Raw genomic sequence first — 66,598 nt, 5'->3', positions numbered from 1 at the left:
TGGCCTGGGAGTGTGGACCCCCTGCCTGCCCCCAGGCTCAGGGGCAAGGGCCGGGAGAGACCACCACCCCGAAGCGCTTTTCTCCCGGGCTTGGGAGCGTTGTGCGCGGCTGGCGGGAACAGCCGGCGAGAGTGCTTGCAAAGCGGCCTTTGGAGGCAGCCGGGGAGGTCTTCCAGCGGCAGAGGGCCGGTTGTGCTCAGAGGCCCCACAGGCCAGGGGCAGGACCCAGCAGGGCCCCTGCCCCTGGCCAGCCTTGCCCAGACCTTCGTGGCCTCCGGGGGTACTGCCCCAGCAAGGGGCAGGCTGCGGGGACTGGGTCCAGACATGCCCGGGCCCCTCCCCAGGCTCATCCCCGCTGGTGCCTTTCCCCTGGGCCTAGGCCTCGCTTGAGGCCTCCTTGGAGAGGAGGTTGCTGGCAGGGGCTGTCTCCACACTGCAAGGGGCTGGAGCTCAGAGGGCCTCGTCAGAGGGAAGGGACCAGCAAGGGGCTGGATGCCCAAGACCTCTTTGGCCCAGTAGCCTCAGGGCAGCAGGGAGAGCAAGAGGCCCAGTGTGCCCCTAGGTCGGCTCTGCCCCTTCCCACACAGGCGGCCAGCCCAGCAGCTGCCTGACAGACTCTGGCTCCCCGGAGCTCTCTGCCGGTGCAGGGGGCAGGAACAGACGTGTGCATGTGGTTCTGCCTTGGCCTGGGAGTGTGGACCCCCTGCCTGGCCCCCAGGCTCAGGGGCAAGGGCCGGGAGAGAGCACCAACCCGAAGCGCTTTTCTCCCGGGCTTGGGAGCGTTGTGCGCGGCTGGCGGGAACAGCCGGCGAGAGTGCTTGCAAAGCGGCCTTTGGAGGCAGCCGGGGAGGTCTTCCAGCGGGAGAGGGCCGGTTGTGCTCAGAGGCCCCACAGGCCAGGGGCAGGACCCAGCAGGGCCCCTGCCCCTGGCCAGCCTTGCCCAGACCTTCCTGGCCTCTGGGGGTACTGCCCCAGCAAGGGGCAGGCTGCGGGGACTGGGTCCAGACATGCCCGGGCGCCTCCCCAGTCTCATCCCCGCTGTTGCCTTTCCCCTGGGCCTAGGCCTCGCTTGAGGCCTCCTTGGAGAGGAGGTTGCTGGCAGGGGCTGTCTCCACACTGCAAGGGGCTGGAGCTCAGAGGGCCTCATCAGAGGGAAGGGACCAGCAAGGGGCTGGATGCCCAAGACCTCTTTGGCCCAGCAGCCTCAGGGCAGCAGGGAGAGCAAGAGGCCCAGTGTGCCCCTAGGTCGGCTCTGCCCCTTCCCACAAGGCGGCCAGCCCAGCAGCTGCCTGACAGACTCTGGCTCCCCCGAGCTCTCTGCCGGTGCAGGGGGCAGGAACAGACGTGTGCATGTGGTTCTGCCTTGGCCTGGGAGTGTGGACCCCCTGCCTGGCCCCCAGGCTCAGGGGCAAGGGCCGGGAGAGAGCACCACCCCGAAGCGCTTTTCTCCCGGGCTTGGGAGCGTTGTGCGCGGCTGGCGGGAACAGCCGGCGAGAGTGCTTGCAAAGCGGCCTTTGGAGGCAGCCGGGGAGGTCTTCCAGCGGCAGAGGGCCGGTTGTGCTCAGAGGCCCCACAGGCCAGGGGCAGGACCCAGCAGGGCCCCTGCCCCTGGCCAGCCTTGCCCAGACCTTCCTGGCCTCCGGGGGTACTGCCCCAGCAAGGGGCAGGCTGCGGGGACTGGGTCCAGACATGCCCGGGCGCCTCCCCAGGCTCATCCCCGCTGGTGCCTTTCCCCTGGGCCTAGGCCTCGCTTGAGGCCTCCTTGGAGAGGAGGTTGCTGGCAGGGGCTGTCTCCACACTGCAAGGTGCTGGAGCTCAGAGCGCCTCGTCAGAGGGAAGGGACCAGCAAGGGGCTGGATGCCCAAGGGCAGCAGGGAGAGCAAGAGGCCCAGTGTGCCCCTAGGTCGGCTCTGCCCCTTCCCATACAGGCGGCCTGCCCAGCAGCTGCCTGACAGACTCTGGCTCCCCCGAGCTCTCTGCCGGTGCAGGGGGCAGGAACAGACGTGTGCATGTGGTTCTGCATTGGCCTGGGAGTGTGGACCCCCTGCCTGGCCCCCAGGCTCAGGGGCAAGGGCCGGGAGAGAGCACCACCCCGAAGCTCTTTTCTCCCGGGCTTGGGAGCGTTGTGCGCGGCTGGCGGGAACAGCCGGCGAGAGTGCTTGCAAAGCGGCCTTTGGAGGCAGCCGGGGAGGTCTTCCAGCGGGAGAGGGCCGTTTGTGCACAGAGGCCCCACAGGCCAGGGGCAGGACCCAGCAGGGCCCCTGCCCCTGGCCAGCCTTGCCCAGACCTTCCTGGCCTCCGGGGGTACTGCCCCAGCAAGGGGCAGGCTGCGGGGACTGGGTCCAGACATGCCCGGGCGCCTCCCCAGGCTCATCCCCGCTGGTGCCTTTCCCCTGGGCCTAGGCCTCGCTTGAGGCCTCCTTGGAGAGGAGGTTGCTGGCAGGGGCTGTCTCCACACTGCAAGGGGCTGAGCTCAGAGGGCCTCGTCAGAGGGAAGGGACCAGCAAGGGGCTGGATGCCCAAGACCTCTTTGGCCCAGCAGCCTCAGGGCAGCAGGGAGAGCAAGAGGCCCAGTGTTCCCCTAGGTCGGCTCTGCCCCTTCCCATACAGGCGGCCTGCCCAGCAGCTGCCTGACAGACTCTGGCTCCCCCGAGCTCTCTGCCGGTGCAGGGGGCAGGAACAGACGTGTGCATGTGGTTCTGCCTTGGCCTGGGAGTGTGGACCCCCTGCCTGGCCCCCAGGCTCAGGGGCAAGGGCCGGGAGAGACCACCACCCCGAAGCGCTTTTCTCCCGGGCTTGGGAGCGTTGTGCGCGGCTGGCGGGAACAGCCGGCGAGAGTGCTTGCAAAGCGGCCTTTGGAGGCAGCCGGGGAGGTCTTCCAGCGGGAGAGGGCCGTTTGTGCACAGAGGCCCCACAGGCCAGGGGCAGGACCCAGCAGGGCCCCTGCCCCTGGCCAGCCTTGCCCAGACCTTCCTGGCCTCCGGGGGTACTGCCCCAGCAAGGGGCAGGCTGCGGGGACTGGGTCCAGACATGACCGGGCGCCTCCCCAGGCTCATCCCCGCTGGTGCCTTTCCCCTGGGCCTAGGCCTCGCTTGAGGCCTCCTTGGAGAGGAGGTTGCTGGCAGGGGCTGTCTCCACACTGCAAGGGGCTGGAGCTCAGAGGGCCTCGTCAGAGGGAAGGGACCAGCAAGGGGCTGGATGCCCAAGACCTCTTTGGCCCAGCAGCCTCAGGGCAGCAGGGAGAGCAAGAGGCCCAGTGTGCCCCTAGGTCGGCTCTGCCCCTTCCCACACAGGCGGCCAGCCCAGCAGCTGCCTGACAGACTCTGGCTCCCCCGAGCTCTCTGCCGGTGCAGGGGGCAGGAACAGACGTGTGCATGTGGTTCTGCCTTGGCCTGGGAGTGTGGACCCCCTGCCTGGCCCCCAGGCTCAGGGGCAAGGGCCGGGAGAGAGCACCACCCCGAAGCGCTTTTCTCCCGGGCTTGGGAGCGTTGTGCGCGGCTGGCGGGAACAGCCGGCGAGAGTGCTTGCAAAGCGGCCTTTGGAGGCAGCCGGGGAGGTCTTCCAGCGGCAGAGGGCCGGTTGTGCTCAGAGGCCCCACAGGCCAGGGGCAGGACCCAGCAGGGCCCCTGCCCCTGGCCAGCCTTGCCCAGACCTTCGTGGCCTCCGGGGGTACTGCCCCAGCAAGGGGCAGGCTGCGGGGACTGAGTCCAGACATGCCCGGGCGCCTCCCCAGGCTCATCCCCGCTGGTGCCTTTCCCCTGGGCCTAGGCCTCGCTTGAGGCCTCCTTGGAGAGGAGGTTGCTGGCAGGGGCTGTCTCCACACTGCAAGGGGCTGGAGCTCAGAGGGCCTCATCAGAGGGAAGGGACCAGCAAGGGGCTGGATGCCCAAGACCTCTTTGGCCCAGCAGCCTCAGGGCAGCAGGGAGAGCAAGAGGCCCAGTGTGCCCCTAGGTCGGCTCTGCCCCTTCCCACACAGGCGGCCAGCCCAGCAGCTGCCTGACAGACTCTGGCTCCCCCGAGCTCTCTGCCGGTGCAGGGGGCAGGAACAGACGTGTGCATGTGGTTCTGCCTTGGCCTGGGAGTGTGGACCCCCTGCCTGGCCCCCAGGCTCAGGGGCAAGGGCCGGGAGAGAGCACCACCCCGAAGCGCTTTTCTCCCGGGCTTGGGAGCGTTGTGCGCGGCTGGCGGGAACAGCCGGCGAGAGTGCTTGCAAAGCGGCCTTTGGAGGCAGCCGGGGAGGTCTTCCAGCGGCAGAGGGCCGGTTGTGCTCAGAGGCCCCACAGGCCAGGGGCAGGACCCAGCAGGGCCCCTGCCCCTGGCCAGCCTTGCCCAGACCTTCCTGGCCTCCGGGGGTACTGCCCCAGCAAGGGGCAGGCTGCGGGGACTGGGTCCAGACATGCCCGGGCGCCTCCCCAGGCTCATCCCCGCTGGTGCCTTTCCCCTGGGCCTAGGCCTCGCTTGAGGCCTCCTTGGAGAGGAGGTTGCTGGCAGGGGCTGTCTCCACACTGCAAGGGGCTGGAGCTCAGAGGGCCTCGTCAGAGGGAAGGGACCAGCAAGGGGCTGGATGCCCAAGACCTCTTTGGCCCAGCAGCCTCAGGGCAGCAGGGAGAGCAAGAGGCCCAGTGTGCCCCTAGGTCGGCTCTGCCCCTTCCCATACAGGCGGCCTGCCCAGCAGCTGCCTGACAGACTCTGGCTCCCCCGAGCTCTCTGCCGGTGCAGGGGGCAGGAACAGACGTGTGCATGTGGTTCTGCCTTGGCCTGGGAGTGTGGACCCCCTGCCTGGCCCCCAGGCTCAGGGGCAAGGGCCGGGAGAGAGCACCACCCCGAAGCGCTTTTCTCCCGGGCTTGGGAGCGTTGTGCGTGGCTGGCGGGAACAGCCGGCGAGAGTGCTTGCAAAGCGGCCTTTGGAGGCAGCCGGGGAGGTCTTCCAGCGGGAGAGGGCCGTTTGTGCACAGAGGCCCCACAGGCCAGGGGCAGGACCCAGCAGGGCCCCTGCCCCTGGCCAGCCTTGCCCAGACCTTCCTGGCCTCCGGGGGTACTGCCCCAGCAAGGGGCAGGCTGCGGGGACTGGGTCCAGACATGCCCGGGCGCCTCCCCAAGCTCATCCCCGCTGGTGCCTTTCCCCTGGGCCTAGGCCTCGCTTGAGGCCTCCTTGGAGAGGAGGTTGCTGGCAGGGGCTGTCTCCACACTGCAAGGGGCTGGAGCTCAGAGGGCCTCGTCAGAGGGAAGGGACCAGCAAGGGGCTGGATGCCCAAGACCTCTTTGGCCCAGCAGCCTCAGGGCAGCAGGGAGAGCAAGAGGCCCAGTGTGCCCCTAGGTCGGCTCTGCCCCTTCCCACACAGGCGGCCAGCCCAGCAGCTGCCTGACAGACTCTGGCTCCCCCGAGCTCTCTGCCGGTGCAGGGGGCAGGAACAGACGTGTGCATGTGGTTCTGCCTTGGCCTGGGAGTGTGGACCCCCTGCCTGGCCCCCAGGCTCAGGGGCAAGGGCCGGGAGAGAGCACCACCCCGAAGCGCTTTTCTCCCGGGCTTGGGAGCGTTGTGCGCGGCTGGCGGGAACAGCCGGCGAGAGTGCTTGCAAAGCGGCCTTTGGAGGCAGCCGGGTAGGTCTTCCAGCGGGAGAGGGCCGCTTGTGCTCAGAGGCCCCACAGGCCAGGGGCAGGACCCAGCAGGGCCCCTGCCCCTGGCCAGCCTTGCCCAGACCTTCCTGGCCTCTGGGGGTACTGCCCCAGCAAGGGGCAGGCTGCGGGGACTGGGTCCAGACATGCCCGGGCGCCTCCCCAGTCTCATCCCCGCTGGTGCCTTTCCCCTGGGCCTAGGCCTCGCTTGAGGCCTCCTTGGAGAGGAGGTTGCTGGCAGGGGCTGTCTCCACACTGCAAGGGGCTGGAGCTCAGAGGGCCTCGTCAGAGGGAAGGGACCAGCAAGGGGCTGGATGCCCAAGACCTCTTTGGCCCAGCAGCCTCAGGGCAGCAGGGAGAGCAAGAGGCCCAGTGTGCCCCTAGGTCGGCTCTGCCCCTTCCCATACAGGCGGCCAGCCCAGCAGCTGCCTGACAGACTCTGGCTCCCCCGAGCTCTCTGCCGGTGCAGGGGGCAGGAACAGAGGTGTGCATGTGGTTCTGCATTGGCCTGGGAGTGTGGACCCCCTGCCTGGCCCCCAGGCTCAGGGGCAAGGGCCGGGAGAGAGCACCACCCCGAAGCGCTTTTCTCCCGGGCTTGGGAGCGTTGTGCGTGGCTGGCGGGAAGAGCCGGCGAGAGTGCTTGCAAAGCGGCCTTTGGAGGCAGCCGGGGAGGTCTTCCAGCGGGAGAGGGCCGGTTGTGCTCAGAGGCCCCACAGGCCAGGGGCAGGACCCAGCAGGGCCCCTGCCCCTGGCCAGCCTTGCCCAGACCTTCCTGGCCTCCGGGGGTACTGCCCCAGCAAGGGGCAGGCTGCGGGGACTGGGTCCAGACATGCCCGGGCGCCTCCCCAGGCTCATCCCCGCTGGTGCCTTTCCCCTGGGCCTAGGCCTCGCTTGAGGCCTCCTTGGAGAGGAGGTTGCTGGCAGGGGCTGTCTCCACACTGCAAGGTGCTGGAGCTCAGAGGGCCTCGTCAGAGGGAAGGGACCAGCAAGGGGCTGGATGCCCAAGACCTCTTTGGCCCAGCAGCCTCAGGGCAGCAGGGAGAGCAAGAGGCCCAGTGTGCCCCTAGGTCGGCTCTGCCCCTTCCCATACAGGCGGCCTGCCCAGCAGCTGCCTGACAGACTCTGGCTCCCCCGAGCTCTCTGCCGGTGCAGGGGGCAGGAACAGACGTGTGCATGTGGTTCTGCCTTGGCCTGGGAGTGTGGAGCCCCTGCCTGGCCCCCAGGCTCAGGGGCAAGGGCCGGGAGAGAGCACCACCCCGAAGCGCTTTTCTCCCGGGCTTGGGAGCGTTGTGCGTGGCTGGCGGGAACAGCCGGCGAGAGTGCTTGCAAAGCGGCCTTTGGAGGCAGCCGGGGAGGTCTTCCAGCGGGAGAGGGCCGGTTGTGCTCAGAGGCCCCACAGGCCAGGGGCAGGACCCAGCAGGGCCCCTGCCCCTGGCCAGCCTTGCCCAGACCTTCCTGGCCTCCGGGGGTACTGCCCCAGCAAGGGGCAGGCTGCGGGGACTGGGTCCAGACATGCCCGGGCGCCTCCCCAGGCTCATCCCCGCTGGTGCCTTTCCCCTGGGCCTAGGCCTCACTTGAGGCCTCCTTGGAGAGGAGGTTGCTGCCAGGGGCTGTCTCCACACTGCAAGGTGCTGGAGCTCAGAGGGCCTCGTCAGAGGGAAGGGACCAGCAAGGGGCTGGATGCCCAAGACCTCTTTGGCCCAGCAGCCTCAGGGCAGCAGGGAGAGCAAGAGGCCCAGTGTGCCCCTAGGTCGGCTCTGCCCCTTCCCACACAGGCGGCCAGCCCAGCAGCTGCCTGACAGACTCTGGCTCCCCCGAGCTCTCTGCCGGTGCAGGGGGCAGGAACAGACGTGTGCATGTGGTTCTGCCTTGGCCTGGGAGTGTGGACCCCCTGCCTGGCCCCCAGGCTCAGGGGCAAGGGCCGGGAGAGAGCACCACCCCGAAGCGCTTTTCTCCCGGGCTTGGGAGCATTGTGCGCGGCTGGCGGGAACAGCCGGCGAGAGTGCTTGCAAAGCGGCCTTTGGAGGCAGCCGGGGAGGTCTTCCAGCGGGAGAGGGCCGGTTGTGCTCAGAGGCCCCAAAGGCCAAGGGCAGGACCCAGCAGGGCCCCTGCCCCTGGCCAGCCTTGCCCAGACCTTCCTGGCCTCCGGGGGTACTGCCCCAGCAAGGGGCAGGCTGCGGGGACTGGGTCGAGACATGCCCGGGCGCCTCCCCAGGCTCATCCCCGCTGGTGCCGTTCCCCTGGGCCTAGGCCTCGCTTGAGGCCTCCTTGGAGAGGAGGTTGCTGGCAGGGGCTGTTTCCACACTGCAAGGGGCTGGAGCTCAGAGGGCCTCGTCAGAGAGAAGGGACCAGCAAGGGGCTGGATGCCCAAGACCTCTTTGGCCCAGCATCCTCAGGGCAGCAGGGAGAGCAAGAGGCCCAGTGTGCCCCTAGGTCGGCTCTGCCCCTTCCCACACAGGCGGCCAGCCCAGCAGCTGCCTGACAGACTCTGGCTCCCCCGAGCTCTCTGCCGGTGCAGGGGGCAGGAACAGACGTGTGCATGTGGTTCTGCCTTGGCCTGGGAGTGTGGACCCCCTGCCTGGCCCCCAGGCTCAGGGGCAAGGGCCGGGAGAGAGCACCACCCCGAAGCGGTTTTCTCCCGGGCTTGGGAGCGTTGTGCGCGGCTGGCGGGAACAGCCGGCGAGAGTGCCTGCAAAGCGGCCTTTGGAGGCAGCCGGGGAGGTCTTCCAGCGGCAGAGGGCCGGTAGTGCTCAGAGGCCCCACAGGCCAGGGGCAGGACCCAGCAGGGCCCCTGCCCCTGGCCAGCCTTGCCCAGACATTCCTGGCCTCCGGGGGTACTGCCCCAGCAAGGGGCAGGCTGCGGGGACTGGGTCCAGACATGCCCGGGCGCCTCCCCAGGCTCATCCCCGCTGGTGCCTTTCCCCTGGGCCTAGGCCTCTCTTGAGGCCTCCTTGGAGAGGAGGTTGCTGGCAGGGGCTGTCTCCACACTGCAAGGGGCTGGAGCTCAGAGGGCCTCGTCAGAGGGAAGGGACCAGCAAGGGGCTGGATGCCCAAGACCTCTTTGGCCCAGCAGCCTCAGGGCAGCAGGGAGAGCAAGAGGCCCAGTGTGCCCCTAGGTCGGCTCTGCCCCTTCCCACACAGGCGGCCAGCCCAGCAGCTGCCTGACAGACTCTGGCTCCCCCGAGCTCTCTGCCGGTGCAGGGGGCAGGAACAGACGTGTGCATGTGGTTCTGCCTTGGCCTGGGAGTGTGGACCCCCTGCCTGGCCCCCAGGCTCAGGGGCAAGGGCCGGGAGAGAGCACCACCCCGAAGCGCTTTTCTCCCGGGCTTGGGACGGTTGTGCGCGGCTGGCGGGAACAGCCGTTGAGAGTGCTTGCAAAGCGGCCTTTGGAGGCAGCCGGGGAGGTCTTCCAGCGGGAGAGGGCCGGTTGTGCTCAGAGGCCCCACAGGCCAGGGGCAGGACCCAGCAGGGCCCCTGCCCCTGGCCAGCCTTGCCCAGACCTTCCTGGCCTCTGGGGGTACTGCCCCAGGAAGGGGCAGGCTGCGGGGACTGGGTCCAGACATGCCCGGGCGCCTCCCCAGTCTCATCCCCGCTGGTGCCTTTCCCCTGGGCCTAGGCCTCGCTTGAGGCCTCCTTGGAGAGGAGGTTGCTGGCAGGGGCTGTCTCCACACTGCAAGGGGCTGGAGCTCAGAGGGCCTCGTCAGAGGGAAGGGACCAGCAAGGGGCTGGATGCCCAAGACCTCTTTGGCCCAGCAGCCTCAGGGCAGCAGGGAGAGCAAGAGGCCCAGTGTGCCCCTAGGTCGGCTCTGCCCCTTCCCACACAGGCGGCCAGCCCAGCAGCTGCCTGACAGACTCTGGCTCCCCGGAGCTCTCTGCCGGTGCAGGGGGCAGGAACAGACGTGTGCATGTGGTTCTGCCTTGGCCTGGGAGTGTGAACCCCCTGCCTGGCCCCCAGGCTCAGGGGCAAGGGCCGGGAGAGAGCACCACCCCGAAGCGCTTTTCTCCCGGGCTTGGGAGCGTTGTGCGCGGCTGGCGGGAACAGCCGGCGAGAGTGCTTGCAAAGCGGCCTTTGGAGGCAGCCGGGGAGGTCTTCCAGCGGGAGAGGGCCGGTTGTGCTCAGAGGCCCCACAGGCCAGGGGCAGGACCCAGCAGGGCCCCTGCCCCTGGCCAGCCTTGCCCAGACCTTCCTGGCCTCCGGGGGTACTGCCCCAGCAAGGGGCAGGCTGCGGTGACTGGGTCCAGACATGCCCGGGCGCCTCCCCAGTCTCATCCCCGCTGGTGCCTTTCCCCTGGGCCTAGGCCTCGCTTGAGGCCTCCTTGGAGAGGAGGTTGCTGGCAGGGGCTGTCTCCACACTGCAAGGGGCTGGAGCTCAGAGGGCCTCATCAGAGGGAAGGGACCAGCAAGGGGCTGGATGCCCAAGACCTCTTTGGCCCAGCAGCCTCAGGGCAGCAGGGAGAGCAAGAGGCCCAGTGTGCCCCTAGGTCGGCTCTGCCCCTTCCCACACAGGCGGCCAGCCCAGCAGCTGCCTGACAGACTCTTGCTCCCCCGAGCTCTCTGCCGGTGGAGGGGGCAGGAACAGACGTGTGCATGTGGTTCTGCCTTGGCCTGGAAGTGTGGACCCCCTGCCTGCCCCCCAGGCTCAGGGGCAAGGGCCGGGAGAGAGCACCACCCCGAAGCGCTTTTCTCCCGGGCTTGGGAGCGTTGTGCGCGGCTGGCGGGAACAGCCGGCGAGAGTGCTTGCAAAGCGGCCTTTGGAGGCAGCCGGGGAGGTCTTCCAGCGGGAGAGGGCCGGTTGTGCTCAGAGGCCCCACAGGCCAGGGGCAGGACCCAGCAGGGCCCCTGCCCCTGGCCAGCCTTGCCCAGACCTTCCTGGCCTCCGGGGGTACTGCCCCAGCAAGGGGCAGGCTGCGGGGACTGGGTCCAGACATGCCCGGGCGCCTCCCCAGGCTCATCCCCGCTGGTGCCTTTCCCCTGGGCCTAGGCCTCGCTTGAGGCCTCCTTGGAGAGGAGGTTGCTGGCAGGGGCTGTCTCCACACTGCAAGGGGGTGGAGCTCAGAGGGCCTCGTCAGAGGGAAGGGACCAGCAAGGGGCTGGATGCCCAAGACCTCTTTGGCCCAGCAGCCTCAGGGCAGCAGGGAGAGCAAGAGGCCCAGTGTGCCCCTAGGTCGGCTCTGCCCCTTCCCACACAGGCGGCCAGCCCAGCAGCTGCCTGACAGACTCTGGCTCCCCCGAGCTCTCTGCCGGTGCAGGGGGCAGGAACAGACGTGTGCATGTGGTTCTGCCTTGGCCTGGGAGTGTGGAGCCCCTGCCTGGCCCCCAGGCTCAGGGGCAAGGGCCGGGAGAGAGCACCACCCCGAAGCGCTTTTCTCCCGGGCTTGGGAGCGTTGTGCGCGGCTGGCGGGAACAGCCGGCGAGAGTGCTTGCAAAGCGGCCTTTGGAGGCAGCCGGGGAGGTCTTCCAGCGGGAGAGGGTCGGTTGTGCTCAGAGGCCCCACAGGCCAGGGGCAAGACCCAGCAGGGCCCCTGCCCCTGGCCAGCCTTGCCCAGACCTTCCTGGCCTCCGGGGGTACTGCCCCAGCAAGGGGCAGGCTGCGGGGACTGGGTCCAGACATGCCCGGGCGCCTCCCCAGGCTCATCCCCGCTGGTGCCTTTCCCCTGGGCCTAGGCCTCGCTTGAGGCCTCCTTGGAGAGGAGGTTGCTGGCAGGGGCTGTCTCCACACTGCAAGGGGCTGGAGCTCAGAGGGCCTCGTCAGAGGGAAGGGACCAGCAAGGGGCTGGATGCCCAAGACCTCTTTGGCCCAGCAGCCTCAGGGCAGCAGGGAGAGCAAGAGGCCCAGTGTGCCCCTAGGTCGGCTCTGCCCCTTCCCACACAGGCGGCCAGCCCAGCAGCTGCCTGACAGACTCTGGCTCCCCCGAGCTCTCTGCCGGTGCAGGGGGCAGGAACAGACGTGTGCATGTGGTTCTGCCTTGGCCTGGGAGTGTGGACCCCCTGCCTGGCCCCCAGGCTCAGGGGCAAGGGCCGGGAGAGAGCACCACCCCGAAGCGCTTTTCTCCCGGGCTCGGGAGCATTGTGCGCGGCTGGCGGGAACAGCCGGCGAGAGTGCTTGCAAAGCGGCCTTTGGAGGCAGCCGGGGAGGTCTTCCAGCGGCAGAGGGCCGGTAGTGCTCAGAGGCCCCACAGGCCAGGGGCAGGACCCAGCAGGGCCCCTGCCCCTGGCCAGCCTTGCCCAGACATTCCTGGCCTCCGGGGGTACTGCCCCAGCAAGGGGCAGGCTGCGGGGACTGGGTCCAGACATGCCCGGGCGCCTCCCCAGGCTCATCCCCGCTGGTGCCTTTCCCCTGGGCCTAGGCCTCTCTTGAGGCCTCCTTGGAGAGGAGGTTGCTGGCAGGGGCTGTCTCCACACTGCAAGGGGCTGGAGCTCAGAGGGCCTCGTCAGAGGGAAGGGACCAGCAAGGGGCTGGATGCCCAAGACCTCTTTGGCCCAGCAGCCTCAGGGCAGCAGGGAGAGCAAGAGGCCCAGTGTGCCCCTAGGTCGGCTCTGCCCCTTCCCACACAGGCGGCCAGCCCAGCAGCTGCCTGACAGACTCTGGCTCCCCCGAGCTCTCTGCCGGTGCAGGGGGAAGGAACAGACGTGTGCATGTGGTTCTGCCTTGGCCTGGGAGTGTGGACCCCCTGCCTGGCCCCCAGGCTCAGGGGCAAGGGCCGGGAGAGAGCACCACCCCGAAGCGCTTTTCTCCCGGGCTTGGGAGCGTTGTGCGCGGCTGGCGGGAACAGCCGGCGAGAGTGCTTGCAAAGCGGCCTTTGGAGGCAGCCGGGGAGGTCTTCCAGCGGGAGAGGGCCGGTTGTGCTCAGAGGCCCCACAGGCCAGGGGCAGGACCCAGCAGGGCCCCTGCCCCTGGCCAGCCTTGCCCAGACCTTCCTGGCCTCCGGGGGTACTGCCCCAGCAAGGGGCAGGCTGCGGGGACTGGGTCCAGACATGCCCGGGCGCCTCCCCAGTCTCATCCCCGCTGGTGCCTTTCCCCTGGGCCTAGGCCTCGCTTGAGGCCTCCTTGGAGAGGAGGTTGCTGGCAGGGGCTGTCTCCACACTGCAAGGGGCTGGAGCTCAGAGGGCCTCATCAGAGGGAAGGGACCAGCAAGGGGCTGGATGCCCAAGACCTCTTTGGCCCAGCAGCCTCAGGGCAGCAGGGAGAGCAAGAGGCCCAGTGTGCCCCTAGGTCGGCTCTGCCCCTTCCCACACAGGCGGCCAGCCCAGCAGCTGCCTGACAGACTCTGGCTCCCCCGAGCTCTCTGCCGGTGGAGGGGGCAGGAACAGACGTGTGCATGTGGTTCTGCCTTGGCCTGGAAGTGTGGACCCCCTGCCTGCCCCCCAGGCTCAGGGGCAAGGGCCGGGAGAGAGCACCACCCCGAAGCGCTTTTCTCCCGGGCTTGGGAGCGTTGTGCGCGGCTGGCGGGAACAGCCGGCGAGAGTGCTTGCAAAGCGGCCTTTGGAGGCAGCCGGGGAGGTCTTCCAGCTGGAGAAGGTCGGTTGTGCTCAGAGGCCCCACAGGCCAGGGGCAGGACCCAGCAGGGCCCCTGCCCCTGGCCAGCCTTGCCCAGACCTTCCTGGCCTCCGGGGGTACTGCCCCAGCAAGGGGCAGGCTGCGGGGACTGGGTCCAGACATGCCCGGGCGCCTCCCCAGGCTCATCCCCGCTGATGCCTTTCCCCTGGGCCTAGGCCTCGCTTGAGGCCTCCTTGGAGAGGAGGTTGCTGGCAGGGGCTGTCTCCACACTGCAAGGGGCTGGAGCTCAGAGGGCCTCGTCAGAGGGAAGGGACCAGCAAGGGGCTGGATGCCCAAGACCTCTTTGGCCCAGCATCCTCAGGGCAGCAGGGAGAGCAAGAGGCCCAGTGTGCCCCTATGTCGGCTCTGCCCCTTCCCACACAGGCGGCCAGCCCAGCAGCTGCCTGACAGACTCTGGCTCCCCCGAGCTCTCTGCCGGTGCAGGGGGCAGGAACAGACGTGTGCATGTGGTTCTGCCTTGGCCTGGGAGTGTGGACCCCCTGCCTGGCCCCCAGGCTCAGGGGCAAGGGCCGGGAGAGAGCACCACCCCGAAGCGCTTTTCTCCCGGGCTTGGGAGTGTTGTGCGTGGCTGGCGGGAACAGCCGGCGAGAGTGCTTGCAAAGCGGCCTTTGGAGGCAGCCGGGGAGGTCTTCCAGCGGGAGAGGGCCGGTTGTGCTCAGAGGCCCCACAGGCCAGGGGCAGGACCCAGCAGGGCCCCTGCCCCTGGCCAGCCTTGCCCAGACCTTCCTGGCCTCCGGGGGTACTGCCCCAGCAAGGGGCAGGCTGCGGGGACTGGGTCCAGACATGCCCGGGCGCCTCCACAGGCTCATCCCCGCTGGTGCCTTTCCCCTGGGCCTAGGCCTCACTTGAGGCCTCCTTGGAGAGGAGGTTGCTGGCAGGGGCTGTCTCCACACTGCAAGGTGCTGGAGCTCAGAGGGCCTCGTCAGAGGGAAGGGACCAGCAAGGGGCTGGATGCCCAAGACCTCTTTGGCCCAGCAGCCTCAGGGCAGCAGGGAGAGCAAGAGGCCCAGTGTGCCCCTAGGTCGGCTCTGCCCCTTCCCACACAGGCGGCCAGCCCAGCAGCTGCCTGACAGACTCTGGCTCCCCCGAGCTCTCTGCCGGTGCAGGGGGCAGGAACAGACGTGTGCATGTGGTTCTGCCTTGGCCTGGGAGTGTGGACCCCCTGCCTGGCCCCCAGGCTCAGGGGCAAGGGCCGGGAGAGAGCACCACCCCGAAGCGCTTTTCTCCCGGGCTTGGGAGCATTGTGCGCGGCTGGCGGGAACAGCCGGCGAGAGTGCTTGCAAAGCGGCCTTTGGAGGCAGCCGGGGAGGTCTTCCAGCGGGAGAGGGCCGGTTGTGCTCAGAGGCCCCAAAGGCCAAGGGCAGGACCCAGCAGGGCCCCTGCCCCTGGCCAGCCTTGCCCAGACCTTCCTGGCCTCCGGGGGTACTGCCCCAGCAAGGGGCAGGCTGCGGGGACTGGGTCGAGACATGCCCGGGCGCCTCCCCAGGCTCATCCCCGCTGGTGCCGTTCCCCTGGGCCTAGGCCTCGCTTGAGGCCTCCTTGGAGAGGAGGTTGCTGGCAGGGGCTGTCTCCACACTGCAAGGGGCTGGAGCTCAGAGGGCCTCGTCAGAGAGAAGGGACCAGCAAGGGGCTGGATGCCCAAGACCTCTTTGGCCCAGCATCCTCAGGGCAGCAGGGAGAGCAAGAGGCCCAGTGTGCCCCTAGGTCGGCTCTGCCCCTTCCCACACAGGCGGCCAGCCCAGCAGCTGCCTGACAGACTCTGGCTCCCCCGAGCTCTCTGCCGGTGCAGGGGGCAGGAACAGACGTGTGCATGTGGTTCTGCCTTGGCCTGGGAGTGTGGACCCCCTGCCTGGCCCCCAGGCTCAGGGGCAAGGGCCGGGAGAGAGCACCACCCCGAAGCGCTTTTCTCCCGGGCTTGGGAGCGTTGTGCGCGGCTGGCGGGAACAGCCGGCGAGAGTGCCTGCAAAGCGGCCTTTGGAGGCAGCCGGGGAGGTCTTCCAGCGGCAGAGGGCCGGTAGTGCTCAGAGGCCCCACAGGCCAGGGGCAGGACCCAGCAGGGCCCCTGCCCCTGGCCAGCCTTGCCCAGACATTCCTGGCCTCCGGGGGTACTGCCCCAGCAAGGGGCAGGCTGCGGGGACTGGGTCCAGACATGCCCGGGCGCCTCCCCAGGCTCATCCCCGCTGGTGCCTTTCCCCTGGGCCTAGGCCTCTCTTGAGGCCTCCTTGGAGAGGAGGTTGCTGGCAGGGGCTGTCTCCACACTGCAAGGGGCTGGAGCTCAGAGGGCCTCGTCAGAGGGAAGGGACCAGCAAGGGGCTGGATACCCAAGACCTCTTTGGCCCAGCAGCCTCAGGGCAGCAGGGAGAGCAAGAGGCCCAGTGTGCCCCTAGGTCGGCTCTGCCCCTTCCCACACAGGCGGCCAGCCCAGCAGCTGCCTGACAGACTCTGGCTCCCCCGAGCTCTCTGCCGGTGCAGGGGGCAGGAACAGACGTGTGCATGTGGTTCTGCCTTGGCCTGGGAGTGTGGACCCCCTGCCTGGCCCCCAGGCTCAGGGGCAACGCCCGGGAGAGAGCAACACCCCGAAGCGCTTTTCTCCCGGGCTTGGGACGGTTGTGCGCGGCTGGCGGGAACAGCCGTTGAGAGTGCTTGCAAAGCGGCCTTTGGAGGCAGCCGGGGAGGTCTTCCAGCGGGAGAGGGACGGTTGTGCTCAGAGGCCCCACAGGCCAGGGGCAGGACCCAGCAGGGCCCCTGCCCCTGGCCAGCCTTGCCCAGACCTTCCTGGCCTCTGGGGGTACTGCCCCAGGAAGGGGCAGGCTGCGGGGACTGGGTCCAGACATGCCCGGGCGCCTCCCCAGTCTCATCCCCGCTGGTGCCTTTCCCCTGGGCCTAGGCCTCGCTTGAGGCCTCCTTGGAGAGGAGGTTGCTGGCAGGGGCTGTCTCCACACTGCAAGGGGCTGGAGCTCAGAGGGCCTCGTCAGAGGGAAGGGACCAGCAAGGGGCTGGATGCCCAAGACCTCTTTGGCTCAGCAGCCTCAGGGCAGCAGGGAGAGCAAGAGGCCCAGTGTGCCCCTAGGTCGGCTCTGCCCCTTCCCACACAGGCGGCCAGCCCAGCAGCTGCCTGACAGACTCTGGCTCCCCGGAGCTCTCTGCCGGTGCAGGGGGCAGGAACAGACGTGTGCATGTGGTTCTGCCTTGGCCTGGGAGTGTGAACCCCCTGCCTGGCCCCCAGGCTCAGGGGCAAGGGCCGGGAGAGAGCACCACCCCGAAGCGCTTTTCTCCCGGGCTTGGGAGCGTAGTGCGCGGCTGGCGGGAACAGCCGGCGAGAGTGCTTGCAAAGCGGCCTTTGGAGGCAGCCGGGGAGGTCTTCCAGCGGGAGAGGGCCGGTTGTGCTCAGAGGCCCCACAGGCCAGGGGCAGGACCCAGCAGGGCCCCTGCCCCTGGCCAGCCTTGCCCAGACCTTCCTGGCCTCTGGGGGTACTGCCCCAGCAAGGGGCAGGCTGCGGTGACTGGGTCCAGACATGCCCGGGCGCCTCCCCAGTCTCATCCCCGCTGGTGCCTTTCCCCTGGGCCTAGGCCTCGCTTGAGGCCTCCTTGGAGAGGAGGTTGCTGGCAGGGGCTGTCTCCACACTGCAAGGGGCTGGAGCTCAGAGGGCCTCATCAGAGGGAAGGGACCAGCAAGGGGCTGGATGCCCAAGACCTCTTTGGCCCAGCAGCCTCAGGGCAGCAGGGAGAGCAAGAGGCCCAGTGTGCCCCTAGGTCGGCTCTGCCCCTTCCCACACAGGCGGCCAGCCCAGCAGCTGCCTGACAGACTCTTGCTCCCCCGAGCTCTCTGCCGGTGGAGGGGGCAGGAACAGACGTGTGCATGTGGTTCTGCCTTGGCCTGGAAGTGTGGACCCCCTGCCTGCCCCCCAGGCTCAGGGGCAAGGGCCGGGAGAGAGCACCACCCCGAAGCGCTTTTCTCCCGGGCTTGGGAGCGTTGTGCGCGGCTGGCGGGAACAGCCGGCGAGAGTGCTTGCAAAGCGGCCTTTGGTGGCAGCCGGGGAGGTCTTCCAGCGGGAGAGGGCCGGTTGTGCTCAGAGGCCCCACAGGCCAGGGGCAGGACCCAGCAGGGCCCCTGCCCCTGGCCAGCCTTGCCCAGACCTTCCTGGCCTCTGGGGGTACTGCCCCAGCAAGGGGCAGGCTGCGGGGACTGGGTCCAGACATGCCCGGGCGCCTCCCCAGGCTCATCCCCGCTGGTGCCTTTCCCCTGGGCCTAGGCCTCGCTTGAGGCCTCCTTGGAGAGGAGGTTGCTGGCAGGGGCTGTCTCCACACTGCAAGGGGCTGGAGCTCAGAGGGCCTCGTCAGAGGGAAGGGACCAGCAAGGGGCTGGATGCCCAAGACCTCTTTGGCCCAGCAGCCTCAGGGCAGCAGGGAGAGCAAGAGGCCCAGTGTGCCCCTAGGTCGGCTCTGCCCCTTCCCACACAGGCGGCCAGCCCAGCAGCTGCCTGACAGACTCTGGCTCCCCCGAGCTCTCTGCCGGTGCAGGGGGCAGGAACAGACGTGTGCATGTGGTTCTGCCTTGGCCTGGGAGTGTGGAGCCCCTGCCTGGCCCCCAGGCTCAGGGGCAAGGGCCGGGAGAGAGCACCAACCCGAAGCGCTTTTCTCCCTGGCTTGGGAGCGTTGTGCGCGGCTGGCGGGAACAGCCGGCGAGAGTGCTTGCAAAGCGGCCTTTGGAGGCAGCCGGGGAGGTCTTCCAGCGGAAGAGGGCCGGTTGTGCTCAGAGGCCCCACAGGCCAGGGGCAGGACCCAGCAGGGCCCCTGCCCCTGGCCAGCCTTGCCCAGACCTTCCTGGCCTCCGGGGGTACTGCCCCAGCAAGGGGCAGGCTGCGGGGACTGGGTCCAGACATGCCCGGGCGCCTCCCCAGGCTCATCCCCGCTGGTGCCTTTCCCCTGGGCCTAGGCCTCGCTTGAGGCCTCCTTGGAGAGGAGGTTGCTGGCAGGGGCTGTCTCCACACTGCAAGGGGCTGGAGCTCAGAGGGCCTCGTCAGAGGGAAGGGACCAGCAAGGGGCTGGGTGCCCAAGACCTCTTTGGCCCAGCAGCCTCAGGGCAGCAGGGAGAGCAAGAGGCCCAGTGTGCCCCTAGGTCGGCTCTGCCCCTTCCCACACAGGCGGCCAGCCCAGCAGCTGCCTGACAGACTCTGACTCCCCCGAGCTCTCTGCCGGTGCAGGGGGCAGGAACAGACGTGTGCATGTGGTTCTGCCTTGGCCTGGGAGTGTGGACCCCCTGCCTGGCCCCCAGGCTCAGGGGCAAGGGCCGGGAGAGAGCACCACCCCGAAGCGCTTTTCTCCCGGGCTTGGGAGCGTTGTGCGCGGCTGGCGGGAACAGCCGGCGAGAGTGCTTGCAAAGCGGCCTTTGGAGGCAGCCGGGGAGGTCTTCCAGCGGGAGAGGGCCGGTTGTGCTCAGAGGCCCCACAGGCCAGGGGCAGGACCCAGCAGGGCCCCTGCCCCTGGCCAGCCTTGCCCAGACCTTCCTGGCCTCCGGGGGTACTGCCCCAGCAAGGGGCAGGCTGCGGGGACTGGGTCCAGACATGCCCGGGCGCCTCCCCAGGCTCATCCCCGCTGGTGCCTTTCCCCTGGCCCTAGGCCTCGCTTGAGGCCTCCTTGGAGAGGAGGTTGCTGGCAGGGGCTGTCTCCACACTGCAAGGGGCTGGAGCTCAGAGGGCCTCGTCAGAGGGAAGGGACCAGCAAGGGGCTGGATGCCCAAGACCTCTTTGGCCCAGCAGCCTCAGGGCAGCAGGGAGAGCAAGAGGCCCAGTGTGCCCCTAGGTCGGCTCTGCCCCTTCCCACACAGGCGGCCAGCCCAGCAGCTGCCTGATAGACTCTGGCTCCCCCGAGCTCTCTGCCGGTGCAGGGGGCAGGAACAGACGTGTGCATGTGGTTCTGCCTTGGCCTGGGAGTGTGGACCCCCTGCCTGCCCCCCAGGCTCAGGGGCAAGGGCCGGGAGAGAGCACCACCCCGAAGCGCTTTTCTCCCGGGCTTGGGAGCGTTGTGCGCGGCTGGCGGGAACAGCCGGCGAGAGTGCTTGCAAAGCGGCCTTTGGAGGCAGCCGGGGAGGTCTTCCAGCGGGAGAGGGCCGGTTGTGCTCAGAGGCCCCACAGGCCAGGGGCAGGACCCAGCAGGGCCCCTGCCCCTGGCCAGCCTTGCCCAGACCTTCCTGGCCTCCGGGGGTACTGCCCCAGCAAGGGGCAGGCTGCGGGGACTGGGTCCAGACATGCCCGGGCGCCTCCCCAGGCTCATCCCCGCTGGTGCCTTTCCCCTGGGCCTAGGCCTCGCTTGAGGCCTCCTTGGAGAGGAGGTTGCTGGCAGGGGCTGTCTCCACATTGCAAGGTGCTGGAGATCAGAGGGCCTCGTCAGAGGGAAGGGACCAGCAAGGGGCTGGATGCCCAAGACCTCTTTGGCCCAGCAGCCTCAGGGCAGCAGGGAGAGCAAGAGGCCCAGTGTGCCCCTAGGTCGGCTCTGCCCCTTCCCACACAGGCGGCCAGCCCAGCAGCTGCCTGACAGACTCTGGCTCCCCCGAGCTCTCGGCCGGTGCAGGGGGCAGGAACAGACGTGTGCATGTGGTTCTGCCTTGGCCTGGGAGTGTGGAGCCCCTGCCTGGCCCCCAGGCTCAGGGGCAAGGGCCGGGAGAGAGCACCACCCCGAAGCGCTTTTCTCCCGGGCTTGGGAGCGTTGTGCGCGGCTGGCGGGAACAGCCGGCGAGAGTGCTTGCAAAGCGGCCTTTGGAGGCAGCCGGGGAGGTCTTCCAGCGGGAGAGGGCCGGTTGTGCTCAGAGGCCCCACAGGCCAGGGGCAGGACCCAGCAGGGCCCCTGCCCCTGGCCAGCCTTGCCCAGACCTTCCTGGCCTCCGGGGGTACTGCCCCAGCAAGGGGCAGGCTGCGGGGACTGGGTCCAGACATGCCCGGGCGCCTCCCCAGGCTCATCCCCGCTGGTGCCTTTCCCCTGGGCCTAGGCCTCGCTTGAGGCCTCCTTGGAGAGGAGGTTGCTGGCAGGGGCTGTCTCCACACTGCAAGGGGCTGGAGCTCAGAGGGCCTCGTCAGAGGGAAGGGACCAGCAAGGGGCTGGATGCCCAAGACCTCTTTGGCCCAGCAGCCTCAGGGCAGCAGGGAGAGCAAGAGGCCCAGTGTGCCCCTAGGTCGGCTCTGCCCCTTCCCACACAGGCGGCCAGCCCAGCAGCTGCCTGACAGACTCTGGCTCCCCGGAGCTCTCTGCCGGTGCAGGGGGCAGGAACAGACGTGTGCATGTGGTTCTGCCTTGGCCTGGGAGTGTGGACCCCCTGCCTGGCCCCCAGGCTCAGGGGCAAGGGCCGGGAGAGAGCACCACCCCGAAGCGCTTTTCTCCCGGGCTTGGGAGCGTTGTGCGCGGCTGGCGGGAACAGCCGGCGAGAGTGCTTGCAAAGCGGCCTTTGGAGGCAGCCGGGGAGGTCTTCCAGCGGGAGAGGGTCGGTTGTGTTCAGAGGCCCCACAGGCCAGGGGCAGGACCCAGCAGGGCCCCTGCCCCTGGCCAGCCTTGCCCAGACCTTCCTGGCCTCTGGGGGTACTGCCCCAGCAAGGGGCAGGCTGCGGTGACTGGGTCCAGACATGCCCGGGCGCCTCCCCAGTCTGATCCCCGCTGGTGCCTTTCCCCTGGGCCTAGGCCTCGCTTGAGGCCTCCTTGGAGAGGAGGTTGCTGGCAGGGGCTGTCTCCACACTGCAAGGGGCTGGAGCTCAGAGGGCCTCATCAGAGGGAAGGGACCAGCAAGGGGCTGGATGCCCAAGACCTCTTTGGCCCAGCAGCCTCAGGGCAGCAGGGAGAGCAAGAGGCCCAGTGTGCCCCTAGGTCGGCTCTGCCCCTTCCCACACAGGCGGCCAGCCCAGCAGCTGCCCTACAGACTCTTGCTCCCCCGAGCTCTCTGCCGGTGGAGGGGGCAGGAACAGACGTGTGCATGTGGTTCTGCCTTGGCCTGGAAGTGTGGACCCCCTGCCTGCCCTCCAGGCTCAGGGGCAAGGGCCGGGAGAGAGCACCACCCCGAAGCGCTTTTCTCCCGGGCTTGGGAGCGTTGTGCGCGGCTGGCGGGAACAGCCGGCGAGAGTGCTTGCAAAGCGGCCTTTGGAGGCAGCCGCGGAGGTCTTCCAGCTGGAGAGGGTCGGTTGTGCTCAGAGGCCCCACAGGCCAGGGGCAGGACCCAGCAGGGCCCCTGCCCCTGGCCAGCCTTGCCCAGACCTTCCTGGCCTCCGGGGGTACTGCCCCAGCAAGGGGCAGGCTGCGGGGACTGGGTCCAGACATGCCCGGGCGCCTCCCCAGGCTCATCCCCGCTGATGCCTTTCCCCTGGGCCTAGGCCTCGCTTGAGGCCTCCTTGGAGAGGAGGTTGCTGGCAGGGGCTGTCTCCACACTGCAAGGTGCTGGAGCTCAGAGGGCCTCGTCAGAGGGAAGGGACCAGCAAGGGGCTGGATGCCCAAGACCTCTTTGGCCCAGCAGCCTCAGGGCAGCAGGGAGAGCAAGAGGCCCAGTGTGCCCCTAGGTCGGCTCTGCCCCTTCCCACACAGGCGGCCAGCCCAGCAGCTGCCTGACAGACTCTGGCTCCCCCGAGCTCTCTGCCGGTGCAGGGGGCAGGAACAGACGTGTGCATGTGGTTCTGCCTTGGCCTGGGAGTGTGGACCCCCTGCCTGGCCCCCAGGCTCAGGGGCAAGGGCCGGGAGAGAGCACCACCCCGAAGCGCTTTTCTCCCGGGCTTGGGAGCGTTGTGCGTGGCTGGCGGGAACAGCCGGCGAGAGTGCTTGCAAAGCGGCCTTTGGAGGCAGCCGGGGAGGTCTTCCAGCGGGAGAGGGCCGGTTGTGCTCAGAGGCCCCACAGGCCAGGGGCAGGACCCAGCAGGGCCCCTGCCCCTGGCCAGCCTTGCCCAGACCTTCCTGGCCTCCGGGGGTACTGCCCCAGCAAGGGGCAGGCTGCGGGGACTGGGTCCAGACATGCCCGGGCGCCTCCCCAGGCTCATCCCCGCTGGTGCCTTTCCCCTGGGCCTAGGCCTCACTTGAGGCCTCCTTGGAGAGGAGGTTGCTGGCAGGGGCTGTCTCCACACTGCAAGGTGCTGGAGCTCAGAGGGCCTCGTCAGAGGGAAGGGACCAGCAAGGGGCTGGATGCCCAAGACCTCTTTGGCCCAGCATCCTCAGGGCAGCAGGGAGAGCAAGAGGCCCAGTGTGCCCCTAGGTCGGCTCTGCCCCTTCCCACACAGGCGGCCAGCCCAGCAGCTGCCTGACAGACTCTGGCTCCCCCGAGCTCTCTGCCGGTGCAGGGGGCAGGAACAGACGTGTGCATGTGGTTCTGCCTTGGCCTGGGAGTGTGGACCCCCTGCCTGGCCCCCAGGCTCAGGGGCAAGGGCCGGGAGAGAGCACCACCCTGAAGCGCTTTTCTCCCGGGCTTGGGAGCATTGTGCGCGGCTGGCGGGAACAGCCGGCGAGAGTGCTTGCAAAGCGGCCTTTGGAGGCAGCCGGGGAGGTCTTCCAGCGGGAGAGGGCCGGTTGTGCTCAGAGGCCCCAAAGGCCAAGGGCAGGACCCAGCAGGGCCCCTGCCCCTGGCCAGCCTTGCCCAGACCTTCCTGGCCTCCGGGGGTACTGCCCCAGCAAGGGGCAGGCTGCGGGGACTGGGTCGAGACATGCCCGGGCGCCTCCCCAGGCTCATCCCCGCTGGTGCCGTTCCCCTGGGCCTAGGCCTCGCTTGAGGCCTCCTTGGAGAGGAGGTTGCTGGCAGGGGCTGTCTCCACACTGCAAGGGGCTGGAGCTCAGAGGGCCTCGTCAGAGGGAAGGGACCAGCAAGGGGCTGGATGCCCAAGACCTCTTTGGCCCAGCATCCTCAGGGCAGCAGGGAGAGCAAGAGGCCCAGTGTGCCCCTAGGTCGGCTCTGCCCCTTCCCACACAGGCGGCCAGCCCAGCAGCTGCCTGACAGACTCTGGCTCCCCCGAGCTCTCTGCCGGTGCAGGGGGCAGGAACAGACGTGTGCATGTGGTTCTGCCTTGGCCTGGGAGTGTGGACCCCCTGCCTGGCCCCCAGGCTCAGGGGCAAGGGCCGGGAGAGAGCACCACCCCGAAGCGCTTTTCTCCCGGGCTTGGGAGCGTTGTGCGCGGCTGGCGGGAACAGCCGGCGAGAGTGCCTGCAAAGCGGCCTTTTTAGGCAGCCGGGGAGGTCTTCCAGCGGCAGAGGGCCGGTAGTGCTCAGAGGCCCCACAGGCCAGGGGCAGGACCCAGCAGGGCCCCTGCCCCTGGCCAGCCTTGCCCAGACCTTCCTGGCCTCCGGGGGTACTGCCCCAGCAAGGGGCAGGCTGCGGGGACTGGGTCCAGACATGCCCGGGCGCCTCCCCAGGCTCATCCCCGCTGGTGCCTTTCCCCTGGGCCTAGGCCTCTCTTGAGGCCTCCTTGGAGAGGAGGTTGCTGGCAGGGGCTGTCTCCACACTGCAAGGGGCTGGAGCTCAGAGGGCCTCGTCAGAGGGAAGGGACCAGCAAGGGGCTGGATGCCCAAGACCTCTTTGGCCCAGCAGCCTCAGGGCAGCAGGGAGAGCAAGAGGCCCAGTGTGCCCCTAGGTCGGCTCTGCCCCTTCCCACACAGGCGGCCAGCCCAGCAGCTGCCTGATAGACTCTGGCTCCCCCGAGCTCTCTGCCGGTGCAGGGGGCAGGAACAGACGTGTGCATGTGGTTCTGCCTTGGCCTGGGAGTGTGGACCCCCTGCCTGCCCCCCAGGCTCAGGGGCAAGGGCCGGGAGAGAGCACCACCCCGAAGCGCTTTTCTCCCGGGCTTGGGAGCGTTGTGCGCGGCTGGCGGGAACAGCCGGCGAGAGTGCTTGCAAAGCGGCCTTTGGAGGCAGCCGGGGAGGTCTTCCCGCGGGAGAGGGCCGGTTGTGCTCAGAGGCCCCACAGGCCAGGGGCAGGACCCAGCAGGGCCCCTGCCCCTGGCCAGCCTTGCCCAGACCTTCCTGGCCTCCGGGGGTACTGCCCCAGCAAGGGGCAGGCTGCGGGGACTGGGTCCAGACATGCCCGGGCGCCTCCCCAGGCTCATCCCCGCTGGTGCCTTTCCCCTGGGCCTAGGCCTCGCTTGAGGCCTCCTTGGAGAGGAGGTTGCTGGCAGGGGCTGTCTCCACATTGCAAGGTGCTGGAGATCAGAGGGCCTCGTCAGAGGGAAGGGACCAGCAAGGGGCTGGATGCCGAAGACCTCTTTGGCCCAGCAGCCTCAGGGCAGCAGGGAGAGCAAGAGGCCCAGTGTGCCCCTAGGTCGGCTCTGCCCCTTCCCACACAGGCGGCCAGCCCAGCAGCTGCCTGACAGACTCTGGCTCCCCCGAGCTCTCGGCCGGTGCAGGGGGCAGGAACAGACGTGTGCATGTGGTTCTGCCTTGGCCTGGGAGTGTGGACCCCCTGCCTGGCCCCCAGGCTCAGGGGCAAGGGCCGGGAGAGAGCACCACCCCGAAGCGCTTTTCTCCCGGGCTTGGGAGCGTTGTGCGCGGCTGGCGGGAACAGCCGGCGAGAGTGCTTGCAAAGCGGCCTTTGGAGGCAGCCGGGGAGGTCTTCCAGCGGGAGAGGGCCGGTTGTGCTCAGAGGCCCCACAGGCCAGGGGCAGGACCCAGCAGGGCCCCTGCCCCTGGCCAGCCTTGCCCAGACCTTCCTGGCCTCCGGGGGTACTGCCCCAGCAAGGGGCAGGCTGCGGGGACTGGGTCCAGACATGCCCGGGCGCCTCCCCAGGCTCATCCCCGCTGGTGCCTTTCCCCTGGGCCTAGGCCTCGCTTGAGGCCTCCTTGGAGAGGAGGTTGCTGGCAGGGGCTGTCTCCACACTGCAAGGGGCTGGAGCTCAGAGGGCCTCGTCAGAGGGAAGGGACCAGCAAGGGGCTGGATGCCCAAGACCTCTTTGGCCCAGCAGCCTCAGGGCAGCAGGGAGAGCAAGAGGCCCAGTGTGCCCCTAGGTCGGCTCTGCCCCTTCCCACACAGGCGGCCAGCCCAGCAGCTGCCTGACAGACTCTGGCTCCCCCGAGCTCTCTGCCGGTGCAGGGGGCAGGAACAGACGTGTGCATGTGGTTCTGCCTTGGCCTGGGAGTGTGGACCCCCTGCCTGGCCCCCAGGCTCAGGGGCAAGGGCCGGGAGAGAGCACCACCCCGAAGCGCTTTTCTCCCGGGCTTGGGAGCGTTGTGCGCGGCTGGCGGGAACAGCCGGCGAGAGTGCTTGCAAAGCGGCCTTTGGAGGCAGCCGGGGAGGTCTTCCAGCGGCAGAGGGCCGGTTGTGCTCAGAGGCCCCACAGGCCAGGGGCAGGACCCAGCAGGGCCCCTGCCCCTGGCCAGCCTTGCCCAGACCTTCCTGGCCTCTGGGGGTACTGCCCCAGAAAGGGGCAGGCTGCGGGGACTGGGTCCAGACATGCCCGGGCGCCTCCCCAGGCTCATCCCCGCTGGTGCCTTTCCCCTGGGCCTAGGCCTCGCTTGAGGCCTCCTTGGAGAGGAGGTTGCTGGCAGGGGCTGTCTCCACACTGCAAGGGGCTGGAGCTCAGAGGGCCTCGTCAGAGGGAAGGGACCAGCAAGGGGCTGGATGCCCAAAACCTCTTTGGCCCAGCAGCCTCAGGGCAGCAGGGAGAGCAAGAGGCCCAGTGTGCCCCTAGGTCGGCTCTGCCCCTTCCCACACAGGCGGCCAGCCCAGCAGCTGCCTGACAGACTCTTGCTCCCCCGAGCTCTCTGCCGGTGGAGGGGGCAGGAACAGACGTGTGCATGTGGTTCTGCCTTGGCCTGGAAGTGTGGACCCCCTGCCTGCCCCCCAGGCTCAGGGGCAAGGGCCGGGAGAGAGCACCACCCCGAAGCGCTTTTCTCCCGGGCTTGGGAGCGTTGTGCGCGGCTGGCGGGAACAGCTGGCGAGAGTGCTTGCAAAGCGGCCTTTGGAGGCAGCCGGGGAGGTCTTCCATCGGGAGAGGGTCGGTTGTGCTCAGAGGCCCCACAGGCCAGGGGCAGGACCCAGCAGGGCCCCTGCCCCTGGCCAGCCTTGCCCAGACCTTCCTGGCCTCCGGGGGTACTGCCCCAGCAAGGGGCAGGCTGCGGGGACTGGGTCCAGACATGCCCGGGCGCCTCCCCAGGCTCATCCCCGCTGATGCCTTTCCCCTGGGCCTAGGCCTCGCTTGAGGCCTCCTTGGAGAGGAGGTTGCTGGCAGGGGCTGTCTCCACACTGCAAGGGGCTGGAGCTCAGAGGGCCTCGTCAGAGGGAAGGGACCAGCAAGGGGCTGGATGCCCAAGACCTCTTTGGCCCAGCAGCCTCAGGGCAGCAGGGAGAGCAAGAGGCCCAGTGTGCCCCTAGGTCGGCTCTGCCCCTTCCCACACAGACGGCCAGCCCAGCAGCTGCCTGACAGACTCTGGCTCCCCCGAGCTCTCTGCCGGTGCAGGGGGCAGGAACAGACGTGTGCATGTGGTTCTGCCTTGGCCTGGGAGTGTGGACCCCCTGCCTGGCCCCCAGGCTCAGGGGCAAGGGCCGGGAGAGAGCACCACCCCGAAGCGCTTTTCTCCCGGGCTTGGGAGCGTTGTGCGTGGCTGGCGGGAACAGCCGGCGAGAGTGCTTGCAAAGCGGCCTTTGGAGGCAGCCGGGGAGGTCTTCCAGCGGGAGAGGGCCGGTTGTGCTCAGAGGCCCCACAGGCCAGGGGCAGGACCCAGCAGGGCCCCTGCCCCTGGCCAGCCTTGCCCAGACCTTCCTGGCCTCCGGGGGTACTGCCCCAGCAAGGGGCAGGCTGCGGGGACTGGGTCCAGACATGCCCGGGCGCCTCCCCAGGCTCATCCCCGCTGGTGCCTTTCCCCTGGGCCTAGGCCTCACTTGAGGCCTCCTTGGAGAGGAGGTTGCTGGCAGGGGCTGTCTCCACACTGCAAGGTGCTGGAGCTCAGAGGGCCTCGTCAGAGGGAAGGGACCAGCAAGGGGCTGGATGCCCAAGACCTCTTTGGCCCAGCAGCCTCAGGGCAGCAGGGAGAGCAAGAGGCCCAGTGTGCCCCTAGGTCGGCTCTGCCCCTTCCCACACAGGCGGCCAGCCCAGCAGCTGCCTGACAGACTCTGGCTCCCCCGAGCTCTCTGCCGGTGCAGGGGGCAGGAACAGACGTGTGCATGTGGTTCTGCCTTGGCCTGGGAGTGTGGACCCCCTGCCTGGCCCCCAGGCTCAGGGGCAAGGGCCGGGAGAGAGCACCACCCCGAAGCGCTTTTCTCCCGGGCTCGGGAGCATTGTGCGCGGCTGGCGGGAACAGCCGGCGAGAGTGCTTGCAAAGCGGCCTTTGGAGGCAGCCGGGGAGGTCTTCCAGCGGGAGAGGGCCGGTTGTGCTCAGAGGCCCCAAAGGCCAAGGGCAGGACCCAGCAGGGCCCCTGCCCCTGGCCAGCCTTGCCCAGACCTTCCTGGCCTCCGGGGGTACTGCCCCAGCAAGGGGCAGGCTGCGGGGACTGGGTCGAGACATGCCCGGGCGCCTCCCCAGGCTCATCCCCGCTGGTGCCGTTCCCCTGGGCCTAGGCCTCGCTTGAGGCCTCCTTGGAGAGGAGGTTGCTGGCAGGGGCTGTCTCCACACTGCAAGGGGCTGGAGCTCAGAGGGCCTCGTCAGAGAGAAGGGACCAGCAAGGGGCTGGATGCCCAAGACCTCTTTGGCCCAGCATCCTCAGGGCAGCAGGGAGAGCAAGAGGCCCAGTGTGCCCCTAGGTCGGCTCTGCCCCTTCCCACACAGGCGGCCAGCCCAGCAGCTGCCTGACAGACTCTGGCTCCCCCGAGCTCTCTGCCGGTGCAGGGGGCAGGAACAGACGTGTGCATGTGGTTCTGCCTTGGCCTGGGCGTGTGGACCCCCTGCCTGGCCCCCAGGCTCAGGGGCAAGGGCCGGGAGAGAGCACCACCCCGAAGCGCTTTTCTCCCGGGCTTGGGAGCGTTGTGCGCGGCTGGCGGGAACAGCCGGCGAGAGTGCCTGCAAAGCGGCCTTTGGAGGCAGCCGGGGAGGTCTTCCAGCGGCAGAGGGCCGGTAGTGCTCAGAGGCCCCACAGGCCAGGGGCAGGACCCAGCAGGGCCCCTGCCCCTGGCCATCCTTGCCCAGACCTTCCTGGCCTCCGGGGGTACTGCCCCAGCAAGGGGCAGGCTGCGCGGACTGGGTCCAGACATGCCCGGGCGCCTCCCCAGGCTCATCCCCGCTGGTGCCTTTCCCCTGGGCCTAGGCCTCTCTTGAGGCCTCCTTGGAGAGGAGGTTGCTGGCATGGCTGTCTCCACACTGCAAGGGGCTGGAGCTCAGAGGGCCTCGTCAGAGGGAAGGGACCAGCAAGGGGCTGGATACCCAAGACCTCTTTGGCCCAGCAGCCTCAGGGCAGCAGGGAGAGCAAGAGGCCCAGGGTGCCCCTAGGTCGGCTCTGCCCCTTCCCACACAGGCGGCCAGCCCAGCAGCTGCCTGACAGACTCTGGCTCCCCCGAGCTCTCTGCCGGTGCAGGGGGCAGGAACAGACGTGTGCATGTGGTTCTGCCTTGGCCTGGGAGTGTGGACCCCCTGCCTGGCCCCCAGGCTCAGGGGCAAGGGCCGGGAGAGAGCACCACCCCGAAGCGCTTTTCTCCCGGGCTTGGGACGGTTGTGCGCGGCTGGCGGGAACAGCCGTTGAGAGTGCTTGCAAAGCGGCCTTTGGAGGCAGCCGGGGAGGTCTTCCAGCGGGAGAGGGCCGGTTGTGCTCAGAGGCCCCACAGGCCAGGGGCAGGACCCAGCAGGGCCCCTGCCCCTGGCCAGCCTTGCCCAGACCTTCCTGGCCTCTGGGGGTACTGCCCCAGGAAGGGGCAGGCTGCGGGGACTGGGTCCAGACATGCCCGGGCGCCTCCCCAGTCTCATCCCCGCTGGTGCCTTTCCCCTGGGCCTAGGCCTCGCTTGAGGCCTCCTTGGAGAGGAGGTTGCTGGCAGGGGCTGTCTCCACACTGCAAGGGGCTGGAGCTCAGAGGGCCTCGTCAGAGGGAAGGGACCAGCAAGGGGCTGGATACCCAAGACCTCTTTGGCCCAGCAGCCTCAGGGCAGCAGGGAGAGCAAGAGGCCCAGTGTGCCCCTAGGTCGGCTCTGCCCCTTCCCACACAGGCGGCCAGCCCAGCAGCTGCCTGACAGACTCTGGCTCCCCGGAGCTCTCTGCCGGTGCAGGGGGCAGGAACAGACGTGTGCATGTGGTTCTGCCTTGGCCTGGGAGTGTGAACCCCCTGCCTGGCCCCCAGGCTCAGGGGCAAGGGCCGGGAGAGAGCACCACCCCGAAGCGCTTTTCTCCCGGGCTTGGGAGCGTTGTGCGCGGCTGGCGGGAACAGCCGGCGAGAGTGCTTGCAAAGCGGCCTTTGGAGGCAGCCGGGGAGGTCTTCCAGCGGGAGAGGGCCGGTTGTGCTCAGAGGCCCCACAGGCCAGGGGCAGGACCCAGCAGGGCCCCTGCCCCTGGCCAGCCTTGCCCAGACCTTCCTGGCCTCTGGGGGTACTGCCCCAGCAAGGGGCAGGCTGCGGTGACTGGGTCCAGACATGCCCGGGCGCCTCCCCAGTCTCATCCCCGGTGGTGCCTTTCCCCTGGGCCTAGGCCTCGCTTGAGGCCTCCTTGGAGAGGAGGTTGCTGGCAGGGGCTGTCTCCACACTGCAAGGGGCTGGAGCTCAGAGGGCCTCATCAGAGGGAAGGGACCAGCAAGGGGCTGGATGCCCAAGACCTCTTTGGCCCAGCAGCCTCAGGGCAGCAGGGAGAGCAAGAGGCCCAGTGTGCCCCTAGGTCGGCTCTGCCCCTTCCCACACAGGCGGCCAGCCCAGCAGCTGCCTGACAGACTCTTGCTCCCCCGAGCTCTCTGCCGGTGGAGGGGGCAGGAACAGACGTGTGCATGTGGTTCTGCCTTGGCCTGGAAGTGTGGACCCCCTGCCTGCCCCCCAGGCTCAGGGGCAAGGGCCGGGAGAGAGCACCACCCCGAAGCGCTTTTCTCCCGGGCTTGGGAGCGTTGTGCGCGGCTGGCGGGAACAGCCGGCGAGAGTGCTTGCAAAGCGGCCTTTGGAGGCAGCCGGGGAGGTCTTCCAGCGGGAGAGGGCCGGTTGTGCTCAGAGGCCCCACAGGCCAGGGGCAGGACCCAGCAGGGCCCCTGCCCCTGGCCAGCCTTGCCCAGACCTTCCTGGCCTCCGGGGGTACTGCCCCAGCAAGGGGCAGGCTGCGGGGACTGGGTCCAGACATGCCCGGGCGCCTCCCCAGGCTCATCCCCGCTGGTGCCTTTCCCCTGGGCCTAGGCCTCGCTTGAGGCCTCCTTGGAGAGGAGGTTGCTGGCAGGGGCTGTCTCCACACTGCAAGGGGCTGGAGCTCAGAGGGCCTCGTCAGAGGGAAGGGACCAGCAAGGGGCTGGATGCCCAAGACCTCTTTGGCCCAGCAGCCTCAGGGCAGCAGGGAGAGCAAGAGGCCCAGTGTGCCCCTAGGTCGGCTCTGCCCCTTCCCACACAGGCGGCCAGCCCAGCAGCTGCCTGACAGACTCTGGCTCCCCCGAGCTCTCTGCCGGTGCAGGGGGCAGGAACAGACGTGTGCATGTGGTTCTGCCTTGGCCTGGGAGTGTGGAGCCCCTGCCTGGCCCCCAGGCTCAGGGGCAAGGGCCGGGAGAGAGCACCACCCCGAAGCGCTTTTCTCCCGGGCTTGGGAGCGTTGTGCGCGGCTGGCGGGAACAGCCGGCGAGAGTGCTTGCAAAGCGGCCTTTGGAGGCAGCCGGGGAGGTCTTCCAGCGGGAGAGGGCCGGTTGTGCTCAGAGGCCCCACAGGCCAGGGGCAGGACCCAGCAGGGCCCCTGCCCCTGGCCAGCCTTGCCCAGACCTTCCTGGCCTCCGGGGGTACTGCCCCAGCAAGGGGCAGGCTGCGGGGACTGGGTCCAGACATGCCCGGGCGCCTCCCCAGGCTCATCCCCGCTGGTGCCTTTCCCCTGGGCCTAGGCCTCGCTTGAGGCCTCCTTGGAGAGGAGGTTGCTGGCAGGGGCTGTCTCCACACTGCAAGGGGCTGGAGCTCAGAGGGCCTCGTCAGAGGGAAGGGACCAGCAAGGGGCTGGATGCCCAAGACCTCTTTGGCCCAGCAGCCTCAGGGCAGCAGGGAGAGCAAGAGGCCCAGTGTGCCCCTAGGTCGGCTCTGCCCCTTCCCACACAGGCGGCCAGCCCAGCAGCTGCCTGATAGACTCTGGCTCCCCCGAGCTCTCTGCCGGTGCAGGGGGCAGGAACAGACGTGTGCATGTGGTTCTGCCTTGGCCTGGGAGTGTGGACCCCCTGCCTGCCCCCCAGGCTCAGGGGCAAGGGCCGGGAGAGAGCACCACCCCGAAGCGCTTTTCTCCCGGGCTTGGGAGCGTTGTTCGCGGCTGGCGGGAACAGCCGGCGAGAGTGCTTGCAAAGCGGCCTTTGGAGGCAGCCGGGGAGGTCTTCCAGCGGGAGAGGGCCGGTTGTGCTCAGAGGCCCCACAGGCCAGGGGCAGGACCCAGCAGGGCCCCTGCCCCTGGCCAGCCTTGCCCAGACCTTCCTGGCCTCCGGGGGTACTGCCCCAGCAAGGGGCAGGCTGCGGGGACTGGGTCCAGACATGCCCGGGCGCCTCCCCAGGCTCATCCCCGCTGGTGCCTTTCCCCTGGGCCTAGGCCTCGCTTGAGGCCTCCTTGGAGAGGAGGTTGCTGGCAGGGGCTGTCTCCACATTGCAAGGTGCTGGAGATCAGAGGGCCTCGTCAGAGGGAAGGGACCAGCAAGGGGCTGGATGCCCAAGACCTCTTTGGCCCAGCAGCCTCAGGGCAGCAGGGAGAGCAAGAGGCCCAGTGTGCCCCTAGGTCGGCTCTGCCCCTTCCCACACAGGCGGCCAGCCCAGCAGCTGCCTGACAGACTCTGGCTCCCCCGAGCTCTCGGCCGGTGCAGGGGGCAGGAACAGACGTGTGCATGTGGTTCTGCCTTGGCTTGGGAGTGTGGAGCCCCTGCCTGGCCCCCAGGCTCAGGGGCAAGGGCCGGGAGAGAGCACCACCCCGAAGCGCTTTTCTCCCGGGCTTGGGAGCGTTGTGCGCGGCTGGCGGGAACAGCCGGCGAGAGTGCTTGCAAAGCGGCCTTTGGAGGCAGCCGGGGAGGTCTTCCAGCGGGAGAGGGCCGGTTGTGCTCAGAGGCCCCACAGGCCAGGGGCAGGACCCAGCAGCGCCCCTGCCCCTGGCCAGCCTTGCCCAGACCTTCCTGGCCTCCGGGGGTACTGCCCCAGCAAGGGGCAGGCTGCGGGGACTGGGTCCAGACATGCCCGGGCGCCTCCCCAGGCTCATCCCCGCTGGTGCCTTTCCCCTGGGCCTAGGCCTCGCTTGAGGCCTCCTTGGAGAGGAGGTTGCTGGCAGGGGCTGTCTCCACACTGCAAGGGGCTGGAGCTCAGAGGGCCTCGTCAGAGGGAAGGGACCAGCAAGGGGCTGGATGCCCAAGACCTCTTTGGCCCAGCAGCCTCAGGGCAGCAGGGAGAGCAAGAGGCCCAGTGTGCCCCTAGGTCGGCTCTGCCCCTTCCCACACAGGCGGCCAGCCCAGCAGCTGCCTGACAGACTCTGGCTCCCCGGAGCTCTCTGCCGGTGCAGGGGGCAGGAACAGACGTGTGCATGTGGTTCTGCCTTGGCCTGGGAGTGTGGACCCCCTGCCTGGCCCCCAGGCTCAGGGGCAAGGGCCGGGAGAGAGCACCACCCCGAAGCGCTTTTCTCCCGGGCTTGGGAGCGTTGTGCGCGGCTGGCGGGAACAGCCGGCGAGAGTGCTTGCAAAGCGGCCTTTGGAGGCAGCCGGGGAGGTCTTCCAGCTGGAGAGGGTCGGTTGTGCTCAGAGGCCCCACAGGCCAGGGGCAGGACCCAGCAGGGCCCCTGCCCCTGGCCAGCCTTGCCCAGACCTTCCTGGCCTCCGGGGGTACTGCCCCAGCAAGGGGCAGGCTGCGGGGACTGGGTCCAGACATGCCCGGGCGCCTCCCCAGGCTCATCCCCGCTGGTGCCTTTCCCCTGGGCCTAGGCCTCGCTTGAGGCCTCCTTGGAGAGGAGGTTGCTGGCAGGGGCTGTCTCCACACTGCAAGGGGCTGGAGCTCAGAGGGCCTCGTCAGAGGGAAGGGACCAGCAAGGGGCTGGATGCCCAAGACCTCTTTGGCCCAGCAGCCTCAGGGCAGCAGGGAGAGCAAGAGGCCCAGTGTGCCCCTAGGTCGGCTCTGCCCCTTCCCACACAGGCGGCCAGCCCAGCAGCTGCCTGACAGACTCTGGCTCCCCCGTGCTCTCTGCCGGTGCAGGGGGCAGGAACAGACGTGTGCATGTGGTTCTGCCTTGGCCTGGGAGTGTGGACCCCCTGCCTGGCCCCCAGGCTCAGGGGCAAGGGCCGGGAGAGAGCACCACCCCGAAGCGCTTTTCTCCCGGGCTTGGGAGCGTTGTGCGTGGCTGGCGGGAACAGCCGGCGAGAGTGCTTGCAAAGCGGCCTTTGGAGGCAGCCGGGGAGGTCTTCCAGCGGGAGAGGGCCGGTTGTGCTCAGAGGCCCCACAGGCCAGGGGCCGGACCCAGCAGGGCCCCTGCCCCTGGCCAGCCTTGCCCAGACCTTCCTGGCCTCCGGGGGTACTGCCCCAGCAAGGGGCAGGCTGCGGGGACTGGGTCCAGACATGCCCGGGCGCCTCCCCAGGCTCATCCCCGCTGGTGCCTTTCCCCTGGGCCTAGGCCTCACTTGAGGCCTCCTTGGAGAGGAGGTTGCTGGCAGGGGCTGTCTCCACACTGCAAGGTGCTGGAGCTCAGAGGGCCTCGTCAGAGGGAAGGGACCAGCAAGGGGCTGGATGCCCAAGACCTCTTTGGCCCAGCAGCCTCAGGGCAGCAGGGAGAGCAAGAGGCCCAGTGTGCCCCTAGGTCGGCTCTGCCCCTTCCCACACAGGCGGCCAGCCCAGCAGCTGCCTGACAGACTCTGGCTCCCCCGAGCTCTCTGCCGGTGCAGGGGGCAGGAACAGACGTGTGCATGTGGTTCTGCCTTGGCCTGGGAGTGTGGACCCCCTGCCTGGCCCCCAGGCTCAGGGGCAAGGGCCGGGAGAGAGCACCACCCCGAAGCGCTTTTCTCCCGGGCTTGGGAGCATTGTGCGCGGCTGGCGGGAACAGCCGGCGAGAGTGCTTGCAAAGCGGCCTTTGGAGGCAGCCGGGGAGGTCTTCCAGCGGGAGAGGGCCGGTTGTGCTCAGAGGCCCCAAAGGCCAAGGGCAGGACCCAGCAGGGCCCCTGCCCCTGGCCAGCCTTGCCCAGACCTTCCTGGCCTCCGGGGGTACTGCCCCAGCAAGGGACAGGCTGCGGGGACTGGGTCGAGACATGCCCGGGCGCCTCCCCAGGCTCATCCCCGCTGGTGCCGTTCCCCTGGGCCTAGGCCTCGCTTGAGGCCTCCTTGGAGAGGAGGTTGCTGGCAGGGGCTGTCTCCACACTGCAAGGGGCTGGAGCTCAGAGGGCCTCGTCAGAGAGAAGGGACCAGCAAGGGGCTGGATGCCCAAGACCTCCTTGGCCCAGCAGCCTCAGGGCAGCAGGGAGAGCAAGAGGCCCAGTGTGCCCCTAGGTCGGCTCTGCCCCTTCCCACACAGGCGGCCAGCCCAGCAGCTGCCTGACAGACTCTGGCTCCCCCGAGCTCTCTGCCGGTGCAGGGGGCAGGAACAGACGTGTGCATGTGGTTCTGCCTTGGCCTGGGAGTGTGGACCCCCTGCCTGGCCCCCAGGCTCAGGGGCAAGGGCCGGGAGAGAGCACCACCCCGAAGCGCTTTTCTCCCTGGCTTGGGAGCGTTGTGCGCGGCTTGCGGGAACAGCCGGCCAGAGTGCCTGCAAAGCGGCCTTTGGAGGCAGCCGGGGAGGTCTTCCAGCGGCAGAGGGCCGGTAGTGCTCAGAGGCCCCACAGGCCAGGGGCAGGACCCAGCAGGGCCCCTGCCCCTGGCCATCCTTGAACAGACCTTCCTGGCCTCCGGGGGTACTGCCCCAGCAAGGGGCAGGCTGCGGGGACTGGGTCCAGACATGCCCGGGCGCCTCCCCAGGCTCATCCCCGCTGGTGCCTTTCCCCTGGGCCTAGGCCTCTCTTGAGGCCTCCTTGGAGAGGAGGTTGCTGGCAGGGGCTGTCTCCACACTGCAAGGGGCTGGAGCTCAGAGGGCCTCGTCAGAGGGAAGGGACCAGCAAGGGGCTGGATACCCAAGACCTCTTTGGCCCAGCAGCCTCAGGGCAGCAGGGAGAGCAAGAGGCCCAGTGTGCCCCTAGGTCGGCTCTGCCCCTTCCCACACAGGCGGCCAGCCCAGCAGCTGCCTGACAGACTCTGGCTCCCCCGAGCTCTCTGCCGGTGCAGGGGGCAGGAACAGACGTGTGCATGTGGTTCTGCCTTGGCCTGGGAGTGTGGACCCCCTGCCTGGCCCCCAGGCTCAGGGGCAAGGGCCGGGAGAGAGCACCACCCCGAAGCGCTTTTCTCCCGGGCTTGGGACGGTTGTGCGCGGCTGGCGGGAACAGCCGTTGAGAGTGCTTGCAAAGCGGCCTTTGGAGGCAGCCGGGGAGGTCTTCCAGCGGGAGAGGGCCGGTTGTGCTCAGAGGCCCCACAGGCCAGGGGCAGGACCCAGCAGGGCCCCTGCCCCTGGCCAGCCTTGCCCAGACTTTCCTGGCCTCTGGGGGTACTGCCCCAGGAAGGGGCAGGCTGCGGGGACTGGGTCCAGACATGCCCGGGCGCCTCCCCAGTCTCATCCCCGCTGGTGCCTTTCCCCTGGGCCTAGGCCTCGCTTGAGGCCTCCTTGGAGAGGAGGTTGCTGGCAGGGGCTGTCTCCACACTGCAAGGGGCTGGAGCTCAGAGGGCCTCGTCAGAGGGAAGGGACCAGCAAGGGGCTGGATGCCCAAGACCTCTTTGGCCCAGCAGCCTCAGGGCAGCAGGGAGAGCAAGAGGCCCAGTGTGCCCCTAGGTCGGCTCTGCCCCTTCCCACACAGGCGGCCAGCCCAGCAGCTGCCTGACAGACTCTGGCTCCCCGGAGCTCTCTGCCGGTGCAGGGGGCAGGAACAGACGTGTGCATGTGGTTCTGCCTTGGCCTGGGAGTGTGAACCCCCTGCCTGGCCCCCAGGCTCAGGGGCAAGGGCCGGGAGAGAGCACCACCCCGAAGCGCTTTTCTCCCGGGCTTGGGAGCGTTGTGCGCGGCTGGCGGGAACAGCCGGCGAGAGTGCTTGCAAAGCGGCCTTTGGAGGCAGCCGGGGAGGTCTTCCAGCGGGAGAGGGCCGGTTGTGCTCAGAGGCCCCACAGGCCAGGGGCAGGACCCAGCAGGCCCCTGCCCCTGGCCAGCCTTGCCCAGACCTTCCTGGCCTCTGGGGGTACTGCCCCAGCAAGGGGCAGGCTGCGGAGACTGGGTCCAGACATGCCCGGGCGCCTCCCCAGTCTCATCCCCGCTGGTGCCTTTCCCCTGGGCCTAGGCCTCGCTTGAGGCCTCCTTGGAGAGGAGGTTGCTGGCAGGGGCTGTCTCCACACTGCAAGGGGCTGGAGCTCAGAGGGCCTCATCAGAGGGAAGGGACCAGCAAGGGGCTGGATGCCCAAGACCTCTTTGGCCCAGCAGCCTCAGGGCAGCAGGGAGAGCAAGAGGCCCAGTGTGCCCCTAGGTCGGCTCTGCCCCTTCCCACACAGGCGGCCAGCCCAGCAGCTGCCTGACAGACTCTGGCTCCCCCGAGCTCTCTGCCGGTGGAGGGGGCAGGAACAGACGTGTGCATGTGGTTCTGCCTTGGCCTGGAAGTGTGGACCCCCTGCCTGCCCCCCAGGCTCAGGGGCAAGGGCCGGGAGAGAGCACCACCCCGAAGCGCTTTTCTCCCGGGCTTGGGAGCGTTGTGCGCGGCTGGCGGGAACAGCCGGCGAGAGTGCTTGCAAAGCGGCCTTTGGAGGCAGCCGGGGAAGTCTTCCAGCGGGAGAGGGCCGGTTGTGCTCAGAGGCCCCACAGGCCAGGGGCAGGACCCAGCAGGGCCCCTGCCCCTGGCCAGCCTTGCCCAGACCTTCCTGGCCTCCGGGGGTACTGCCCCAGCAAGGGGCAGGCTGCGGGGACTGGGTCCAGACATGCCCGGGCGCCTCCCCAGGCTCATCCCCGCTGGTGCCTTTCTCCTGGGCCTAGGCCTCGCTTGAGGCCTCCTTGGAGAGGAGGTTGCTGGCAGGGGCTGTCTCCACACTGCAAGGGGCTGGAGCTCAGAGGGCCTCGTCAGAGGGAAGGGACCAGCAAGGGGCTGGATGCCCAAGACCTCTTTGGCCCAGCAGCCTCAGGGCAGCAGGGAGAGCAAGAGGCCCAGTGTGCCCCTAGGTCGGCTCTGCCCCTTCCCACACAGGCGGCCAGCCCAGCAGCTGCCTGACAGACTCTGGCTCCCCCGAGCTCTCTGCCGGTGCAGGGGGCAGGAACAGACGTGTGCATGTGGTTCTGCCTTGGCCTGGGAGTGTGGACCCCCTGCCTGGCCCCCAGGCTCAGGGGCAAGGGCCGGGAGAGAGCACCACCCCGAAGCGCTTTTCTCCCGGGCTTGGGAGCGTTGTGCGCGGCTGGCGGGAACAGCCGGCGAGAGTGCTTGCAAAGCGGCCTTTGGAGGCAGCCGGGGAGGTCTTCCAGCGGGAGAGGGCCGGTTGTGCTCAGAGGCCCCACAGGCCAGGGGCAGGACCCAGCAGGGCCCCTGCCCCTGGCCAGCCTTGCCCAGACCTTCCTGGCCTCCGGGGGTACTGCCCCAGCAAGGGGCAGGCTGCGGGGACTGGGTCCAGACATGCCCGGGCGCCTCCCCAGGCTCATCCCCGCTGGTGCCTTTCCCCTGGGCCTAGGCCTCGCTTGAGGCCTCCTTGGAGAGGAGGTTGCTGGCAGGAACTGTCTCCACACTGCAAGGGGCTGGAGCTCAGAGGGCCTCGTCAGAGGGAAGGGACCAGCAAGGGGCTGGATGCCCAAGACCTCTTTGGCCCAGCAGCCTCAGGGCAGCAGGGAGAGCAAGAGGCCCAGTGTGCCCCTAGGTCGGCTCTGCCCCTTCCCACACAGGCGGCCAGCCCAGCAGCTGCCTGACAGACTCTGGCTCCCCCGAGCTCTCTGCCGGTGCAGGGGGCAGGAACAGACGTGTGCATGTGGTTCTGCCTTGGCCTGGGAGTGTGGACCCCCTGCCTGGCCCCCAGGCTCAGGGGCAAGGGCCGGGAGAGAGCACCACCCCGAAGCGCTTTTCTCCCGGGCTCGGGAGCATTGTGCGCGGCTGGCGGTAACAGCCGGCGAGAGTGCTTGCAAAGCGGCCTTTGGAGGCAGCCGGGGAGGTCTTCCCGCGGGAGAGGGCCGGTTGTGCTCAGAGGCCCCACAGGCCAGGGGCAGGACCCAGCAGGGCCCCTGCCCCTGGCCAGCCTTGCCCAGACCTTCCTGGCCTCCGGGGGTACTGCCCCAGCAAGGGGCAGGCTGCGGGGACTGGGTCCAGACATGCCCGGGCGCCTCCCCAGGCTCATCCCCGCTGGTGCCTTTCCCCTGGGCCTAGGCCTCGGTTGAGGCCTCCTTGGAGAGGAGGTTGCTGGCAGGGGCTGTCTCCACACTGCAAGGTGCTGGAGCTCAGAGGGCCTCGTCAGAGGGAAGGGACCAGCAAGGGGCTGGATGCCCAAGACCTCTTTGGCCCAGCAGCCTCAGGGCAGCAGGGAGAGCAAGAGGCCCAGTGTGCCCCTAGGTCGGCTCTGCCCCTTCCCACACAGGCGGCCAGCCCAGCAGCTGCCTGACAGACTCTGGCTCCCCCGAGCTCTCTGCCGGTGCAGGGGGCAGGAACAGACGTGTGCATGTGGTTCTGCCTTGGCCTGGGAGTGTGGACCCCCTGCCTGGCCCCCAGGCTCAGGGGCAAGGGCCGGGAGAGAGCACCACCCCGAAGCGCTTTTCTCCCGGGCTCGGGAGCATTGTGCGCGGCTGGCGGGAACAGCCGGCGAGAGTGCTTGCAAAGCGGCCTTTGGAGGCAGCCGGGGAGGTCTTCCAGCGGCAGAGGGCCGGTTGTGCTCAGAGGCCCCACAGGCCAGGGGCAGGACCCAGCAGGGCCCCTGCCCCTGGCCAGCCTTGCCCAGACCTTCCTGGCCTCCGGGGGTACTGCCCCAGCAAGGGGCAGGCTGCGGGGACTGGGTCCAGACATGCCCGGGCGCCTCCCCAGGCTCATCCCCGCTGGTGCCTTTCCCCTGGGCCTAGGCCTCGGTTGAGGCCTCCTTGGAGAGGAGGTTGCTGCCAGGGGCTCTCTCCACACTGCAAGGTGCTGGAGCTCAGAGGGCCTCGTCAGAGGGAAGGGACCAGCAAGGGGCTGGATGCCCAATACCTCTTTGGCCCAGCAGCCTCAGGGCAGCAGGGAGAGCAAGAGGCCCAGTGTGCCCCTAGGTCGGCTCTGCCCCTTCCCACACAGGCGGCCAGCCCAGCAGCTGCCTGACAGACTCTGGCTCCCCCGAGCTCTCTGCCGGTGCAGGGGGCAGGAACAGACGTGTGCATGTGGTTCTGCCTTGGCCTGGGAGTGTGGAGCCCCTGCCTGGCCCCCAGGCTCAGGGGCAAGGGCCGGGAGAGAGCACCACCCCGAAGCGCTTTTCTCCCGGGCTCGGGAGCATTGTGCGCGGCTGGCGGGAACAGCCGGCGAGAGTGCTTGCAAAGCTGCCTTTGGAGGCAGCCGGGGAGGTCTTCCAGCGGGAGAGGGCCGGTTGTGCTCAGAGGCCCCACAGGCCAGGGGCAGGACCCAGCAGGGCCCCTGCCCCTGGCCAGCCTTGCCCAGACCTTCCTGGCCTCCGGGGGTACTGCCCCAGCAAGGGGCAGGCTGCGGGGACTGGGTCCAGACATGCCCGGGCGCCTCCCCAGGCTCATCCCCGCTGGTGCCTTTCCCCTGGGCCTAGGCCTCGCTTGAGGCCTCCTTGGAGAGGAGGTTGCTGGCAGGAGCTGTCTCCACACTGCAAGGGGCTGGAGCTCAGAGGGCCTCGTCAGAGGGAAGGGACCAGCAAGGGGCTGGATGCCCAAGACCTCTTTGGCCCAGCAGCCTCAGGGCAGCAGGGAGAGCAAGAGGCCCAGTGTGCCCCTAGGTCGGCTCTGCCCCTTCCCACACAGGCGGCCAGCCCAGCAGCTGCCTGACAGACTCTGGCTCCCCCGAGCTCTCTGCCGGTGCAGGGGGCAGGAACAGACGTGTGCATGTGGTTCTGCCTTGGCCTGGGAGTGTGGACCCCCTGCCTGGCCCCCAGGCTCAGGGGCAAGGGCCGGGAGAGAGCACCACCCCGAAGCGCTTTTCTCCCGGGCTCGGGAGCATTGTGCGCGGCTGGCGGTAACAGCCGGCGAGAGTGCTTGCAAAGCGGCCTTTGGAGGCAGCCGGGGAGGTCTTCCCGCGGGAGAGGGCCGGTTGTGCTCAGAGGCCCCACAGGCCAGGGGCAGGACCCAGAAGGGCCCCTGCCCCTGGCCAGCCTTGCCCAGACCTTCCTGGCCTCCGGGGGTACTGCCCCAGCAAGGGGCAGGCTGCGGGGACTGGGTCCAGACATGCCCGGGCGCCTCCCCAGGCTCATCCCCGCTGGTGCCTTTCCCCTGGGCCTAGGCCTCGGTTGAGGCCTCCTTGGAGAGGAGGTTGCTGGCAGGGGCTGTCTCCACACTGCAAGGTGCTGGAGCTCAGAGGGCCTCGTCAGAGGGAAGGGACCAGCAAGGGGCTGGATGCCCAAGACCTCTTTGGCCCAGCAGCCTCAGGGCAGCAGGGAGAGCAAGAGGCCCAGTGTGCCCCTAGGTCGGCTCTGCCCCTTCCCACACAGGCGCCAGCCCAGCAGCTGCCTGACAGACTCTGGCTCCCCCGAGCTCTCTGCCGGTGCAGGGGGCAGGAACAGACGTGTGCATGTGGTTCTGCCTTGGCCTGGGAGTGTGGACCCCCTGCCTGGCCCCCAGGCTCAGGGGCAAGGGCCGGGAGAGAGCACCACCCCGAAGCGCTTTTCTCCCGGGCTCGGGAGCATTGTGCGCGGCTGGCGGGAACAGCCGGCGAGAGTGCTTGCAAAGCGGCCTTTGGAGGCAGCCGGGGAGGTCTTCCAGCGGGAGAGGGCCGGTTGTGCTCAGAGGCCCCACAGGCCAGGGGCAGGACCCAGCAGGGCCCCTGCCCCTGGCCAGCCTTGCCCAGACCTTCCTGGCCTCCGGGGGTACTGCCCCAGCAAGGGGCAGGCTGCGGGGACTGGGTCCAGACATGCCCGGGCGCCTCCCCAGGCTCATCCCCGCTGGTGCCTTTCCCCTGGGCCTAGGCCTCGGTTGAGGCCTCCTTGGAGAGGAGGTTGCTGCCAGGGGCTCTCTCCACACTGCAAGGTGCTGGAGCTCAGAGGGCCTCGTCAGAGGGAAGGGACCAGCAAGGGGCTGGATGCCCAATACCTCTTTGGCCCAGCAGCCTCAGGGCAGCAGGGAGAGCAAGAGGCCCAGTGTGCCCCTAGGTCGGCTCTGCCCCTTCCCACACAGGCGGCCAGCCCAGCAGCTGCCTGACAGACTCTGGCTCCCCCGAGCTCTCTGCCGGTGCAGGGGGCAGGAACAGACGTGTGCATGTGGTTCTGCCTTGGCCTGGGAGTGTGGAGCCCCTGCCTGGCCCCCAGGCTCAGGGGCAAGGGCCGGGAGAGAGCACCACCCCGAAGCGCTTTTCTCCCGGGCTCGGGAGCATTGTGCGCGGCTGGCGGGAACAGCCGGCGAGAGTGCTTGCAAAGCGGCCTTTGGAGGCAGCCGGGGAGGTCTTCCAGCGGGAGAGGGCCGGTTGTGCTCAGAGGCCCCACAGGCCAGGGGCAGGACCCAGCAGGGCCCCTGCCCCTGGCCAGCCTTGCCCAGACCTTCCTGGCCTCCGGGGGTACTGCCCCAGCAAGGGGCAGGCTGCGGGGACTGGGTCCAGACATGCCCGGGCGCCTCCCCAGGCTCATCCCCGCTGGTGCCTTTCCCCTGGGCCTAGGCCTCGCTTGAGGCCTCCTTGGAGAGGAGGTTGCTGGCAGGGGCTGTCTCCACACTGCAAGGGGCTGGAGCTCAGAGGGCCTCGTCAGAGGGAAGGGACCAGCAAGGGGCTGGATGCCCAAGACCTCTTTGGCCCAGCAGCCTCAGGGCAGCAGGGAGAGCAAGAGGCCCAGTGTGCCCCTAGGTCGGCTCTGCCCCTTCCCACACAGGCGGCCAGCCCAGCAGCTGCCTGACAGACTCTGGCTCCCCCGAGCTCTCTGCCGGTGCAGGGGGCAGGAACAGACGTGTGCATGTGGTTCTGCCTTGGCCTGGGAGTGTGGAGCCCCTGCCTGGCCCCCAGGCTCAGGGGCAAGGGCCGGGAGAGAGCACCACCCCGAAGCGCTTTTCTCCCGGGCTTGGGAGCGTTGTGCACGGCTGGCGGGAACAGCCGGCGAGAGTGCTTGCAAAGCGGCCTTTGGAGGCAGCCGGGGAGGTCTTCCAGCTGGAGAGGGTCGGTTGTGCTCAGAGGCCCCACAGGCCAGGGGCAGGACCCAGCAGGGCCCCTGCCCCTGGCCAGCCTTGCCCAGACCTTCCTGGCCTCCGGGGGTACTGCCCCAGCAAGGGGCAGGCTGCGGGGACTGGGTCCAGACATGCCCGGGTGCCTCCCCAGGCTCATCCCCGCTGATGCCGTTCCCCTGGGCCTAGGCCTCGCTTGAGGCCTCCTTGGAGAGGAGGTTGCTGGCAGGGGCTGTCTCCACACTGCAAGGGGCTGGAGCTCAGAGGGCCTCGTCAGAGAGAAGGGACCAGCAAGGGGCTGGATGCCCAAGACCTCCTTGGCCCAGCAGCCTCAGGGCAGCAGGGAGAGCAAGAGGCCCAGTGTGCCCCTAGGTCGGCTCTGCCCCTTCCCACACAGGCGGCCAGCCCAGCAGCTGCCTGACAGACTCTGGCTCCCCCGAGCTCTCTGCCGGTGCAGGGGGCAGGAACAGACGTGTGCATGTGGTTCTGCCTTGGCCTGGGAGTGTGGACCCCCTGCCTGGCCCCCAGGCTCAGGGGCAAGGGCCGGGAGAGAGCACCACCCCGAAGCGCTTTTCTCCCTGGCTTGGGAGCGTTGTGCGCGGCTTGCGGGAACAGCCGGCCAGAGTGCCTGCAAAGCGGCCTTTGGAGGCAGCCGGGGAGGTCTTCCAGCGGCAGAGGGCCGGTAGTGCTCAGAGGCCCCACAGGCCAGGGGCAGGACCCAGCAGGGCCCCTGCCCCTGGCCATCCTTGAACAGACCTTCCTGGCCTCCGGGGGTACTGCCCCAGCAAGGGGCAGGCTGCGGGGACTGGGTCCAGACATGCCCGGGCGCCTCCCCAGGCTCATCCCCGCTGGTGCCTTTCTCCTGGGCCTAGGCCTCTCTTGAGGCCTCCTTGGAGAGGAGGTTGCTGGCAGGGGCTGTCTCCACACTGCAAGGGGCTGGAGCTCAGAGGGCCTCGTCAGAGGGAAGGGACCAGCAAGGGGCTGGATACCCAAGACCTCTTTGGCCCAGCAGCCTCAGGGCAGCAGGGAGAGCAAGAGGCCCAGTGTGCCCCTAGGTCGGCTCTGCCCCTTCCCACACAGGCGGCCAGCCCAGCAGCTGCCTGACAGACTCTGGCTCCCCCGAGCTCTCTGCCGGTGCAGGGGGCAGGAACAGACGTGTGCATGTGGTTCTGCCTTGGCCTGGGAGTGTGGACCCCCTGCCTGGCCCCCAGGCTCAGGGGCAAGGGCCGGGAGAGAGCACCACCCCGAAGCGCTTTTCTCCCGGGCTTGGGACGGTTGTGCGCGGCTGGCGGGAACAGCCGTTGAGAGTGCTTGCAAAGCGGCCTTTGGAGGCAGCCGGGGAGGTCTTCCAGCGGGAGAGGGCCGGTTGTGCTCAGAGGCCCCACAGGCCAGGGGCAGGACCCAGCAGGGCCCCTGCCCCTGGCCAGCCTTGCCCAGACTTTCCTGGCCTCTGGGGGTACTGCCCCAGGAAGGGGCAGGCTGCGGGGACTGGGTCCAGACATGCCCGGGCGCCTCCCCAGTCTCATCCCCGCTGGTGCCTTTCCCCTGGGCCTAGGCCTCGCTTGAGGCCTCCTTGGAGAGGAGGTTGCTGGCAGGGGCTGTCTCCACACTGCAAGGGGCTGGAGCTCAGAGGGCCTCGTCAGAGGGAAGGGACCAGCAAGGGGCTGGATGCCCAAGACCTCTTTGGCCCAGCAGCCTCAGGGCAGCAGGGAGAGCAAGAGGCCCAGTGTGCCCCTAGGTCGGCTCTGCCCCTTCCCACACAGGCGGCCAGCCCAGCAGCTGCCTGACAGACTCTGGCTCCCCGGAGCTCTCTGCCGGTGCAGGGGGCAGGAACAGACGTGTGCATGTGGTTCTGCCTTGGCCTGGGAGTGTGAACCCCCTGCCTGGCCCCCAGGCTCAGGGGCAAGGGCCGGGAGAGAGCACCACCCCGAAGCGCTTTTCTCCCGGGCTTGGGAGCGTTGTGCGCGGCTGGCGGGAACAGCCGGCGAGAGTGCTTGCAAAGCGGCCTTTGGAGGCAGCCGGGGAGGTCTTCCAGCGGGAGAGGGCCGGTTGTGCTCAGAGGCCCCACAGGCCAGGGGCAGGACCCAGCAGGCCCCTGCCCCTGGCCAGCCTTGCCCAGACCTTCCTGGCCTCTGGGGGTACTGCCCCAGCAAGGGGCAGGCTGCGGTGACTGGGTCCAGACATGCCCGGGCGCCTCCCCAGTCTCATCCCCGCTGGTGCCTTTCCCCTGGGCCTAGGCCTCGCTTGAGGCCTCCTTGGAGAGGAGGTTGCTGGCAGGGGCTGTCTCCACACTGCAAGGGGCTGGAGCTCAGAGGGCCTCGTCAGAGGGAAGGGACCAGCAAGGGGCTGGATGCCCAAGACCTCTTTGGCCCAGCAGCCTCAGGGCAGCAGGGAGAGCAAGAGGCCCAGTGTGCCCCTAGGTCGGCTCTGCCCCTTCCCACACAGGCGGCCAGCCCAGCAGCTGCCTGACAGACTCTGGCTCCCCCGAGCTCTCTGCCGGTGGAGGGGGCAGGAACAGACGTGTGCATGTGGTTCTGCCTTGGCCTGGGAGTGTGGACCCCCTGCCTGGCCCCCAGGCTCAGGGGCAAGGGCCGGGAGAGAGCACCACCCCGAAGCGCTTTTCTCCCGGGCTTGGGAGCGTTGTGCGCTTCTGGCGGGAACAGCCGGCGAGAGTGCTTGCAAAGCGGCCTTTGGAGGCAGCCGGGGAAGTCTTCCAGCGGGAGAGGGCCGGTTGTGCTCAGAGGCCCCACAGGCCAGGGGCAGGACCCAGCAGGGCCCCTGCCCCTGGCCAGCCTTGCCCAGACCTTCCTGGCCTCCGGGGGTACTGCCCCAGCAAGGGGCAGGCTGCGGGGACTGGGTCCAGACATGCCCGGGCGCCTCCCCAGGCTCATCCCCGCTGGTGCCTTTCTCCTGGGCCTAGGCCTCGCTTGAGGCCTCCTTGGAGAGGAGGTTGCTGGCAGGGGCTGTCTCCACACTGCAAGGGGCTGGAGCTCAGAGGGCCTCGTCAGAGGGAAGGGACCAGCAAGGGGCTGGATGCCCAAGACCTCTTTGGCCCAGCAGCCTCAGGGCAGCAGGGAGAGCAAGAGGCCCAGTGTGCCCCTAGGTCGGCTCTGCCCCTTCCCACACAGGCGGCCAGCCCAGCAGCTGCCTGACAGACTCTGGCTCCCCCGAGCTCTCTGCCGGTACAGGGGGCAGGAACAGACGTGTGCATGTGGTTCTGCCTTGGCCTGGGAGTGTGGACCCCCTGCCTGGCCCCCAGGCTCAGGGGCAAGGGCCGGGAGAGAGCACCACCCCGAAGCGCTTTTCTCCCGGGCTTGGGAGCGTTGTGCGCGGCTGGCGGGAACAGCCGGCGAGAGTGCTTGCAAAGCGGCCTTTGGAGGCAGCCGGGGAGGTCTTCCAGCGGGAGAGGGCCGGTTGTGCTCAGAGGCCCCACAGGCCAGGGGCAGGACCCAGCAGGGCCCCTGCCCCTGGCCAGCCTTGCCCAGACCTTCCTGGCCTCCGGGGGTACTGCCCCAGCAAGGGGCAGGCTGCGGGGACTGGGTCCAGACATGCCCGGGCGCCTCCCCAGGCTCATCCCCGCTGGTGCCTTTCCCCTGGGCCTAGGCCTCGCTTGAGGCCTCCTTGGAGAGGAGGTTGCTGGCAGGAGCTGTCTCCACACTGCAAGGGGCTGGAGCTCAGAGGGCCTCGTCAGAGGGAAGGGACCAGCAAGGGGCTGGATGCCCAAGACCTCTTTGGCCCAGCAGCCTCAGGGCAGCAGGGAGAGCAAGAGGCCCAGTGTGCCCCTAGGTCGGCTCTGCCCCTTCCCACACAGGCGGCCAGCCCAGCAGCTGCCTGACAGACTCTGGCTCCCCCGAGCTCTCTGCCGGTGCAGGGGGCAGGAACAGACGTGTGCATGTGGTTCTGCCTTGGCCTGGGAGTGTGGACCCCCTGCCTGGCCCCCAGGCTCAGGGGCAAGGGCCGGGAGAGAGCACCACCCCGAAGCGCTTTTCTCCCGGGCTCGGGAGCATTGTGCGCGGCTGGCGGTAACAGCCGGCGAGAGTGCTTGCAAAGCGGCCTTTGGAGGCAGCCGGGGAGGTCTTCCCGCGGGAGAGGGCCGGTTGTGCTCAGAGGCCCCACAGGCCAGGGGCAGGACCCAGCAGGGCCCCTGCCCCTGGCCAGCCTTGCCCAGACCTTCCTGGCCTCCGGGGGTACTGCCCCAGCAAGGGGCAGGCTGCGGGGACTGGGTCCAGACATGCCCGGGCGCCTCCCCAGGCTCATCCCCGCTGGTGCCTTTCCCCTGGGCCTAGGCCTCGGTTGAGGCCTCCTTGGAGAGGAGGTTGCTGGCAGGGGCTGTCTCCACACTGCAAGGTGCTGGAGCTCAGAGGGCCTCGTCAGAGGGAAGGGACCAGCAAGGGGCTGGATGCCCAAGACCTCTTTGGCCCAGCAGCCTCAGGGCAGCAGGGAGAGCAAGAGGCCCAGTGTGCCCCTAGGTCGGCTCTGCCCCTTCCCACACAGGCGCCAGCCCAGCAGCTGCCTGACAGACTCTGGCTCCCCCGAGCTCTCTGCCGGTGCAGGGGGCAGGAACAGACGTGTGCATGTGGTTCTGCCTTGGCCTGGGAGTGTGGACCCCCTGCCTGGCCCCCAGGCTCAGGGGCAAGGGCCGGGAGAGAGCACCACCCCGAAGCGCTTTTCTCCCGGGCTCGGGAGCATTGTGCGCGGCTGGCGGGAACAGCCGGCGAGAGTGCTTGCAAAGCGGCCTTTGGAGGCAGCCGGGGAGGTCTTCCAGCGGGAGAGGGCCGGTTGTGCTCAGAGGCCCCACAGGCCAGGGGCAGGACCCAGCAGGGCCCCTGCCCCTGGCCAGCCTTGCCCAGACCTTCCTGGCCTCCGGGGGTACTGCCCCAGCAAGGGGCAGGCTGCGGGGACTGGGTCCAGACATGCCCGGGCGCCTCCCCAGGCTCATCCCCGCTGGTGCCTTTCCCCTGGGCCTAGGCCTCGGTTGAGGCCTCCTTGGAGAGGAGGTTGCTGCCAGGGGCTCTCTCCACACTGCAAGGTGCTGGAGCTCAGAGGGCCTCGTCAGAGGGAAGGGACCAGCAAGGGGCTGGATGCCCAATACCTCTTTGGCCCAGCAGCCTCAGGGCAGCAGGGAGAGCAAGAGGCCCAGTGTGCCCCTAGGTCGGCTCTGCCCCTTCCCACACAGGCGGCCAGCCCAGCAGCTGCCTGACAGACTCTGGCTCCCCCGAGCTCTCTGCCGGTGCAGGGGGCAGGAACAGACGTGTGCATGTGGTTCTGCCTTGGCCTGGGAGTGTGGAGCCCCTGCCTGGCCCCCAGGCTCAGGGGCAAGGGCCGGGAGAGAGCACCACCCCGAAGCGCTTTTCTCCCGGGCTCGGGAGCATTGTGCGCGGCTGGCGGGAACAGCCGGCGAGAGTGCTTGCAAAGCGGCCTTTGGAGGCAGCCGGGGAGGTCTTCCAGCGGGAGAGGGCCGGTTGTGCTCAGAGGCCCCACAGGCCAGGGGCAGGACCCAGCAGGGCCCCTGCCCCTGGCCAGCCTTGCCCAGACCTTCCTGGCCTCCGGGGGTACTGCCCCAGCAAGGGGCAGGCTGCGGGGACTGGGTCCAGACATGCCCGGGCGCCTCCCCAGGCTCATCCCCGCTGGTGCCTTTCCCCTGGGCCTAGGCCTCACTTGAGGCCTCCTTGGAGAGGAGGTTGCTGGCAGGGGCTGTCTCCACACTGCAAGGTGCTGGAGCTCAGAGGGCCTCGTCAGAGGGAAGGGACCAGCAAGGGGCTGGATGCCCAAGACCTCTTTGGCCCAGCAGCCTCAGGGCAGCAGGGAGAGCAAGAGGCCCAGTGTGCCCCTAGGTCGGCTCTGCCCCTTCCCACACAGGCGGCCAGCCCAGCAGCTGCCTGACAGACTCTGGCTCCCCCGAGCTCTCTGCCGGTGCAGGGGGCAGGAACAGACGTGTGCATGTGGTTCTGCCTTGGCCTGGGAGTGTGGACCCCCTGCCTGGCCCCCAGGCTCAGGGGCAAGGGCCGGGAGAGAGCACCACCCCGAAGCGCTTTTCTCCCGGGCTTGGGAGCATTGTGCGCGGCTGGCGGGAACAGCCGGCGAGAGTGCTTGCAAAGCGGCCTTTGGAGGCAGCCGGGGAGGTCTTCCAGCGGGAGAGGGCCGGTTGTGCTCAGAGGCCCCAAAGGCCAAGGGCAGGACCCAGCAGGGCCCCTGCCCCTGGCCAGCCTTGCCCAGACCTTCCTGGCCTCCGGGGGTACTGCCCCAGCAAGGGGCAGGCTGCGGGGACTGGGTCGAGACATGCCCGGGCGCCTCCCCAGGCTCATCCCCGCTGGTGGCGTTCCCCTGGGCCTAGGCCTCGCTTGAGGCCTCCTTGGAGAGGAGGTTGCTGGCAGGGGCTGTCTCCACACTGCAAGGGGCTGGAGCTCAGAGGGCCTCGTCAGAGAGAAGGGACCAGCAAGGGGCTGGATGCCCAAGACCTCTTTGGCCCAGCATCCTCAGGGCAGCAGGGAGAGCAAGAGGCCCAGTGTGCCCCTAGGTCGGCTCTGCCCCTTCCCACACAGGCGGCCAGCCCAGCAGCTGCCTGACAGACTCTGGCTCCCCCGAGCTCTCTGCCGGTGCAGGGGGCAGGAACAGACGTGTGCATGTGGTTCTGACTTGGCCTGGGAGTGTGGACCCCCTGCCTGGCCCCCAGGCTCAGGGGCAAGGGCCGGGAGAGAGCACCACCCCGAAGCGCTTTTCTCCCGGGCTTGGGAGCGTTGTGCGCGGCTGGCGGGAACAGCCGGCGAGAGTGCTTGCAAAGCGGCCTTTGGAGGCAGCCGGGGAGGTCTTCCAGCGGCAGAGGGCCGGTAGTGCTCAGAGGCCCCACAGGCCAGGGGCAGGACCCAGCAGGGCCCCTGCCCCTGGCCAGCCTTGCCCAGACCTTCCTGGCCTCCGGGGGTACTGCCCCAGCAAGGGGCAGGCTGCGGGGACTGGGTCCAGACATGCCCGGGCGCCTCCCCAGGCTCATCCCCGCTGGTGCCTTTCCCCTGGGCCTAGGCCTCGGTTGAGGCCTCCTTGGAGAGGAGGTTGCTGCCAGGGGCTGTCTCCACACTGCAAGGTGCTGGAGCTCAGAGGGCCTCGTCAGAGGGAAGGGACCAGCAAGGGGCTGGATGCCCAAGACCTCTTTGGCCCAGCAGCCTCAGGGCAGCAGGGAGAGCAAGAGGCCCAGTGTGCCCCTAGGTCGGCTCTGCCCCTTCCCACACAGGCGGCCAGCCCAGCAGCTGCCTGACAGACTCTGGCTCCCCCGAGCTCTCTGCCGGTGCAGGGGGCAGGAACAGACGTGTGCATGTGGTTCTGCCTTGGCCTAGGAGTGTGGACCCCCTGCCTGGCCCCCAGGCTCAGGGGCAAGGGCCGGGAGAGAGCACCACCCCGAAGCGCTTTTCTCCCGGGCTCGGGAGCATTGTGCGCGGCTGGCGGGAACAGCCGGCGAGAGTGCTTGCAAAGCGGCCTTTGGAGGCAGCCGGGGAGGTCTTCTAGCGGGAGAGGGCCGGTTGTGCTCAGAGGCCCCACAGGCCAGGGGCAGGACCCAGCAGGGCCCCTGCCCCTGGCCAGCCTTGCCCAGACCTTCCTGGCCTCCGGGGGTACTGCCCCAGCAAGGGGCAGGCTGCGGGGACTGGGTCCAGACATGCCCGGGCGCCTCCCCAGGCTCATCCCCGCTGGTGCCTTTCCCCTGGGCCTAGGCCTCGGTTGAGGCCTCCTTGGAGAGGAGGTTGCTGGCAGGGGCTGTCTCCACACTGCAAGGTGCTGGAGCTCAGAGGGCCTCGTCAGAGTGAAGGGACCAGCGAGGGGCTGGATGCCCAAGACCTCTTTGGCCCAGCAGCCTCAGGGCAGCAGGGAGAGCAAGAGGCCCAGTGTGCCCCTAGGTCGGCTCTGCCCCTTCCCACACAGGCGGCCAGCCCAGCAGCTGCCTGACAGACTCTGGCTCCCCCGAGCTCTCTGCCGGTGCAGGGGGCAGGAACAGACGTGTGCATGTGGTTCTGCCTTGGCCTGGGAGTGTGGACCCACTGCCTGGCCCCCAGGCTCAGGGGCAAGGGCCGGGAGAGAGCACCACCCTGAAGCGCTTTTCTCCCGGGCTCGGGAGCATTGTGCGCGGCTGGCGGGAACAGCCGGCGAGAGTGCTTGCAAAGCGGCCTTTGGAGGCAGCCGGGGAGGTCTTCCAGCGGGAGAGGGCCGGTTGTGCTCAGAGGCCCCACAGGCCAGGGGCAGGACCCAGCAGGGCCCCTGCCCCTGGCCAGCCTTGCCCAGACCTTCCTGGCCTCCGGGGGTACTGCCCCAGCAAGGGGCAGGCTGCGGGGACTGGGTCCAGACATGCCCGGGCGCCTCCCCAGGCTCATCCCCGCTGGTGCCTTTCCCCTGGGCCTAGGCCTCGGTTGAGGCATCCTTGGAGAGGAGGTTGCTGCCAGGGGCTGTCTCCACACTGCAAGGTGCTGGAGCTCAGAGGGCCTCGTCAGAGGGAAGGGACCAGCAAGGGGCTGGATGCCCAAGACCTCTTTGGCCCAGCAGCCTCAGGGCAGCAGGGAGAGCAAGAGGCCCAGTGTGCCCCTAGGTCGGCTCTGCCCCTTCCGACACAGGCGGCCAGCCCAGCAGCTGCCTGACAGACTCTGGCTCCCCCGAGCTCTCTGCCGGTGCAGGGGGCAGGAACAGACGTGTGCATGTGGTTCTGCCTTGGCCTGGGAGTGTGGACCCCCTGCCTGGCCCCCAGGCTCAGGGGCAAGGGCCGGGAGAGAGCACCACCCCGAAGCGCTTTTCTCCCGGGCTCGGGAGCATTGTGCGCGGCTGGCGGGAACAGCCGGCGAGAGTGCTTGCAAAGCGGCCTTTGGAGGCAGCCGGGGAGGTCTTCCAGCGGGAGAGGGCCGGTTGTGCTCAGAGGCCCCACAGGCCAGGGGCAGGACCCAGCAGGGCCCCTGCCCCTGGCCAGCCTTGCCCAGACCTTCCTGCCCTCCAGGGGTACTGCCCCAGCAAGAGGCAGGCTGCGGGGACTGGGTCCAGACATGCCCGGGCACCTCCCCAGGCTCATCCCCGCTGGTGCCTTTCCCCTGGGCCTAGGCCTCGGTTGAGGCCTCCTTGGAGAGGAGGTTGCTGCCAGGGGCTGTCTCCACACTGCAAGGTGCTGGAGCTCAGAGGGCCTCGTCAGAGGGAAGGGACCAGCAAGGGGCTGGATGCCCAAGACCTCTTTGGCCCAGCAGCCTCAGGGCAGCAGGGAGAGCAAGAGGCCCAGTGTGCCCCTAGGTCGGCTCTGCCCCTTCCCACACAGGCGGCCAGCCCAGCAGCTGCCTGACAGACTCTGGCTCCCCCGAGCTCTCTGCCGGTGCAGGGGGCAGGAACAGACGTGTGCATGTGGTTCTGCCTTGGCCTGGGAGTGTGGACCCCCTGCCTGGCCCCCAGGCTCAGGGGCAAGGGCCGGGAGAGAGCACCACCCCGAAGCGCTTTTCTCCCGGGCTCGGGAGCATTGTGCGCGGCTGGCGGGAACAGCCGGCGAGAGTGCTTGCAAAGCTGCCTTTGGAGGCAGCCGGGGAGGTCTTCCAGCGGGAGAGGGCCGGTTGTGCTCAGAGGCCCCACAGGCCAAGGGCAGGACCCAGCAGGGCCCCTGCCCCTGGCCAGCCTTGCCCAGACCTTCCTGGCCTCCGGGGGTACTGCCCCAGCAAGGGGCAGGCTGCGGGGACTGGGTCCAGACATGCCCGGGCGCCTCCCCAGGCTCATCCCCGCTGGTGCCTTTCCCCTGGGCCTAGGCCTCGGTTGAGGCCTCCTTGGAGAGGAGGTTGCTGCCAGGGGCTGTCTCCACACTGCAAGGTGCTGGAGCTCAGAGGGCCTCGTCAGAGGGAAGGGACCAGCGAGGGGCTGGATGCCCAAGACCTCTTTGGCCCAGCAGCCTCAGGGCAGCAGGGAGAGCAAGAGGCCCAGTGTGCCCCTAGGTCGGCTCTGCCCCTTCTCACACAGGCGGCCAGCCCAGCAGCTGCCTGACAGACTCTGGCTCCCCCGAGCTCTCTGCCGGTGCAGGGGGCAGAAACAGACGTGTGCATGTGGTTCTGCCTTGGCCTGGGAGTGTGGACCCCCTGCCTGGCCCCCAGGCTCAGGGGCAAGGGCCGGGAGAGAGCACCACCCTGAAGCGCTTTTCTCCCGGGCTCGGGAGCATTGTGCGCGGCTGGCGGGAACAGCCGGCGAGAGTGCTTGCAAAGCGGCCTTTGGAGGCAGCCGGGGAGGTCTTCCAGCGGGAGAGGGCCGGTTGTGCTCAGAGGCCCCACAGGCCAGGGGCAGGACCCAGCAGGGCCCCTGCCCCTGGCCAGCCTTGCCCAGACCTTCCTGGCCTCTGGGGGTGCTGCCCCAGCAAGCGGCAGGCTGCGGGAACTGGGTCCAGACATGCCCGGGCGCCTCCCCAGGCTCATCCCCGCTGGTGCCTTTCCCCTGGGCCTAGGCCTCGCTTGAGGCCTCCTTGGAGAGGAGGTTGCGGCCAGGGGCTGTCTCCACACTGCAAGGGGCTGGAGCTCAGAGGGCCTCGTCAGAGGGAAGGGACCAGCAAGGGGCTGGATGCCCAAGACCTCTTTGGCCCAGCAGCCTCAGGGCAGCAGGGAGAGCAAGAGGCCCAGTGTGCCCCTAGGTCAGCTCTGCCCCTTCCCACACAGGCGGCCAGCCCAGCAGCTGCCTGACAGACTCTGGCTCCCCCGAGCTCTCTGCCGGTGCAGGGGGCAGGAACACACGTGTGCATGTGGTTCTGCCTTGGCCTGGGAGTGTGGACCCCCTGCCTGGCCCCCAGGCTCAGGGGCAAGGGCCGGGAGAGAGCACCACCCCGAAGCGCTTTTCTCCCGGGCTCGGGAGCATTGTGCGCGGCTGGCGGGAACAGCCGGCGAGAGTGCTTGCAAAGCGGCCTTTGGAGGCAGCCGGGGAGGTCTTCCAGCGGGAGAGGGCCGGTTGTGCTCAGAGGCCCCACAGGCCAGGGGCAGGACCCAGCAGGGCCCCTGCCCCTGGCCAGCCTTGCCCAGACCTTCCTGGCCTCCGGGGGTACTGCCCCAGCAAGGGGCAGGCTGCGGGGACTGGGTCCAGACATGCCCGGGCGCCTCCCCAGGCTCATCCCCGCTGGTGCCTTTCCCCTGGGCCTAGGCCTCGGTTGAGGCCTCCTTGGAGAGGAGGTTGCTGCCAGGGGCTGTCTCCACACTGCAAGGTGCTGGAGCTCAGAGGGCCTCGTCAGAGGGAAGGGACCAGCAAGGGGCTGGATGCCCAAGACCTCTTTGGCCCAGCAGCCTCAGGGCAGCAGGGAGAGCAAGAGGCCCAGTGTGCCCCTAGGTCGGCTCTGCCCCTTCCCACACAGGCGGCCAGCCCAGCAGCTGCCTGACAGACTCTGGCTCCCCCGAGCTCTCTGCCGGTGCAGGGGGCAGGAACAGACGTGTGCATGTGGTTCTGCCTTGGCCTGGGAGTGTGGACCCCCTGCCTGGCCCCCAGGCTCAGGGGCAAGGGCCGTGAGAGAGCACCACCCCGAAGCGCTTTTCTCCCGGGCTCGGGAGCATTGTGCGCGGCTGGCGGGAACAGCCGGCGAGAGTGCTTGCAAAGCGGCCTTTGGAGGCAGCCGGGGAGGTCTTCCAGCGGGAGAGGGCCGGTTGTGCTCAGAGGCCCCACAGGCCAGGGGCAGGACCCAGCAGGGCCCCTGCCCCTGGCCAGCCTTGCCCAGACCTTCCTGGCCTCCGGGGGTACTGCCCCAGCAAGGGGCAGGCTGCAGGGACTGGGTCCAGACATGCCCGGGCGCCTCCCCAGGCTCATCCCCGCTGGTGCCTTTCCCCTGGGCCTAGGCCTCGCTTGAAGCCTCCTTGGAGAGGAGGTTGCTGCCAGGGGCTGTCTCCACACTGCAAGGTGCTGGAGCTCAGAGGGCCTCGTCAGAGGGAAGGGACCAGCAAGGGGCTGGATGCCCAAGACCTCTTTGGCCCAGCAGCCTCAGGGCAGCAGGGAGAGCAAGAGGCCCAGTGTGCCCCAGGTCGGCTCTGCCCCTTCCCACACAGGCGGCCAGCCCAGCAGCTGCCTGACAGTCTCGGGCTCCCCCGAGCTCTCTGCCGGTGCAGGGGGCAGGAACAGTCGTGTGCTTGTGGTTCTGCCTTGGCCTGCGAGTGTGGACCCCCTGCCTGGCCCCCAGGCTCAGGGGCAAGGGCCGGGAGAGAGCACCACCCCGAAGCGCTTTTCTCCCGGGCTCGGGAGCATTGTGCGCGGCTGGCGGGAACAGCCGGCGAGAGTGCTTGCAAAGCGGCCTTTGGAGGCAGCCGGGGAGGTCTTCCAGCGGGAGAGGGCCGGTTGTGCTCAGAGGCCCCACAGGCCAGGGGCAGGACCCAGCAGGGCCCCTGCCCCTGGCCAGCCTTGCCCAGACCTTCCTGGCCTCCGGGGGTACTGCCCCAGCAAGGGGCAGGCTGCGGGGACTGGGTCCAGACATGCCCGGGCGCCTCCCCAGGCTCATCCCCGCTGGTGCCTTTCCCCTGGGCCTAGGCCTCGGTTGAGGCCTCCTTGGAGAGGAGGTTGCTGCCAGGGGCTGTCTCCACACTGCAAGGTGCTGGAGCTCAGAGGGCCTCGTCAGTGGGAAGGGACCAGCAAGGGGCTGGATGCCCAAGACCTCTTTGGCCCAGCAGCCTCAGAGCAGCAGGGAGAGCAAGAGGCCCAGTGTGCCCCTAGGTCGGCTCTGCCCCTTCCCACACAGGCGGCCAGCCCAGCAGCTGCCTGACAGACTCTGGCTCCCCCGAGCTCTCTGCCGGTGCAGGGCCAGGAACAGACGTGTGCATGTGGTTCTGCCTTGGCCTGGGAGTGTGGACCCCCTGCCTGGCCCCCAGGCTCAGGGGCAAGGGCCGGGAGAGAGCACCACCCCGAAGCGCTTTTCTCCCGGGCTCGGGAGCATTGTGCGCGGCTGGCGGGAACAGCCGGCGAGAGTGCTTGCAAAGCGGCCTTTGGAGGCAGCCGGGGAGGTCTTCCAGCGGGAGAGGGCCGGTTGTGCTCAGAGGCCCCACAGGCCAGGGGCAGGACCCAGCAGGGCCCCTGCCCCTGGCCAGCCTTGCCCAGACCTTCCTGGCCTCCAGGGGTACTGCCCCAGCAAGAGGCAGGCTGCGGGGACTGGGTCCAGACATGCCCGGGCGCCTCGCCAGGCTCATTCCCACTGGTGCCTTTCCCCTGGGCTTAGGCCTCGGTTCAGGCCTCCTTGGAGAGGAGGTTGCTGGCAGGGGCTGTCTCCACACTGCAAGGTGCTGGAGCTCAGAGGGCCTCGTCAGAGGGAAGGGACCAGCAAGGGGCTGGATGCCCAAGACCTCTTTAGCCCAGCAGCCTCAGGGCAGCAGGGAGAGCAAGAGGCCCAGTGTGCCCCTAGGTCGGCTCTGCCCCTTCCCACACAGGCGGCCAGCCCAGCAGCTGCCTGACAGACTCTGGCTCCCCCGAGCTCTCTGCCGGTGCAGGGGGCAGGAACAGACGTGTGCATGTGGTTCTGCCTTGGCCTGGGAGTGTGGACCCCCTGCCTGGCCCCCAGGCTCAGGGACAAGGGCCGGGAGAGAGCACCACCCCGAAGCGCTTTTCTCCCGGGCTCGGGAGCATTGTGCGCGGCTGGCGGGAACAGCCGGCGAGAGTGCTTGCAAAGCGGCCTTTGGAGGCAGCCGGGGAGGTCTTCCCGCGGGAGAGGGCCGGTTGTGCTCAGAGGCCCCACAGGCCAGGGGCAGGACCCAGCAGGGCCCCTGCCCCTGGCCAGCCTTGCCCAGACCTTCCTGGCCTCCGGGGGTACTGCCCCAGCAAGGGGCAGGCTGCGGGGACTGGGTCCAGACATGCCCGGGCGCCTCCCCAGGCTCATCCCCGCTGGTGCCTTTCCCCTGGGCCTAGGCCTCGCTTGAGGCCTCCTTGGAGAGGAGGTTGCTGCCAGGGGCTGTCTCCACACTGCAAGGTGCTGGAGCTCAGAGGGCCTCGTCAGAGGGAAGGGACCAGCAAGGGGCTGGATGCCCAAGCCCTCTTTGGCCCAGCAGCCTCAGGGCAGCAGGGAGAGCAAGAGGCCCAGTGTGCCCCTAGGTCGGCTCTGCCCCTTCCCACACAGGCGGCCAGCCCAGCAGCTGCCTGACAGACTCTGGCTCCCCCGAGCTCTCTGCCGGTGCAGGGGGCAGGAACAGACGTGTGCATGTGGTTCTGCCTTGGCCTGGGAGTGTGGACCCCCTGCCTGGCCCCCAGGCTCAGGGGCAAGGGCCGTGAGAGAGCACCACCCCGAAGCGCTTTTCTCCCGGGCTCGGGAGCATTGTGCGCGGCTGGCGGGAACAGCCGGCGAGAGTGCTTGCAAAGCGGCCTTTGGAGGCAGCCGGGGAGGTCTTCCAGCGGGAGAGGGCCGGTTGTGCTCAGAGGCCCCACAGGCCAGGGGCAGGACCCAGCAGGGCCCCTGCCCCTGGCCAGCCTTGCCCAGACCTTCCTGGCCTCCGGGGGTACTGCCCCAGCAAGGGGCAGGCTGCGGGGACTGGGTCCAGACATGCCCGGGCGCCTCCCCAGGCTCATCCCCGCTGGTGCCTTTCCCCTGGGCCTAGGCCTCGCTTGAGGCCTCCTTGGAGAGGAGGTTGCTGCCAGGGGCTGTCTCCACACTGCAAGGTGCTGGAGCTCAGAGGGCCTCGTCAGAGGGAAGGGACCAGCAAGGGGCTGGATGCCCAAGACCTCTTTGGCCCAGCAGCCTCAGGGCAGCAGGGAGAGCAAGAGGCCCAGTGTGCCCCTAGGTCGGCTCTGCCCCTTCCCACACAGGCGGCCAGCCCAGCAGCTGCCTGACAGTCTCGGGCTCCCCCGAGCTCTCTGCCGGTGCAGGGGGCAGGAACAGTCGTGTGCTTGTGGTTCTGCCTTGGCCTGGGAGTGTGGACCCCCTGCCTGGCCCCCAGGCTCAGGGGCAAGGGCCGGGAGAGAGCACCACCCCGAAGCGCTTTTCTCCCGGGCTCGGGAGCATTGTGCGCGGCTGGCGGGAACAGCCGGCGAGAGTGCTTGCAAAGCGGCCTTTGGAGGCAGCCGGGGAGGTCTTCCAGCGGGAGAGGGCCGGTTGTGCTCAGAGGCCCCACAGGCCAGGGGCAGGACCCAGCAGGGCCCCTGCCCCTGGCCAGCCTTGCCCAGACCTTCCTGGCCTCCGGGGGTACTGCCCCAGCAAGGGGCAGGCTGCGGGGACTGGGTCCAGACATGCCCGGGCGCCTCCCCAGGCTCATCCCCGCTGGTGCCTTTCCCCTGGGCCTAGGCCTCGGTTGAGGCCTCCTTGGAGAGGAGGTTGCTGCCAGGGGCTGTCTCCACACTGCAAGGTGCTGGAGCTCAGAGGGCCTCGTCAGAGGGAAGGGACCAGCAAGGGGCTGGATGCCCAAGACCTCTTTGGCCCAGCAGCCTCAGAGCAGCAGGGAGAGCAAGAGGCCCAGTGTGCCCCTAGGTCGGCTCTGCCCCTTCCCACGCAGGCGGCCAGCCCAGCAGCTGCCTGACAGACTCTGGCTCCCCCGAGCTCTCTGCCGGTGCAGGGCCAGGAACAGACGTGTGCATGTGGTTCTGCCTTGGCCTGGGAGTGTGGACCCCCTGCCTGGCCCCCAGGCTCAGGGGCAAGGGCCGGGAGAGAGCACCACCCCGAAGCGCTTTTCTCCCGGGCTCGGGAGCATTGTGCGCGGCTGGCGGGAACAGCCGGCGAGAGTGCTTGCAAAGCGGCCTTTGGAGGCAGCCGGGGAGGTCTTCCAGCGGGAGAGGGCCGGTTGTGCTCAGAGGCCCCACAGGCCAGGGGCAGGACCCAGCAGGGCCCCTCCCCCTGGCCAGCCTTGCCCAGACCTTCCTGGCCTCAGGGGGTGCTGCCCCAGCAAGGGGCAGGCTGCGGGGACTGGGTCCAGACATGCCCGGGCGCCTCCCCAGGCTCATCCCCGCTGGTGCCTTTCCCCTGGGCCTAGGCCTCGCTTGAGGCCTCCTTGGAGAGGAGGTTGCTGGCAGGGGCTGTCTCCACACTGCAAGGTGCTGGAGCTCAGAGGGCCTCGTCAGAGGGAAGGGACCAGCAAGGGGCTGGATGCCCAAGACCTCTTTGGCCCAGCAGCCTCAGGGCAGCAGGGAGAGCAAGAGGGCCAGTGTGCCCCTAGGTCGGCTCTGCCCCTTCCCACACAGGCGGCCAGCCCAGCAGCTGCCTGACAGACTCTGGCTCCCCCGAGCTCTCTGCCGGTGCAGGGGGCAGGAACACACGTGTGCATGTGGTTCTGCCTTGGCCTGGGAGTGTGGACCCCCTGCCTGGCCCCCAGGCTCAGGGGCAAGGGCCGGGAGAGAGCACCACCCCGAAGCGCTTTTCTCCCGGGCTCGGGAGCATTGTGCGCGGCTGGCGGGAACAGCCGGCGAGAGTGCTTGCAAAGCTGCCTTTGGAGGCAGCCGGGGAGGTCTTCCAGCGGGAGAGGGCCGGTTGTGCTCAGAGGCCCCACAGGCCAAGGGCAGGACCCAGCAGGGCCCCTGCCCCTGGCCAGCCTTGCCCAGACCTTCCTGGCCTCCGGGGGTACTGCCCCAGCAAGGGGCAGGCTGCGGGGACTGGGTCCAGACATGCCCGGGCGCCTCCCCAGGCTCATCCCCGCTGGTGCCTTTCCCCTGGGCCTAGGCCTCGGTTGAGGCCTCCTTGGAGAGGAGGTTGCTGCCAGGGGCTGTCTCCACACTGCAAGGTGCTGGAGCTCAGAGGGCCTCGTCAGAGGGAAGGGACCAGCAAGGGGCTGGATGCCCAAGACCTCTTTGGCCCAGCAGCCTCAGGGCAGCAGGGAGAGCAAGAGGCCCAGTGTGCCCCTAGGTCGGCTCTGCCCCTTCCCACACAGGCGGCCAGCCCAGCAGCTGCCTGACAGACTCTGGCTCCCCCGAGCTCTCTGCCGGTGCAGGGGGCAGGAACAGACGTGTGCATGTGGTTCTGCCTTGGCCTGGGAGTGTGGACCCCCTGCCTGGCCCCCAGGCTCAGGGGCAAGGGCCGTGAGAGAGCACCACCCCGAAGCGCTTTTCTCCCGGGCTCGGGAGCATTGTGCGCGGCTGGCGGGAACAGCCGGCGAGAGTGCTTGCAAAGCGGCCTTTGGAGGCAGCCGGGGAGGTCTTCCAGCGGGAGAGGGCCGGTTGTGCTCAGAGGCCCCACAGGCCAGGGGCAGGACCCAGCAGGGCCCCTGCCCCTGGCCAGCCTTGCCCAGACCTTCCTGGCCTCCGGGGGTACTGCCCCAGCAAGGGGCAGGCTGCAGGGACTGGGTCCAGACATGCCCGGGCGCCTCCCCAGGCTCATCCCCGCTGGTGCCTTTCCCCTGGGCCTAGGCCTCGCTTGAGGCCTCCTTGGAGAGGAGGTTGCTGCCAGGGGCTGTCTCCACACTGCAAGGTGCTGGAGCTCAGAGGGCCTCGTCAGAGGGAAGGGACCAGCAAGGGGCTGGATGCCCAAGACCTCTTTGGCCCAGCAGCCTCAGGGCAGCAGGGAGAGCAAGAGGCCCAGTGTGCCCCAGGTCGGCTCTGCCCCTTCCCACACAGGCGGCCAGCCCAGCAGCTGCCTGACAGTCTCGGGCTCCCCCGAGCTCTCTGCCGGTGCAGGGGGCAGGAACAGTCGTGTGCTTGTGGTTCTGCCTTGGCCTGCGAGTGTGGACCCCCTGCCTGGCCCCCAGGCTCAGGGGCAAGGGCCGGGAGAGAGCACCACCCCGAAGCGCTTTTCTCCCGGGCTCGGGAGCATTGTGCGCGGCTGGCGGGAACAGCCGGCGAGAGTGCTTGCAAAGCGGCCTTTGGAGGCAGCCGGGGAGGTCTTCCAGCGGGAGAGGGCCGGTTGTGCTCAGAGGCCCCACAGGCCAGGGGCAGGACCCAGCAGGGCCCCTGCCCCTGGCCAGCCTTGCCCAGACCTTCCTGGCCTCCGGGGGTACTGCCCCAGCAAGGGGCAGGCTGCGGGGACTGGGTCCAGACATGCCCGGGCGCCTCCCCAGGCTCATCCCCGCTGGTGCCTTTCCCCTGGGCCTAGGCCTCGGTTGAGGCCTCCTTGGAGAGGAGGTTGCTGCCAGGGGCTGTCTCCACACTGCAAGGTGCTGGAGCTCAGAGGGCCTCGTCAGTGGGAAGGGACCAGCAAGGGGCTGGATGCCCAAGACCTCTTTGGCCCAGCAGCCTCAGAGCAGCAGGGAGAGCAAGAGGCCCAGTGTGCCCCTAGGTCGGCTCTGCCCCTTCCCACACAGGCGGCCAGCCCAGCAGCTGCCTGACAGACTCTGGCTCCCCCGAGCTCTCTGCCGGTGCAGGGCCAGGAACAGACGTGTGCATGTGGTTCTGCCTTGGCCTGGGAGTGTGGACCCCCTGCCTGGCCCCCAGGCTCAGGGGCAAGGGCCGGGAGAGAGCACCACCCCGAAGCGCTTTTCTCCCGGGCTCGGGAGCATTGTGCGCGGCTGGCGGGAACAGCCGGCGAGAGTGCTTGCAAAGCGGCCTTTGGAGGCAGCCGGGGAGGTCTTCCAGCGGGAGAGGGCCGGTTGTGCTCAGAGGCCCCACAGGCCAGGGGCAGGACCCAGCAGGGCCCCTGCCCCTGGCCAGCCTTGCCCAGACCTTCCTGGCCTCCAGGGGTACTGCCCCAGCAAGAGGCAGGCTGCGGGGACTGGGTCCAGACATGCCCGGGCGCCTCGCCAGGCTCATTCCCACTGGTGCCTTTCCCCTGGGCTTAGGCCTCGGTTCAGGCCTCCTTGGAGAGGAGGTTGCTGGCAGGGGCTGTCTCCACACTGCAAGGTGCTGGAGCTCAGAGGGCCTCGTCAGAGGGAAGGGACCAGCAAGGGGCTGGATGCCCAAGACCTCTTTAGCCCAGCAGCCTCAGGGCAGCAGGGAGAGCAAGAGGCCCAGTGTGCCCCTAGGTCGGCTCTGCCCCTTCCCACACAGGCGGCCAGCCCAGCAGCTGCCTGACAGACTCTGGCTCCCCCGAGCTCTCTGCCGGTGCAGGGGGCAGGAACAGACGTGTGCATGTGGTTCTGCCTTGGCCTGGGAGTGTGGACCCCCTGCCTGGCCCCCAGGCTCAGGGACAAGGGCCGGGAGAGAGCACCACCCCGAAGCGCTTTTCTCCCGGGCTCGGGAGCATTGTGCGCGGCTGGCGGGAACAGCCGGCGAGAGTGCTTGCAAAGCGGCCTTTGGAGGCAGCCGGGGAGGTCTTCCCGCGGGAGAGGGCCGGTTGTGCTCAGAGGCCCCACAGGCCAGGGGCAGGACCCAGCAGGGCCCCTGCCCCTGGCCAGCCTTGCCCAGACCTTCCTGGCCTCCGGGGGTACTGCCCCAGCAAGGGGCAGGCTGCGGGGACTGGGTCCAGACATGCCCGGGCGCCTCCCCAGGCTCATCCCCGCTGGTGCCTTTCCCCTGGGCCTAGGCCTCGCTTGAGGCCTCCTTGGAGAGGAGGTTGCTGCCAGGGGCTGTCTCCACACTGCAAGGTGCTGGAGCTCAGAGGGCCTCGTCAGAGGGAAGGGACCAGCAAGGGGCTGGATGCCCAAGACCTCTTTGGCCCAGCAGCCTCAGGGCAGCAGGGAGAGCAAGAGGCCCAGTGTGCCCCTAGGTCGGCTCTGCCCCTTCCCACACAGGCGGCCAGCCCAGCAGCTGCCTGACAGACTCTGGCTCCCCCGAGCTCTCTGCCGGTGCAGGGGGCAGGAACAGACGTGTGCATGTGGTTCTGCCTTGGCCTGGGAGTGTGGACCCCCTGCCTGGCCCCCAGGCTCAGGGGCAAGGGCCGTGAGAGAGCACCACCCCGAAGCGCTTTTCTCCCGGGCTCGGGAGCATTGTGCGCGGCTGGCGGGAACAGCCGGCGAGAGTGCTTGCAAAGCGGCCTTTGGAGGCAGCCGGGGAGGTCTTCCAGCGGGAGAGGGCCGGTTGTGCTCAGAGGCCCCACAGGCCAGGGGCAGGACCCAGCAGGGCCCCTGCCCCTGGCCAGCCTTGCCCAGACCTTCCTGGCCTCCGGGGGTACTGCCCCAGCAAGGGGCAGGCTGCGGGGACTGGGTCCAGACATGCCCGGGCGCCTCCCCAGGCTCATCCCCGCTGGTGCCTTTCCCCTGGGCCTAGGCCTCGCTTGAGGCCTCCTTGGAGAGGAGGTTGCTGCCAGGGGCTGTCTCCACACTGCAAGGTGCTGGAGCTCAGAGGGCCTCGTCAGAGGGAAGGGACCAGCAAGGGGCTGGATGCCCAAGACCTCTTTGGCCCAGCAGCCTCAGGGCAGCAGGGAGAGCAAGAGGCCCAGTGTGCCCCTAGGTCGGCTCTGCCCCTTCCCACACAGGCGGCCAGCCCAGCAGCTGCCTGACAGTCTCGGGCTCCCCCGAGCTCTCTGCCGGTGCGGGGGGCAGGAACAGTCGTGTGCTTGTGGTTCTGCCTTGGCCTGGGAGTGTGGACCCCCTGCCTGGCCCCCAGGCTCAGGGGCAAGGGCCGGGAGAGAGCACCACCCCGAAGCGCTTTTCTCCCGGGCTCGGGAGCATTGTGCGCGGCTGGCGGGAACAGCCGGCGAGAGTGCTTGCAAAGCGGCCTTTGGAGGCAGCCGGGGAGGTCTTCCAGCGGGAGAGGGCCGGTTGTGCTCAGAGGCCCCACAGGCCAGGGGCAGGACCCAGCAGGGCCCCTGCCCCTGGCCAGCCTTGCCCAGACCTTCCTGGCCTCCGGGGGTACTGCCCCAGCAAGGGGCAGGCTGCGGGGACTGGGTCCAGACATGCCCGGGCGCCTCCCCAGGCTCATCCCCGCTGGTGCCTTTCCCCTGGGCCTAGGCCTCGGTTGAGGCCTCCTTGGAGAGGAGGTTGCTGCCAGGGGCTGTCTCCACACTGCAAGGTGCTGGAGCTCAGAGGGCCTCGTCAGAGGGAAGGGACCAGCAAGGGGCTGGATGCCCAAGACCTCTTTGGCCCAGCAGCCTCAGAGCAGCAGGGAGAGCAAGAGGCCCAGTGTGCCCCTAGGTCGGCTCTGCCCCTTCCCACGCAGGCGGCCAGCCCAGCAGCTGCCTGACAGACTCTGGCTCCCCCGAGCTCTCTGCCGGTGCAGGGCCAGGAACAGACGTGTGCATGTGGTTCTGCCTTGGCCTGGGAGTGTGGACCCCCTGCCTGGCCCCCAGGCTCAGGGGCAAGGGCCGGGAGAGAGCACCACCCCGAAGCGCTTTTCTCCCGGGCTCGGGAGCATTGTGCGCGGCTGGCGGGAACAGCCGGCGAGAGTGCTTGCAAAGCGGCCTTTGGAGGCAGCCGGGGAGGTCTTCCAGCGGGAGAGGGCCGGTTGTGCTCAGAGGCCCCACAGGCCAGGGGCAGGACCCAGCAGGGCCCCTCCCCCTGGCCAGCCTTGCCCAGACCTTCCTGGCCTCAGGGGGTGCTGCCCCAGCAAGGGGCAGGCTGCGGGGACTGGGTCCAGACATGCCCGGGCGCCTCCCCAGGCTCATCCCCGCTGGTGCCTTTCCCCTGGGCCTAGGCCTCGCTTGAGGCCTCCTTGGAGAGGAGGTTGCTGGCAGGGGCTGTCTCCACACTGCAAGGTGCTGGAGCTCAGAGGGCCTCGTCAGAGGGAAGGGACCAGCAAGGGGCTGGATGCCCATGACCTCTTTGGCCCAGCAGCCTCAGGGCAGCAGGGAGAGCAAGAGGGCCAGTGTGCCCCTAGGTCGGCTCTGCCCCTTCCCACACAGGCGGCCAGCCCAGCAGCTGCCTGACAGACTCTGGCTCCCCCGAGCTCTCTGCCGGTGCAGGGGGCAGGAACACACGTGTGCATGTGGTTCTGCCTTGGCCTGGGAGTGTGGACCCCCTGCCTGGCCCCCAGGCTCAGGGGCAAGGGCCGGGAGAGAGCACCACCCCGAAGCGCTTTTCTCCCGGGCTCGGGAGCATTGTGCGCGGCTGGCGGGAACAGCCGGCGAGAGTGCTTGCAAAGCTGCCTTTGGAGGCAGCCGGGGAGGTCTTCCAGCGGGAGAGGGCCGGTTGTGCTCAGAGGCCCCACAGGCCAAGGGCAGGACCCAGCAGGGCCCCTGCCCCTGGCCAGCCTTGCCCAGACCTTCCTGGCCTCCGGGGGTACTGCCCCAGCAAGGGGCAGGCTGCGGGGACTGGGTCCAGACATGCCCGGGCGCCTCCCCAGGCTCATCCCCGCTGGTGCCTTTCCCCTGGGCCTAGGCCTCGGTTGAGGCCTCCTTGGAGAGGAGGTTGCTGCCAGGGGCTGTCTCCACACTGCAAGGTGCTGGAGCTCAGAGGGCCTCGTCAGAGGGAAGGGACCAGCGAGGGGCTGGATGCCCAAGACCTCTTTGGCCCAGCAGCCTCAGGGCAGCAGGGAGAGCAAGAGGCCCAGTGTGCCCCTAGGTCGGCTCTGCCCCTTCCCACACAGGCGGCCAGCCCAGCAGCTGCCTGACAGACTCTGGCTCCCCCGAGCTCTCTGCCGGTGCAGGGGGCAGGAACAGACGTGTGCATGTGGTTCTGCCTTGGCCTGGGAGTGTGGACCCCCTGCCTGGCCCCCAGGCTCAGGGGCAAGGGCCGGGAGAGAGCACCACCCTGAAGCGCTTTTCTCCCGGGCTCGGGAGCATTGTGCGCGGCTGGCGGGAACAGCCGGCGAGAGTGCTTGCAAAGCGGCCTTTGGAGGCAGCCGGGGAGGTCTTCCAGCGGGAGAGGGCCGGTTGTGCTCAGAGGCCCCACAGGCCAGGGGCAGGACCCAGCAGGGCCCCTGCCCCTGGCCAGCCTTGCCCAGACCTTCCTGGCCTCCGGGGGTGCTGCCCCAGCAAGGGGCAGGCTGCGGGGACTGGGTCCAGACATGCCCGGGCGCCTCCCCAGGCTCATCCCCGCTGGTGCCTTTCCCCTGGGCCGAGGCCTCGCTTGAGGCCTCCTTGGAGAGGAGGTTGCGGCCAGGGGCTGTCTCCACACTGCAAGGTGCTGGAGCTCAGAGGGCCTCGTCAGAGGGAAGGAACCAGCAAGGGGCTGGATGCCCAAGACCTCTTTGGCCCAGCAGCCTCAGGGCAGCAGGGAGAGCAAGAGGCCCAGTGTGCCCCTAGGTCGGCTCTGCCCCTTCCCACACAGGCGGCCAGCCCAGCAGCTGCCTGACAGACTCTGGCTCCCCCGAGCTCTCTGCCGGTGCAGGGGGCAGGAACAGACGTGTGCATGTGGTTCTGCCTTGGCCTGGGAGTGTGGACCCCCTGCCTGGCCCCCAGGCTCAGGGGCAAGGGCCGGGAGAGAGCACCACCCCGAAGCGCTTTTCTCCCGGGCTCGGGAGCATTGTGCGCGGCTGGCGGGAACAGCCGGCGAGAGTGCTTGCAAAGCGGCCTTTGGAGGCAGCCGGGGAGGTCTTCCAGCGGGAGAGGGCCGGTTGTGCTCAGAGGCCCCACAGGCCAGGGGCAGGACCCAGCAGGGCCCCTGCCCCTGGCCAGCCTTGCCCAGACCTTCCTGGCCTCCAGGGGTACTGCCCCAGCAAGAGGCAGGCTGCGGGGACTGGGTCCAGACATGCCCGGGCGCCTCGCCAGGCTCATTCCCACTGGTGCCTTTCCCCTGGGCCTAGGCCTCGGTTGAGGCCTCCTTGGAGAGGAGGTTGCTGGCAGGGGCTGTCTCCACACTGCAAGGTGCTGGAGCTCAGAGGGCCTCGTCAGAGGGAAGGGACCAGCAAGGGGCTGGATGCCCAAGACCTCTTTAGCCCAGCAGCCTCAGGGCAGCAGGGAGAGCAAGAGGCCCAGTGTGCCCCTAGGTCGGCTCTGCCCCTTCCCACACAGGCGGCCAGCCCAGCAGCTGCCTGACAGACTCTGGCTCCCCCGAGCTCTCTGCCAGTGCAGGGGGCAGGAACAGACGTGTGCATGTGGTTCTGCCTTGGCCTGGGAGTGTGGACCCCCTGCCTGGCCCCCAGGCTCAGGGACAAGGGCCGGGAGAGAGCACCACCCCGAAGCGCTTTTCTCCCGGGCTCGGGAGCATTGTGCGCGGCTGGCGGGAACAGCCGGCGAGAGTGCTTGCAAAGCGGCCTTTGGAGGCAGCCGGGGAGGTCTTCCCGCGGGAGAGGGCCGGTTGTGCTCAGAGGCCCCACAGGCCAGGGGCAGGACCCAGCAGGGCCCCTGCCCCTGGCCAGCCTTGCCCAGACCTTCCTGGCCTCCGGGGGTACTGCCCCAGCAAGGGGCAGGCTGCGGGGACTGGGTCCAGACATGCCCGGGCGCCTCCCCAGGCTCATCCCCGCTGGTGCCTTTCCCCTGGGCCTAGGCCTC

This window comes from Cervus elaphus, unplaced genomic scaffold, assembly GCF_910594005.1.
Source record: "Cervus elaphus unplaced genomic scaffold, mCerEla1.1, whole genome shotgun sequence".
In the NCBI taxonomy this organism is placed as follows: domain Eukaryota; kingdom Metazoa; phylum Chordata; class Mammalia; order Artiodactyla; family Cervidae; genus Cervus; species Cervus elaphus.
This window is presented reverse-complemented; position numbering follows the sequence as displayed.